Source organism: Gordionus sp. m RMFG-2023, chromosome 2, assembly GCF_954871325.1.
Source record: "Gordionus sp. m RMFG-2023 chromosome 2, tfGorSpeb1-WG-v2, whole genome shotgun sequence".
NCBI lineage: Eukaryota > Metazoa > Nematomorpha > Gordioida > Chordodea > Parachordodidae > Gordionus > Gordionus sp. m RMFG-2023.
In genome coordinates, this window is record NC_088776.1 from 56,854,814 (window position 1) to 56,926,902 (window position 72,089).

A 72,089-nucleotide genomic window follows, 5' to 3' on the forward strand; every position below is an offset into this window, starting at 1 on the left:
ACATGTTTAAATTTAATTTATTACATTCCTGAGTTGAGCAGGTCCTACAGAAATAGAATCTAGAAACAGATTCTTTATAAAAAAATGAATTATTAGATACAGTATAATTAATAAAATATTTGATGAAGAGTTAATCTTGGTTTTGTTATTTATATATAATAATTAGGCATTTATTTTTTAATATTACTATTATATTAGTTTAATTTTCAAAAGAAGAGTATTTATAATAAATAGAAGTGTAATAACTAATAATTAAGCCTTTATAATGTATTTTGACGACTTTCTTTAATATAATTAAAACATCCAGTTCAATGTTATTTGAATTGAACCTAGCAATGTTTCACCAAAAGAAAAATAAATAATATTTTCTATTATTTTTTTATTATAATATGTTAAATCTAATCAATTAGTATTATAGTTTCAGTTTGAGCTTGATTATATAATCCTCTTGACAACATTTTTAGGGCTTTTTTAATGATATATTTTGAATTGAAAGTATTTTTTGTATTATTTGACTCAAACCATAAGTTCTTAAATGCCAAAAAGCCTCATTATATTCATAATAGGTAAATACTTTATCAAAATCTTTGGCCCATATCATCTTTGGCAACTTTTAATAATGATAGACAATATTGTAAACTTAAATTTTTAAGATAACCTACCCCCTTTTAACCACTAATAAAACATACTTTAATATGTTTAACAAAATTTACCCTTAATCCATAGTTCTTAAATGCCAAAAAGGTTAATTATATTCAAATATAGGAAATTTTATCAAAATATATCTTTAGCCCATATCATCTTGGGCAACTTTTAATAATGATAGACAAAGACAATATTGTAAACTTAAAATTTAAAATAACCTATATGAACCTTTTTTAATCATATATAAATTAAATAATATACTTTAATATGTTTAACAAAATTTGTGTTGAACCCTTTATCATTTTTTTGTTTATATAGGTTTTACATTCAGCCTGTACATTGTTTTTTTTAACTTTAAATTTCCATATAAAATTTTAAAAATGAAATTTGATTCAGGAGAAGTTATTTTCATCCAACTTTGATACATACTCTTTTTTTCTTTTATAAAGAAAAAGAAAGCACAGTGAATTTAAAAATGAGATTACCAAACACCTCAACGAATTCTCTACACAAAAAAATATATCACTGCAAAACCAAAGTGGTTCTGGTTGCAAATCCAGACAATCTAAATTAAATTTTAACAATCTAAACATTCCAGCTGTATCGCAAAAAACAGCAGACAAGGTTATCATGGATTTTAATATTGATTGACACCTTCCAACCACTGTCTCTGGTTTATGATCCTTCATTTGAAAAAATGATTAAAACTTTTTCTCCTGCGACAAAAATTATTTGTTGCCAAGCACTGGGTAACAGGATATCTACTTCCTTCTCTTATATGACGACAAATCTTATAAGATATTTGTCTGAAGTTTCTTATGTATGCACCACTGCTGATTGTTGGAGTGGTCATCGAAGGTATATTATATTTATATAATTTTTTTAATGTTTATTTTATTAGGGCTTTTATTGGAATTACTGCACATTGGCTGGATCCGTTAACCCTCAAGAGAAGGTCAGCCGCTTTGGCACTGAGGAGAATAATTGGGAGGCAAACATATGATGTTTTGGCCAACGAAATCATGAAGATGGTGACTGACAATGGAACCAACTTTGTCAAGGCATTTAAGTAATATTTATATTTAGCAAAAAATAATTAAATAAATTTATTTTTTCTAGAGTTTTTGGAGAAAATGAAGAAGATAGTAGTGTGAGGATAGATAAATTTGGATGACATATTATCCGTTGATGACCCAATTATTCCTACTATCAGCCTACCAAAACATCAACGTTGTTATTGCCATAATCTTAACCTATTTGCAACAACAGATGCGGAGATGGCAAATAGTGATCTCAATTATAAACGAATATCTAGATCCTCTTTTGCAAAATGTTTTGCTTTAGTTATTAAACAAAATATGTCGTCAAAAATGGCGGATATTTTATTGGAGAAATTGGGAAGATATTTAATAGCTCCCAACAAGACAAGATGGAATTCTTATTACCAATCCATGAAATTAATAGATAAGATGCTTTCTGAAAAGTTTTCAGAAGTAGAACAAGTATGTGATCAAATTGGATTTGCAATGTTTAGGCAAAAGAATGTTTTTTTGTTAATGAGTATGCAACAGTAATACAATGGTATTCTCTAAATATATTTAAATTTTATAGGTTATGGAACCTTTGGCGATCTCGTTAAAAATATTGGAACCAGCAGTGGATAATATGTGGCAGGGATATCTAACTCCCGTTCTATCGATATTGATAGATAATTTAACGAAATTTAACTGTCTGCGGTATTGTCAGCCCCTTGTAGATAGTGTTCTTAGAGGTATTGATAATAGGTAATATTTTTTTATGCAATTATTTTATTTTATCAGATATCTGCAAAATATATTAAAAAATTGCAAAGATTTGGCAAATTTAGAATATTTTTAACAGGCCAGTTCTACTAAACCTCTGATATCTAGTAAAATATTAATGGGCCTTTGAAGACATTAAAAAATTATTTGATTATTTGAATTTTAAGCTAATATTTTGATTAATATTCTTTGTAAATAAATTATAATATTAATTTCTTTGTATATTAAGTATTAAGTTTACATTTAATCAATATTTATGATATTACCCAAATATAAATAAATACCATACAGATGATGTGCCAGACTTGACTGAAAAATTTAAAAGGGTTAAGTTTTGCAGATACTTGATTTGATTTTTTATATTAATAAAATGAACACTTATTTAATAATAAATTAATTATCATTTCATAATATAGATTTCCTTCACTGTATGAAGACAGTAACATTTTGGCAGCCATGATTCACCCTAAATTTAAACTTAATTGACCTTATATTAATCTGCCACAAAATATGATGGTAAAAGAAAGATTAGTTGCCCATTTGGAAAATATGCAGGAACAAGAACAACCATATGCGGATACCTCAAATGAATGTATGGATGACATTGATGCTTTTTTTGGGAAAAATACTGTACAAAATGCTTGTTCCGTTAAAAAATTTTTTTATTCAAATGATGATTCCATGAATATTTTTAATACTTATATTAATTAAAAAAAAATATTTATTGAATATAATACACCTTTGCCATCAAGCTCTCCTGTGGAGCCCTTGTTTAGTAAAGCTAAACATGTTCTAAATGAAAGACGCGGATGTTTAAATGATGATAATTTAGAAAATATTTTAATATTAAAAGCTAATTTTAAAATTATAAATAAATATATTATAATTGTTATATTTATTATTCAATTACAATAAATTTCTACCATATTTAATTTATTTTTATATTAGTTAATTTTGCATCGGTTATATTATTATTCAATTACAATAAATTTATTTGCATCGGTATTTAATTACAATAAATTTATAACATATATTTGTTAATTTTGCATCGGAAATTTCCTTCAGAAATTTAAATAGAAAAAAAGATCGTGATCGTGATCGCGATCGCTATCTTTTTTTTTAAAAAAGGTCGATCCTGGATTTCGATCCTCTTTTTTTTGAAAAGATCGTGATCGGGATTCGATCGTTTTAAAAAGATCGGTTAACAAGCCTGTAAATAGGTTAACCATAACACTATGATATCAAGGTACAAATAGGTTAAATAGGTATATTTAACTAAATAATTATAAAAACCAAAATATAATTTTTATATCTTCTAACTAATTAATTGGAAACAAATCATAAATTAACTAAATGAAATAAAATAAATCCTACTAAATAAGATTCTTGCTCAAGGATCAACAATAAAAAATAATTTTTATAATAATAAAAAAAACTAATAATTTGTATTGGATGCATTGATTGAATGATACAGTACCTCTTTTTTTCAGTTCTCGCTTTCTCAAAAATACTCATAACTATTCCTTATGCTAATATTATTATTGGATTGGGTGAGTTCCACACCTTTAATAATTATATCTGGGTTACAAGGATTGTTGGTATCCTTGAGGAAAATAATCAGCATAATTATTATGTAGGATAGGAATAGGGCCTCTATAGTAATTCACGTTCATTTTAGGCAGGTCCATGACCAACGTGCTAGATAAGATAAGATAAGATAAGTAAAAAAAGTAAAGTAAAATGCTGATTATATTTGTAACAATTCTTTTTGGATTTATAATAATTTTATATGTTTTATCACCTTTAATTTCTCCAAGAACATTAAAACTAAATGGATTACATGTTTTGGTAAATAAAATATTATTTAAATAAGTACACAATGTCCTGCAATAGATTACAGGAGGATCTAGTGGTATCGGTAAATATATGGCTATTGAAGCTATCAAACAAGGAGCAAATGTAACAATTTTATCTAGAAACCAAGTATAATTAATTCTATAATAAAAGCTCTCAGCTAAAAATGTATAATATCATTAATTTTATTGCTTTATTAATTAGATTAATCCAATAAAAAATTACGTAAATTCTTTACCTTTCTTACTAATGGCGAAAATAAAAAAATCAATAAATACTCAATATTAAATAAATTTTTTTCAACCCATAGTCATCTCAACTAATGGTAATTTCTCCCAATCAACATATTCATTTTTAAAAATTTTAGCACGTAAAATTTTTAACATAACAAACGAAAAACGCAAGTCAATCTTCCTAAAACAAAAATACAATTAGAAATTTTTAAACATAATTATACATGTTTTTTAGGTACATTTTTACTATAAGCTCTTTTTATAGCCATCAATATTTTTAAAATTTACACTCTTTTTTATATTTTATATGGAAATTTTATATTTTTATTATATTATGAAATGAAATAATCATATTAAAATTATTGAATTTTTTTTTATTTTTCTATTTTATTATATATATGACTTATTTCACAGAATAAGCTTTATCAAGCCAAGACTGATGTTGAAAGATATATTTTGGACCCAAATAAACAAGTATACATTTTATTAGAAATAATATTATTTAAAAAGTTTATAATAGTGGATTTATCTTTTAAGATAAATTTAAAAAATAACATAATTATATTAATGATTAATGCAAAAAAAAATGATATTACCCTTTAGAAAATTTTAGATCAACCATTTTTCCAAATATTTTATTATAATAATGCTATGGTCCATTTAAATTTGATTATATATAATAAAAATGGTTTAAATTAAATAGTTATTACTAAAAATGGTCAGGGTGTTAATTTAGGCTTATACAGATTCACCAGCTGCCCATAATAGCTTTCTTCCATAGTTATAGAGTCTGGGAATAAAGTTTATTCTTATGGTCATCTGCTAACATTACCAGCAATACCCATATTTTGAATGGATTTTAGGTTAAGCTTTCTACCATATTTATCTATCAAATAATAAAAATCATTTCAATCAACTAATCACAACTATCATCTTTATCAATTACTTAACTTTACCTTGTTTATGACTTATTTCTCTTTTTTATATAGAGATATAATAGGAAACTTTAATTGTATAAAACAATTTACAAAATATTGATCACCTCTATTACTGTGCTAATTTTAAATATCTGATCAGATCATGGCCAATTTTTACGTTTAAAAAAAAAGACAGATTTAGTCGATTTTTTTTTGATTATTTTATGATTGTCTTGTCTGAGAATTAGAATATTATATCTCCTCTCCTCTATTAAATTTCTACTGATTTCAATGGGATGGTTAACCTAGTATCGGATTTAATTTGAGATATTTTATAAATATTTTGGGATGGATTTATAAAAAAATTTGATTTATGTAAAAAAAATTGTTTTGACAAAAAGTGGATATATAGAATAACCTAAATTCTCATGCGACTATATATATATATATTTTAAGTAATTTTCTAATAATATATGAATGGAAGAAACCCAAATTTTAATTTATTTGTATGGTAGCTAAAAATGTGAAATTTATCTATATTTTTGTTACATTATTAGTAACAAGAATATGATTTTAAAAAATTTGATGAGCCACAGAATCAGTCATTACCCTTATTTTAAATGATATGGATGACCTTTGGGGAATAATAAAAACTAAATACACACCTATTCATGGTAATGCACCAAATATCATCATTATTTAAAAGAAACGTTTTTTTAATACAATAATTCAAAGATAGGTGGTATAAAAAATCAATGCAATAATCAAATGAATCGATCAGTATTGCCATCGATTTTCTGATCTGTTTTATCTGAATATTATAAAATATCGATGATATCAGATCGGTGAAAAATTTATGGATCGATGGTGCCCTAATTGTCACTTATAGTGGCAATCTCTATTTATTTACAAACGTAATATTCTTTATCCTATTCAAATACTGCATATATATTTTGGGAGTGATTATCAAAATGATTTATAGGTCTTTGGACAAGTTATAAATGAAACCATTTATAATTTCAAAGAAAATAGCTTGCGTTGCCATAGACGTTTCGAAGGATTACAATAGTCTCAAAAACGCTATTTCACGGGCAGAAATTTTGATGCAGCGCTACGTTGACGTTTTAGTTAATTGTGCCGGATACGCCTCCCTCGACCTGTTTGACCACCAATCTATCACCGAATTCAAAGTTATTTCTCTTTTCTTTTTTTTTTGTAAATTAGAAATATATTTTCATAATATGATGAATTGTTGTTAAAGAAATGTAAAATTAAATGATTATAAGCTGTTAAGAGCCGAGTTTTGAACCATTTCTCAGGGCTGTGCCGATGTTTTTATCGATATTTTAATGACCCATTTATAAATATATATCTCGGATTTGGCACGAGATATGTAAATTTTTAAGTGTATAACCATCTTTAAATGTTAATACAACTTTTTAAAATAGTTGCCAAGCAAAAAAAAATTTTCGAAGGAGGTATGTATATGTATAACGGAAAATAAAATGAGCCTGTGTTTTGAACAAATTTTTACTAGACAGTTTCTAACGCTTCCTTTTTAAAATGTTATAATATTCCAAGATATGATTACGCATAAAACGAATAGCCGCCAATTCTGAGGAATGCACATTTTACATTTATAACCAGGTTCTTTTTCATATCGGCTTCGGCATCGCCCTTTTACTCCCCCTTCCCTCCCTCCCAAAATAAATATTATAAATTTTTTGATTTGCCGGCATCGAATTTGTATCCACCAAGATGCGGTAAGATGCAGGATTCGTCAGTAAAATCTCAAAGGGGGGGGGGGTAAAACGTACCCCATTCGTCCTAAGAGAGGTTCGGTTGAAAGGAGGAGGTAAATTTTGCACCCTTCAATGAGTGGAGAGAAGGGTTGTAGAAGCTGCTATGATTGAGCAGTCGGCTTAATCTACAAGCGCGTGCTATAAAAAGATTAGCCTTGCATTGAGACCCGAGTGTCTACCAGGTTGAGCTATCTTTTAAAACACTAAGCTGAAGTGTTAGTTTTTGACCTAAAACTCGAGTTCGCCCTATTTAGAACCAACTATTGATAAGCTTATGTGTGTAAATATATCAAATATTTTCTATTGTGCTTCATTATTTAAAAAAAAATTCAATATGTTCATTTACCGGAAATGGATTTGTTTTAAATTCAAAATAATTTAAAAAGGTTTATGATCAAATCTGAAATATATTTTTATCTATTTTCCTCATGATTAGGACACATTTTCTTTTCTAATTTAAAAACGCCGCTCTACAAAAGATTAAGTGCTATTTCTCAACGTTAAATAATTTATTTAACCTGTTTTATTTTAAAATTTGAAAAAATAAATCTCTATCTGAAATATATTCAACGGTAAAGTAAAATACCAACCCTATATATTTCGTACAATGATGTTGGCCTTAGCAAATACACGCATTGCCTTATTATATTACCCTTCATTCACAGTTATCGCAATTCATGTGAACTCTGAATGTTGGGTTGCACACATTTTCTGCTACTAACTCCACCTCATTATTTGACCACCCTTGATTTTTATCCTATATTACTTTTAAAATTCATAATTAAATAGAAACTTGTAGAAGCACCATTTGTACTGCCCTGCCCTGGTTTATTTTCTGGCATGGCCCTGGTTTTATATTTTTAGGTCTGGCCTGGGTATATTTAAAAAATTAAAATATGGCTTGACCCGTGTACCCGGGAGGGGCTTAGGACCGGGACTACAGGTCTCTAGTTAATAATTAATCTCTTACTTATTTATTTGTATAAATTATATGCAAAATACAAGTGTTTTCAAAATTTTTATCATTATCATAGATATCCACACTGCGCTAAGATTACCAAATGTTAATTTAATCTACCCTATATTTAAAAATTAATTATCGTCTGCTTAATTTTTTAAAAAAATAATAATTATTGTCTGCTTATTTTTTTTAGAAAAAATTATATCATAATTTAATCAATTTATGGCTTTTTAACCCTTCACTACAAAGGTGGGATAAATAATACCCCACGGCTTTTATAATCATGGTAATAAAAATCCTGAAGATAATTTGACCTAGTTTTTATAGTAGTTTAATATTTTGTATAAGGATTTGATATTTTTTAAAATATTTGCTATTTGTTGAGCTTGGGGTAGTATAGGTCCCACCTTTGTACTTACAAAATTTTTTTTCCCAAATTTTTTTTTATTAATTAATATTATTGTATATTACAAACTAATATATAAAATTGAAAAAAAAATTTTATTTTTAAATTTTTCATTGTTATATTGTGACCCAAAATTTTAAAATTTTATACTATTCTTTTTTCTTGTGGAGCTAAATACGATAAAATGAGCATATGGATAATTTAATATCATCAAGTTCTGGAAGTATTTTCTATTTAATATTTGATATTTATAACACTTTATATAGGTGAAGTAGATTATGAGTCAAGTGATGATTATTTATATGACAGCAATCACAACTCAGAAATAGAGGAAGATGATATAGATAGTGATGTGTGTGAAGATAATTATAAATATTGTTACAGTAAAATATGCTATCTTTTAATAAGTTATATAAAAAAATTGAAGGTAAAGATGGCAAAATCAAGTGGAATAAAGAATGCCTGCCTCAAATTCCATAATATAATTACTTGTTTGCCAGGGGTTAAATCACATGCAAAATCCCCTTCTTTCCCCCTAGAAAGCTTTAAACTTTTCATCTCAGCAATTATTACAGATTTAATGTTAAAATACACAAATCAAAAGATTGAGGCTCTTCAAAAAGATGACTCTATTTATCAAACTAAAATGGATGAAAATGAATTTAATACTCTGGTTGACTAATGAGAGTTGTTAAAGAATCTATACAAGTATCTAGATATAAAAATGTGGTATCTGTATTTAGATATTATTTTAGAGGTATCTGTATCTGTTTTTAGATACTTTATAAGATACATTTTTTCTATTTAACGCTTTTTTATATTATAAATAAAAATACTTGAATGTAAAATTTATTTTATTTCATATGAGCATATAACTTAATATTAATATATATATATTAAAAAATTATATATATATATATAAAATATTAAAACTTATATATAAAAAAGAATATATAAATATTAATTAAATATTATGTCCGAGTTATCAATAACAAGCAAATAATGATATTACAATCCATCTCAAGGAATTTGCCATTTTTAATTGCAATGGAATTGGTATTTTATTTTATTCTATTATATTAATTTTTAAAATTAATATTGATGAAGAAAATGACGACATTCTTCCATGGCCAATTTATAGACCATATTTTAAAATAATATCTAAAAATAAAGAAAACAAATCTCTGTTAGTACCAAAAAATATGCAAATTTTAGTTAGCATTACCTCAACTTGCAACATTCTAAAACATTTAAGGGTATAGATACTAAATAAATGTTTACAATTTTAATTTTAAATTTTAGAGAAAACATCAAACACTCTTAATCCAAATAAAAAATGGGAAGGAGAAAAAATCTATTAAAAAAAATATTGGACTAGGCTCATCGCCCATTGATTTTTTTTCCAAGAGACCTCAGTCTTTAACCCAAACCACTTTAGATGATTTAATAACTGATTTTATTATAGATAGCATTCAGCCATTTTCAATTGTTGAAAATCCTTCATTTATAAAAATGATCAAAACATTAGCTCCACAAAAAAAATAATTTGTCGACAGACAGTGGTTGTTACTGAAATCTAATAATTATTTATACTCATTTAATCATATATTATATTATTTTATTAATGATATATAATAATTATTATATTAATCATATTATATTAATATCTAAAAATCATTATTTTAGTTATTTTTTGATAAATGTGATATCGAGTCAATAATCTTTTAGATCATTTCATGAATTTTCACAATAGAATCCTAATTTAGGTTTACTCAAATTTAATCTAAGAGTATAATAAAAAATGTATCTGTACATAGATACATTTTAAATTGTATCTGTATCAAGATAACCTTTTAGAAGCTGTAATAGATAAATTTTTAGACGATGTATCTGTATCTAGTCCATTTAAAAGGTATCTTTTAACAACTCTGCTAATGATAGCTGGTGTTTATAAATCAAACCATCAAAATATAAGAGATTTATGGAATAAGGATGAATTTGGTGTAAATATATTTAGATATACCATGAATATAAATAGATTCCAATTTCTATTGAAAGTTCTAAGATCTGATGATATGAATACAAGGGATACGAGGAAAGCAAATGGTAAAGCAACACATATTAGAGAAATTTTTGATATTTTTAATGATAATTGCAATAATTCTTATTCTGTTGGATAATATGTTACTATTGATGAAATGCTTCCTGCATTTAAAGGCAAGTGTCCATTCAGGCAATATATGCTAAATAAACCATCAAAATATGGTCATAAAATCTATGCTCTAGTGGATTCTAGGACTTTTTTACATTAAAAACAGTATTATATGCTGATAATCAGCCAGAAGGACCTCACAAATTGTCAAATAAACCATTTGAAGTAGTTGAAAGATTAATTCAGCCAATTTCAAAAAGTAATAGAAATATTACAATGGACAATTGGTTTATTAGCTATGAATTAGCTAATTATTTATTATCTTCACATTCCCTAACAATAGTAGGGACTATAAAAAAAAATAAAAAACAGATACCTGCTGTATTTTTTGATAAAAAAAGTTATATACTCAAATTTATTTGTATTTAGAGAAAATACAACTCTAGTTTCATATATACCTAAAAGATTTAAAAATGTAGTGCTGCTCTCTACACTTCATTATGATAAAAAATCGAAGAAGATACATATGTCGATTATTTAAAAACAATTTATTAACCCTTCACTACAAAGGTGGAAAAAACTCCCTTAACTACCAAGGTGGGGTCTATTTTACCTCAAATTTTGATTAGCTATATCTCAGAACATATTAAAGTTTGAGATCTAAAATTTTGAATATATATTAAGAAATTATTGGAGATATTAAATAAAAAATCTTATTAATATGAAAGTTAATTAATATAAAATTAAATGATAGTTAATTAATATGAAAATTAAAATTAAATTGAAAATAAATTAATTAATAAGAAAGTTATTTAATATGAAAATTAAAATTAAATTGAAAATAAATTAAATTGCAAATCTCCTTACCTTTATTAATTAAATGTTTTCTTGGTATATTCTTTGTTAATTAAATATTTTCTTGATCTATTCTATAATTTAAGAATCTCCATTAATTCTATAATTTCTTGGTCTCTTTATTAATTAAATGTTTTTCTCGTATCTTCAATAATTTTTCAAATCGTAAAATTTTCTTCTTACAAAAAACCAATTAATGAATAAAATCCTTTTCCTTTGTTGCCACTGTATTTCTTTTTACAAAAATCAACAAAATACATGGCTAACAACAGGTTCATAATATATATATATATACTATAATAATTAATTTTATCATTTTAATACAATTATAAATAATCATTTAAAATATTACAACACGTTCACCCTATTGAGGCTTAGTGTATATAATCTTCAATCTTCTTCTTCCAATGTCATTTCTTCTAAATGACTCATGATATACTCCATCTCCTATTCACCTCTCATTTCACCCAATAATTCCTCTTCTTCCTTCTGTATCCGTATATCTTTATCTTTAGTCATACTCGCTAATGTTCCTTTCTTAGATCTTATATTCACTTTATTGACAATTTCTGTACATCTATCCTTGACACCTAAAGGATACTTTTCAAATTGAAACTTTCTAGAATCTATTTTACATCCTTGTATTCTTTTCTTTCTATTCCTGAAACTCTTTCCTTGACACTGAATCTTTACATGTCCCAACGAAAACATTGACGCGTCCGTCTTATATCACATCTGTTCGACAACATAAGATCAGAGAAAGGAACATTAGCCAGTATGACTAAAGATAAAGATATACGGATACAGAAGGAAGAAGAGGAATTATTGGGTGAAATGATAGGTGAATGGGAGATGGGGTATATCATGAGTCATTTAGAAGAAATGACATTGTTGGAAGAAGAAGATTGAAGATTTTATACACTAAGCCTCAATAGGGTGAACGTGTTGTAATATTTGAAATGATTATTTATAATTGTATTAAAATGATAAAATTAATTATTATAGTATATAGATATATTATGAACCTGTTGTTAGCCATGTATTTTGTTGATTTTTGTGAAAAGAAATACAGTGGCAACAAAGGAAAAGGATTTTATTCATTAATTGGTTTTTTGTAAGAAGAAAATTTTACGATTTGAAAAATTATTGAAGATACGAGAAAAACACTTAATTAATAAAGAGACCAAGAAATTATATAATTAATGGAGATTCTTAAATTATAGAATAGATCAAGAAAATATTTAATTAACAAAGAATATACCAAGAAAACATTTAATTAATAAAGGTAAGGAGATTTGCAATTTAATTTATTTTCAATTTAATTTTAATTTTCATATTAATTCTATCATTTAATATTAATTAACTTTCATATTAGATTAATTACTTCTAAAAAATGTTTTGCAAATTTTCCTAAAGTTGCTTAACCCTTCACTTCAAAGGTGGAAAAAACTCCCTTAACTACAAAGGTGGGGTCTATTTTACCCCAAATTTTGATTAGCTATATCTCAGAACATATTAAAAATTGAGATCTAAAATTTTGAGTATATATTTAAAAAATATTGGAGATAATAAATACAAAATCTTAGATTAATATTTACTTCCAAAAAAAAGTTAGACAAATTTTCCTAAAGTTACTGAAATAAAATTTTCTTTTTGAGTACTTCCTTTAATTATGCTATTATCACTAGATAAAATTCAAAAAATGCAAATTTTATTAAATCAATGTTGAATAAAGATAATTACATAAATTTTATAAAAAAATATATATCAAAAAAAATATTAATCATCAAATATCATGTAAAATTTTGAGATAACATTCGCGGCAAATTGTATGCATATGATCTTTACAAATAAATTTTGAACAATTTAAGCAAATTAATGATGTTTTTTTATCTTTCACCCTTGAACACTCATAACATCTTCCCTTTTTATTTATTGGAATATGTTTTTCATCAATTATGTTGAGAACGTCCCCTATGTTGTTACATAATAGTCTACATATATGAGGGTGATTATTGGAATATGTTTTTCATCAATTATGTTGAGAACGTCCCCTATGTTGTTACGTAATAGTCTACATATACGAGATTTCTCGTATTTACTGGTCATAAATGGAGTTATCAGTTCCATAGCTAATAATTTTATAAATTTAGACCTTTTTATAGTCAACAAATTATTGGCTTTATAAACTATTAGGGCATTTATTATTGAAATATTTATCATAGTATAAAAAATGGTAAGTGGCCATCTATTTGATCTCCTAGATATGGAATATATTGAGCAATGTTGATCCACTACATCAACTCCAGCTTTGGTTAAATTATAAAAAGTTATAATTTCTGGTTTTAACAATTCTATCATAATGTAGTGTTGAAAGCAACACTACATTCTTATACCTTTTTGGTATATATGAAACAATAGTAGTATTTTCTTTGAATTCAAATAAACTTGAATATATTTCTCTTTTTTTATTAAAAAATAATGCAGGTAACTGCTTTTTATTTATTTTAATAGTCCCTACTATTGTTAGGGAATGTGAAGATAATAAATAATTAGCTAATTCATAGCTAGTAAACCAATTGTCCATTGTAATATTTCTATTACATTTTGAAATTGGCTGAATTAATCTTTCAACTACATCAAATGGCTTGTATGACAATTATGGACCTTCTGGCTGATTGCCAGTATATAATTCTGTTTTTAATGTATAAAAAGTTCTAGAATCAACTAGAGCATATATTTTCAGACCATATTTTGATGGTTTATTTGGCATATATTGCCTAATTGGACAATTTCCTTTGAATGCAGGAAGCATTTCATCAATAGTAACATATTGTCCAACAGAATAAGAATTATTGCAATTATCATTAAAAATATCAAAAATTTCTATAATATGTGTGGCTTTAGCAAGTGCTGTCCTTGTATTTCTTGTATTCATATCATCAAATCTAAGCACTTTCAATAGAAATTGGAATCTATTTATATTTATAGTATATCTAAATATATCAGCACCAAATCCATCCTTATTCCATAAATCTCTTATATTTTGATGACTGGATTTATAAACTCCGGCTATCATTAGCAAACCAACTAAGGCATTCAATTCATTTTCATCCATTTTGGCATGATAAACAGAGTCATCCTTTTCAATGAACTCAATCTTTTGATTTGTATATTTTAAAACTAAATCTGTAATATTAGGTTAAATGAATAATTTGAAGCTTTCTAATGGTGATTTTGCATTTTTTGCATGAGATTTAACCCCTGGCAAACATGATATTATATTATGGGATCTTGTCCTTTTTTGTGTAGGGCATTCCATATTCCATTTAGTTTTTCCATCTTTACCTTCATATTTTTATATAATTTATTTAAGACTAGCATATTTTACTGTAACAATATTTATCTTCACACACATCACTATCTATATTGTCCTCCTCTGTCTCCAAGTTGTGATTACTGTTATACAAATAATCATCATCTGACTCAAAATTTACTTCACCTATACAAATTTTATAAATATCAAATATTAAATAGAAAATACTTCCAGAAGTTGATGATATTAAATTTTCCTTATGCTAATTTTATAGTATTTTGCTCCACAAGAAAAAAAATAGTATAAAATTTTAAAATTTTGAGTAACAATATAACAATGATTACAAATAAAATTTTTTTTTTCAATTTTATATATTAGTTTGTAATATACAATAATATTAATTAATAAAAAAAAATTTCGTAAGTACAAAGGTGGGACCTATACTACCCTAAGCTCAACAAATAGCAAATATTTTAAAAAATATCAAATCAATTATCTTGAAATTTGGTAGATATATTCTTTATAAGAAAATATTAAACTACTATAAAAACTAGGTCAAAATATCTTCAGGTTTTTTTATATTTACCCCACCTTTGTAGTAAAGGGTTAAATAAAAAAAATTTTTGAGTTCCTTTAATCATAGAGTTATCATCAAAAAAAAATTAAAAAATGCAAATTTTATTATATATTTTATTAATTCAATGTTGAATAATGATAATTACATAAATTTTATAAAATAAAATATTAATCAACAATTATCATGTAAATTTTTATAATTCACAACAAAAAGTATTCATATGATCTTTACAAATAAATTTAGAACAATTTAAACAAATAAAGGTTGTTTTTTGTCCTTTACTTTTGGGCAATAATAGCATCTTCCTTTATATTTGATGAAGTAGGTTTTCATCAGTAATATTGAAAACATCCCCAATGTTGTTATGTAATAACCTACATACACGAGGGTTCTCATATCTTTTGATCATATATGGAGTAATGAGTTCCATTGCTAATATCTTTATAAATTTAGAACTTTTTATGTTCAATTTATTATTAGCTTTATAAACGATGAGTGCATTTATTATGGATATATTTTACAATTGTATAAAAAATGCTCAAGGGTGATTTTCTTGATATAGAATCAATATATGGAGCATAGTTGATCAACTACATCAACTCCAGTTTTTGTTAAATTATAAAATATTATAATTTCTGGTTTTTTCAAATCACCAGTTGATGCATCAAATTTTTTATCATAATGTAGTGTAGAAAGCAGCACTACATTTTTATACCTTTTAGGTATATATAAAACTAGAGTTGTATTTTCTCTTAATACAAATAAACTTGAGTTTATAACTCTTTTTTATAAAAAAATAAAGCAGGTATTTTTTTTTATAGTTCCAACTAAGGTTAAGGAATGAGAATTTAACAAATGATTGGCTAATTCATAGCTTGTAAACCAATTGTCAGTTGAAATATTTCTATTAGTCCTTGAAATTGGTTGAATAAGTCTTTCAACTACATCATTATTTGACAATATGTAAGATCCTTCTGGCTGATTACCAGTATATAATTCTGATTTTAATATATAAAAAGTCCTAGAATCCACTAGAGCATAGATTTTAAGACCATATTTTGATGGTTTATTTGGCATATATTGCCTGAATGGACACTTGTCTTTAAAAGCAGAAAACATTTCATTAATAGTAACATATTGTCCAACAGAATAAGAATTATTGCAATTATCATTAAAAATTTCTTTAATATATATTGCTTTATCATTTGCTTTCCTTGGTATCCATTGTATTCATATCATCAAATCTTGGAACTTTCAATAGAAATTGGAATCTATTTATATTCATGGTATATCTAAATATATTTACACCAAATCCATCCTTATTCCATAAATCTCTTATATTTTGATGGTTTGATTTATAAACACCAGCTATCATTAGTAAACCAACCAGAGCATTAAATTCATTTTCATCCATTTTAGTATGATAAATAAAGTCATCTTTTTGAAGGATCTCAATCTTTTGATTTGTGTATTTTAATATTAAATCTATAATAATTGCTGAAATAAAAAGTTTAAAGCTTTCTAGGGGGGAGATTTTGCATGTGATTTAACCCCTGGCAAACAAGAAATTATATTATGGGATCTAGTTCTTTTTTGAGGCAGGCATTCTTTATTCCACTTGATTTTGCCATCTTTACCTTAATTTTTTTATATAATTTATTAAAAGATAGCATATTTTACTGTAACAATATCTATAATTATCTTCACACTCATCACTATCTATATCATCTTCCTCTGTTTCTGAGTTGTGATTGCTGTCATATAAATAATCATCACTTGACTCAGAATCTACTTCACCTATATAAAGTGTTATTATCAAATATTAAATAGAAAATACTTCCAGAACTTGATATTAAATTATCCATATGCTCGTTTTATCTTATTTAGCTCCACAATAAAAAAGAATTGTATAAAATTTTAAAATTTTGGGTCACAATATAACAATGAAAAATTTAAAAATAAATTTTTTTTTTCAATTTTATATATTAGTTTGTAATATACAATAATATTAATTAATAAAAAAAACTTTTTTTGTAAGTACAAAGGTGGGACCTATACTACCCCAAGCTCAACAAATTGCAAATATTTTAAATAATATCAAATCAATTATCTTGAAATTTGGTAGATATGTTTCAAATATTAAACTACTATAAAAACCAGGTCAAATTATCTCCAGCATTGTTAATTACCATAATTATAAAAGCAGTGGGGTATTATTTACCCCACCTTTGTAGTGAAGAGTTAAAATTTGTTTACATAATACTATTTTATATAGTCGAAGGTCTCATTTATATTAAACGCTATTTGTTCAAGCGATGCAGGATTTAACGCTTAGTTATCTGCAAAATCAAGCCAATCAATATCTTTAATTTATAAATATGAAGCGAAGCTATGATCGTAACGATAAAATTTGAAAAATATATGTAGCGATGTAGATTTAAAAAATTCAATAGCTTTAATACACATCGTTTCAACAAATCACGTTTACTATAAATGAGGCATAAGACTAAACCATTTTTAACAATTATTAACAAAGAAAAAAAAATTAAATTTAGCTGTAAAATATTTAAATTAGACTTTGGAGCAATAAGAAAACACAATATTCATCAATAAATCGAAATTTAATATAGTTTTGAATCTGCTCAAGCAGAAATCGTCCATCCTGAAAGGCCTAAAATGTATTATATGAAGATATTCTAAATGAAGTACTACACCATCTTTAGGACATGAATTAATATACATTCCAATAAGATGGAACACCTTGTCATACCACTTAATCCTTAAAAACCTTGCAATGATCATAGTATCATTCTGTTATTATTCTCCAGATTTTAATCTTATTGAAAACATATGAGAGCTTAGAAACAGCTATGTAAAATAATTCTTTGAAGATTATATAAACTCCAGCACAGAATATGTGTCAGGAACATATTAATTCGATGCCACTAAAATAGCCGCAGGTATAAAGGCATAGGTGGCTTTAATTTCGAATATAGTTGTATATTTTAAATTAGTATATTTTCAAAATATATAATCGAAATGTAATAATTTATAGTAATTTTTGTTCATTTTATTATTTTATTTTAATGAAGGTTATATTTGAAAAAAATTGTGTGTCCATGATTATTATTTTTTAAATTGAACATATAAATAAACGAAAATATAAGAGTGGTCACATATCAATGAAGCGGTGTACTATATGTAAGCGTGATTTTTTTTGTTGTTGAAATGAGGTCGCAATTAGGATCTTTACTATTTAGGAACTTGAAACTATTTGATTATATATACTGCACTACTGAAGTATAGTATAGATAACAAATATGGCGTATTTTCAATATTTACTAGAACCAGGAATTATCCTTAAAATGTTAGGAACCGGATATTCAGAAGGGGCTAGGCTCCAAGCTATAGTTCTTTTTTTTTCGTTTATATCTTGACAAAAAAAATAATAGATTTATCGTTTTTTATACCTCATTATGCATAATAAGAATTTGATGGACGTCAACTACCTTGGCTCAGTTTACGCCACGAGATGCGTCATCGATAACATGAAAAAGGGCTATACTACTTGTCATAACAAAAGTTTATCCCCGTCGACCATTATGACTATGAAAAATGACGAAGCAGAGAATGGAAACACAATAAGTGATGATACACCAGGCGATAGAAATCTAAGAAATAATTCTGAAAAAGCGCGGCAAACGGGAGCAAACGAAGACTATACTCTGAATGAACATCCCGATGACGCGTCAGCTTTTATCGTATTAAAAACACCGCCGACTTCCATAGATAATGACTCGTTGTCTAGTCACCATCGAAATGGAATTACTATGGAGAAACCAATTGCTAATCAACATTTGGGAACCCCCACAAAGCAAATTTTCCCCAATTTGTCAACCAACTTAACTAACAAGGATATAACTTCGCATAATTATTCCACGAACCAAATTATTTCAAACGGGACGCACTTTAACGATGGTCGTGGTGCTGGTTACAGGATAATGTTTGTTTCCAGTCAAGCCGGCCAGACTGGAATATACGGTTGTTCAGCGTATTGCGCATCCAAGTTTGCCCTAAGGGGTTTGGCGGAATCCCTACAAATGGAGGTAATAATATAGAGGGCGAAGAAAAAGATCGAATAAGAGGGCGGGTGAAAGAAAGTTAGATTATGACTGCCTAGAGACCTGCAAAAAAAACCTAGTCTTTAGATTTTATAACATTTTTTATTTGAAAAGGTTTAATTAATATTAAAACATAACGAAATGAGAATTTTTTAGGCTATGTTCAAAGTTGATTTACCTTTCTTAAGGAATAATATACTACGTTATCAATATCCAAAAAAAAAAGAATATCTAGCGTATATCATTTTGCCCCAAGAATAATATCAATTTTTTTAAAAACAAAAACGAGGATTTCGCTTAACTATAATTTTTATTTCACTTAATAGTAGTTATATTTTATCCGATATTTTTTTAAAAATATTATACGGGGAATAAGGCATTTAACCATGAGATTTAAATTTACAACTTGACTATAATTTAATTTAATAAATTATAAATTAAGTCGATTTGTAACCATCATGACCCCCATATCTTATTGGTAGATTTGATTCATGCTTACTAAGAAGCGGTTATATAATGATTATATTATTATTGTCATAAGGTAAAACCTTACAATATAAGGGTAACACTGGCCTTTCCGCCCGACACAGACACGCCTGGTTATGCTCAAGAAAATTTGACAAAGGTATATTTTTTTAAAACTATGTAAAAAGTGAATTTGTAACTTTAAAAAAAAAAAATTTGAAACTAAAGAATGGATAAGCTAAAAATGAAACAAAGCAATGAATTACGAAAACAATAATAATAATTTGAAATATAAAAATAAAATAAAGAAAAGAAAAGTTATTAGATAGTAAAATTAGTTTAAAATTAGAAACGAGACTTGGATAGGAATTCGAAAATAAATAATAATGAAATATAAATTTTATTCAGAATATATTTATATGACAATAATTTATTCTTCCAAAAGCCCACAGTAACCAAAGACATATGCCAAACTTCCGGTCTATTTAGCCCTCAGGTTGTTGCTAAACAATTGATCGAGGATCTTAAGGTATATAATAAAAAGTATTTAAAAACTTAGATGAATCGTGGGATTATTTTTTTCCTCTCATCTATTCCTATCTCTTATATAAAGATACTTTTTGTTTAAAGTCGGTGGTTAGGGTTAGATTTGAAATCCTCTCTCACCCCCGCCTTTGGTATATCTTTACCTATACTAAAATTACATTTTCTTTAGTAGGATTGTGTATATAATATCTTAAAGGAAACTTAAATGTCTTAGGATAAATTACCCCCTGGGAAATCTCAATATACTCGCAAAATTATATTTATTCATAGAAGGGAAAGTTTAACAGTTATATCGGCATCGATGGATTTTTGCTCAATTCGTTAACCTGTGGTATGTCACCAATCACCACCATCACGGAGGCTATAGAACAAGTTATTTTGTTAATCATTAATATAAAAGATTCATTGAATTTATCTGGTTTGGAAAAAAAAAATTTCCTGATCAAATAAATTATTATGTAGGATTGGCATCCCCTTAAGAAACGAATCGAATTGAATAATACGATATAATTTAATATTTTTAACAAATTATTTTTTTATAGTTGATTATTTTCATTTATTTTTTTTCGAGTCGAAATTTAAAAAACCGAATAATTTTTGCTATTGATATATTCGTAAATTTTGAATCGAATATCAAAATTAGAGAAATTTAAAAAAAGGTGAAAGTAAGGGGTAAATAAAAGGCAAAATGAATTTAATAAACGGCGATATTTTATGTGAGGCATATAAAAATGTTAAATCCCAAATGAAAACTAAGGAACGATTAAAAATCTAATGCACCAATAGGGTAGCGGCCTCATTAATAATTATTTCATATATTTTTTTTATAAGTATGAGCTGATAATATTTATATCCAGTGAACCTATATTCGGCTGCAGAATTTATACCCTATTAATTACTGAGTTTTTTTTAATTATAATGGCCTTAAGCTCCTAATGGCATTATATGATTGGCACTATTTAATATCAACATTTATAGAAATTAATAGAATTATCATATACAATATATTAATCAGGAAATTGTTATAAAGAATAGCTGTTTGCCTTCTAGTCATTTTCAAATGTACATATTTTACAAATGATATTAATTTTAAAGGATATATTGCAATAGTTGTATAATAGGTAGCCTTTTATTTTACAATATTAATATTATTTTCTAATTTTTTAATAATGTTGAACACATAAAAAAATAATATGATGAATAGAAAAATAAAATTGAATTGTTGCAAAAAATGTAATTGATAGCCCCCTAATAAATTTGCCCTTCCCCCCCCCCCCTTGGAAAAATTTTGTAAATAAATTGCTTTTACCCAATACTCATGTAGATCCCGGTTTTATCTCTATTGAAAACATCTAATTTTATAAACTAAAACATGTTTTTTTCTAAAGGTATGTACCATGTCATTATTCCGTATAGTCGGTCTTTTCTACATAGATTCGTTCGATAGGATGGTACGAAAACATGTATTATCCGGCAAATCAAATGTGAATAATTAAAAAAAAAATTAATATTTTAGAAAATTATTGTTATTTTTTTTTATATACATATTTAATATGAATTCCATTTTATTTTGAGATACACATTTTATATACCTAGTTTATTTATAATTATTTATTTATTTTTGATAGACCTTATATATTTTTTTTAAAAAAACGCATACATACTTGGACGTTTCGAAACGATCAATAAACGAATATATGGCATTCAGAATTTGAGTAAGATTTTAAATCGGATTTAGAAATAAACAAATTTAAATATTTAATAATTATTTTTAATTTCACGTATATTTAAAATAAAAATATGCATAAATATAAAATAGATATTAGATGCTTTTTTTAAAAAAAAAATCTTATTTGACCAGCTCTTGAGTTCATTTCTATCCTAAGATTCACGCGTCGTTCATCATAACTATCGCATTGTGTGATAAACGCTTATGTTTCTTATCACTTTCTTTTGAAAATAACAATTTTTTTTATTTTAATCGAAAAATATTTTTCATATCAGAAAATAAAATTTTCTAGAAATAAGAGTATATTCATGTATATAGATAATATTGATATTTTGGAAATATATGTATGATATTATATTATTTATAATAGTATATTCGTTAAACGTTTATATAAGCATGTATAATATCGGGTGGATATGCTTTAACAGCCTAACATTATTGCAATATAGAAACTTCTATTATATATCCTACCTTATAAATGAACATATAAATAAATGAATGAGTTAATTATTCTATTGATATGTGAAATTATCCCATTTATTATATTGGCGACGACGAGACAAAGAACCTGTAATATGAATTTATTGGATGTTTTATGAAATAAATTATGTGGAATGATTAGGAAATGCCATGATAAGTATGAACTATTTTGTAAATGTGATATTTGTTTGAGCAATATTAATGTATTGGATATTTCATTAAATTGAATTATGGATAAAGATAAAAGTATGGTTGATAGAACTTAATTTGAAAAATACATTAATAGTACATGACTGAATTATGATCATGAAATCTGATTTTGAAATATTGAGATAATTATGAAACGGAACAATTATATATGATTTAACATGAACAAAATAAGGAATTATTATAATTGCTAACAACGAAAAATTGATTGATGAAAATACGGTATAATCTATTATGGAAATATGGTGATTTTTGTAAATTGGTTAACAATATGACCCTGAAACAAATTGAGATTATCAAAATTTTACTGAATATGGGATAATTAATGATAAAGTGACAATTACTTGGAGATTGATTTTATGGATTATAATTATTGAACTATGATAATATAGATATTTGCAAAATGGATAATGATAGAGAAACTTGGCTAATTTAGACATAAAAATATAAGAACGGTGGGCTCTCAAATCACGTGACCTGTGCAAAAACTATAGGGGCTTATGTGAGCCAGATGTAAACGTATTTGGGTTAAAGACTAATAATGTATTGTGCTATATATAGGATGATCTCGATCATGGGCCAACTTAAGATGATAAAGATCTCTTTGCCAGCTAGGATAAAATTGACTTCGTGAACCATTCAAGGATGATAGAGATCTCTTGGTCAACTCTAGGATAACGGTGTGTGACATCATGGGCAAGCACAATGTTGACCAACAATGGACTCGATAACGATACTACTTCGTTGGGAGATCAAGAATACAATAACCTCGATAACGATACTCCAGGGGGAGTTCCATTCAGGTTGATACTCTAATGGGAGATCAAGCATACAAAGGAATTGATATGGATACTCTGGGGGAAGATCTGTCGATATTAATGCTCCGGTGGGAGATCAATCAACAAAGAAAGCGAAATTGATTCTCTAGGTGAGATCAATCGTACCAAGGCAACTAATATTATGCTCTCTTGAGAGATCAAAATTTCGATTATGGGGGTCAATTTAATTACAAGAATTTACTTCCTTAGCATCTATTAGTATTAATTTCATATTTAATTTAAAAATTAAGTTTCTAATTTTTTCTTAGTTTATATTATTCTCTCCTTTTTTTCCTTGCCCTTTCTCTTTCCCTTCTCCATTCCTCTTTTCTTTCTATCTCCTATTTTCTTTCACCTTTCCTTTAATCCTTTTCTTTTTTCCCACTTTCCTTACATTTTCCCTTCTCTTTTCCCTTTCATTCCCTTTCTCTTTTCCCTTACCTCTACTTTTTCTTTCACATTTCCCCCTTTTCCTTTCCCTTCTTTCCAGTTTCTTTCCCTTTTCTTCTACCTTTTTCTTTTCCCCTTTTCTTACTCATTTTCTTCTCCTTTATTTTTCGTTCACATTTACCTTTCCTATCACTTTTCTACTACCGTTGTTTTTTTCATTATCACCTTTTCTTTCCACTTTTCTTTCCCATTTTTATTTTTCTTTGTGCTTTTCTTTTGCCATTCCCTTCTTTTTCTCTTTTCATTTCCCTGTTTTATTTCCATTTTCGTCTTCATTTTCTCTTTTATTTCCCTTGCCTCCTTTTTCCTTCCCCTTTCTTTACTCTTTTCCTTTCAGTTTTTTTTTTACCTTTGTCTTCTTTTCCTTTCTTTTATTTTTCTATTCCCTTGCCTTTTCGCACCCTTTCCCTTTTTCTTCCCCCTTTCATTCCCTTCTTTTCTAATCCTTTCACTTCTCATTTTTTCTATATTTCTTTTCTCTTCTTCCTTCCTAACTCTGCATTAGAGTTTTCATTCTTAGAAAAAGTTTAATTCCAACTCATTCTGGCTTGTTATTTTCTTTCAAGCACCGGTCATTTCCCATTAAAAGTTTGATCAAAAAAGGAATAAATTCTTTTAAAAAAGGTAAAAATCCAATAAAAAGGGAATATTCCAATTCAACAATGGAAAATCATTATTTTTTTTAAATATTTTTAAAAAAAAATTATATTCTTAAGGATTCAACATTATAGAAAGCTTGCCAATGTTCTACAAAGAATATTCGCATATATACCAATTATTTTGCATATACTAAATATTTGTATAATTTTTACTTCTCATTGTTCCTGCTCAATAAAATTAAGTATTGAAAATATACTCATTTTATTTTGGCAATACAATTAATATTTATTTAATATCCCTCTTCAACCCCATACCTATATTATATTTTTATTTAAACATCTCATGATTTGTGATCCATCGCTATTTGTTATTCTGCACTATTTGTGATTCATGGAATATCTGATTCTGTGCCATTTGTTATTCCCAGGTACACTCCCTCCCTTTGAAAGGAGCTAGGGCTTAGTCCTAGTATTTTTAAATTGTTTAAACCGTGTCCTGGTTTGTTTTAATTTTGCTTATTTCTATTTAGCCAATGCTATACAAATTTAAGACACCTACGCCCCTCTTCATGACAGAATATTCACTGGAAGCAAACCCGTCTTAAAAACATTATCCACCTCCTAAAAATTTGCCACCTATGGCGCCGATATTCCCAAGTTAATAATTACAAGTTTTTAATTGTATTGGTAATCTCTTCATATATTTTAAAAAGAAGATTTAAAACTACAACCCTTTAAGTCCCCTCGTTTATGATTTTAGTAAGCATGATTTTGGTAACAATGACAATAGATTGAAATAGAAATAACTGAAAAATAATAATCAAAATATATAAAAACATATAAATAAAATATTTTTGCTATCACTTTATTACATAATTATAAAATAATAAAACATAAAAATTAAAAGGCATAGGATTAAAATGCAATAGAAATTAAGAAAGAATACTTTCCCAAAAATTGTAAAGTGGTATAATATTCTCAAAATCTCAATTGTACATCTTTTCTTTATTAATCATTTACATTGTCTGATCTTAAATAATATCGTAATAATTCTTCTTTGAATAATATATTTTTTGTTTTCATCTAAATATTACAACTATAATGAATGTATTATTAGAGTGTCTTGTTTGGCATGAATATGATTTTTATTATAGAAAATCTAATCATTTTAATTTACACTAGAAATTATCCAGATATAATTTTTATTTGAAAAATATTGACTATGATTGTATGCAATATATAAATATGATCGAACTTTTTTACAGTATTATATTTTGCCCTTCATTTAAAATTTAATTAATAATCTCCCCTTCTCCGAATAAGTTTACCCTACACTCTAGATGTCTACCCCCTAAAAAATGGAAGCAAACTTCACCCCCCCCCCTATTTTACCCCCTCTTATGAAACGTTGCAATTGAGCGTTGCAACGCTCCGTTTTAAAATCTAATAATGCATTTTAAATGGTATTGTGCAAATTGGATATTTTTACGGCAAGCGCAATGATATCATTGGGCAAGCGTTAAAAAAAAGCAAACTGGTTTAAATTTTTTAATGCTTTTTTAATTTTGCGCTAAAATTTGAAAATGGATACAAAATTGTAAGTATAATTTATCTCATAGATTAATTGATATTATATCATTTAGAATATATTAATTGATATTTATATAATTTTAGAATATATTTATTTATATTTTAGATAATTTTTGAATATAAATTGATATTATTATCATTTTAGAATAAGTTTTAGATGGTTTATCAACTATTAGTTTAAGGAAAATATATATGAACAGTGATAAATTATATTTTTATTAGCATGGAGATGAAGTTTCAACAGCATGATACAACTGTATCATCCTTAAAGAATAATCTGAATATGAATATATCGTATTCATGAAGCCAATGATAAAAGACAAAAACTACTGACATTAGTCCCAAAGAAACTACACCAAAGGCTAGTGGCTCAAGAATAAATGCACTTATAGGTGAAAGACTTTTGGCTCTTTTGGAAAGGGTGCCATCTGAAAGCCAGTAAAATATATGTTTTTATCTTTAAATTTAATATTATTTTAGATTGTATCTACAATCAATGGCAGAAGGCTTAGAAAGTATGAGCCATTCAAATGAGTACTTTTTTAAATATGAGTATCAAAATTGTAACATACTTTGATGGAGCAATCAAAGGACCATACTGTTGAATTATCACCAGCAAATCCAACACAAACAACTTTTAAATCAAACATCAAATTTTATCTTAGTGTGTTTATTTTTGTAAATATATTTATTTATATATATAATAAAGTAATATTCCATATTATTGTGTCCATTTTTGAAAAATAAGCAAACTAATCAAAATTTACTTTGCATTTTTATTAAAATAAATAGATTATTATAAATATATTTTAGGATAAACAAATAAATATTATAATAATCATATTATGAAAGAATGAGATTGAGTAAACAGTTATGAAAATCCAATAAGTAAAAATATCAGGTGTAACATGATTGAGATAAGTGTACAATAGATTTAATAGTGTATATAATAAAATTTGACACAATAATTAATTATTGAGATCAAAATTTGAAGCCTTTTTAGGATTTTAATTCATTGACATATAATTTAGCCAAAATTATCTTTAGAAATTAAATATTATGTATGAAACGAATAATAGTGCTTGATTTTTTAAGATATTGACTATTTATATAGAAAACTTCCTGTTTATTTTATTTTGACAACACATTATGTGATTATAATAAAAAAATTCAAAAACCAATTAAATAAAATTGGGCAAAGCTTCTGGCTTCAAACTCTCATACAGATGGTATGATTAAATTATTTTAATAATATATTTAATACTCTTACATGTTCTAGTGTATACATTTTTATTATTAAAGAATTGAAAATAATATTAAATTATATTATATGTAAATTATAAATATATGTTCTCCTCATCCTTGTATAATTACAGTGGAGTAGGCACCCAAACCCCCCCCCCCCTCCCCCCCATACATAAAAAATGAAAAATAAATTATTTTTTTTTAAAATTATATTTATAATAATTTTATTTTTAAATTTTTTTTTTGAATATTTTTTTTAAATTTTAATTTAATAAATTCTTAATTAACGCTTGATTTTTATGTAATTAAATATTAATGAGCAGCGTTTTTGTAAGTAGAGAAGATAGGAGTGCGGGAATAGGAATCGCTTTCCTCTATATATTTATATTACCCCCGTCTAAAATTTAAATATAAAAGGTTAGTAAAAATGTAAAAATTATAATTTGGACAAGCATCCAAGAGTATATTATATAAAATTTATTCAAAATACAGCAACTTCTCCTAAAAAAATTAAAGTAAACGCCCTCCCCTTCAAGTTGAATAAGGATTCTTGTGTTATAATTCTCTGGTAGAAGTCATTGTCTCTCAGAGGATTGAGGAAAGATAGAAAAATTATTCAGAAATAAAGAGAGAAAGGAAGCCTAGATTTTGTTCCTTTATTTTCTCATCTAGGCGCTTGATGAGTCATGTTGACGATAATTAAAGGTAACTGTTAGAGATTCAGGATTATATTATTTTTTCATTCATTATTTATTTCAAATTTTTTTTTCTTAAAGATTATTTTTAAGGTGTAACTTTTATTTTTATTTTTAATTTTAATTTTTCCCTCATTATTTATGTCTCATCTTAACAATTTTATACTTTTCTTATGATATATTAAAAAGCATATAAAGTGTCCTGGTTATAAGAATATAAAACCTAAAATTTTTAGTAATCTTGACTTAATATATCTTTAACGAATAAAATGTATATTCGCTTATTGTACTCGGCACAAACAACATTCCAAATAGCATTGTCATATCAAGTGATACCTCCCCCCCCCCCCCCCACAAATTTACTTCATAAATTTTATTTTATTCCCTCTTCTTCGCAAGAATGATTAAAAAATGTCTTTAAAATTTGTAAAAAATGACTACTATATATATTTTATTACATGTAATCCTGCCAAAGATCATTCAAGAAAAAGCTTAATATTATTAAATTAAATATATGACAAGAGAGTCACCCAAGCACTCCCTTATGAGTATCCTTCCTGCAGTACTCTGACTTAGAAAAAGAAAATATAAATATAAAATGGAAAAATTAGGAATTTTATTTTATTTATCTTCATAAAAAATGCGTTTAATTTAAATAAATTTTTAGATAGGGCTTGAACACTATTACAAGTTTAAATTCGACCTCATATTTCCCCAAATTTATTTTAGAATGCATCGATGACTTTAAACAATAATTTGAAAGAAAAATAAGTAAAAATTAAAAATAATCACATATATACAGATTTTCATATAAGAAAGCATTTTTATAAAGTAAAAGTATCAAAAAAAAATTAGATTCATTGAAATATTTTCTAAATACGCGTAAAGGTAATCGGTTAAATTTTCCTAATGGATTAAAACTATATCCATTTAAAGAACCCTATTAGTACTGCGCTTGCGCCAATATATAAATCTGAGATTTTAAAGGTAGATTTTATTTGTTGATTGTTCTATTAATGTGTTGTTTCTTTTTATTGTAAATTATTTACATATAAAGTAATAAACATTTAATTTTATTTATTTTCTTTATCATTCTTAGAATTTTTCTTATACTAATTGATCTATAACATCCTTTATTAGAATTATGTCAGCAGCTCAACAGTATTTAGGTAGCAAGCTCAGCTTAATATCGAAAGCATGTATTAGATATGAAGGAGTGTTACATTCTATAGACCCTGTTAAAGCTACGTTAACACTTTCTAATGGTAATATTTGATTCATATAAATTATTGATTATTATTGACACCATTTAGAATAGGATATTAAAGTTATTTTACAAATATTTTAGTGCGTATGTTTGGAACTGAAAATAGAAATCTAGAATCTCCTGTTGATCCATCTGATAAACTTTATCGATATATCTCATTCAAAGGAAGTGACCTTAAAGACATCTATATGTGTGAAGATAAAAAGACACCATCCAATGATATACCAGATCCTGCCATTATTGAGGTTACTTATAAATGTTTTTATTAGTATATTCCTCAAGCTATTTTAGCAAAATCATATTTAATAAGGCAGTTCCATTATTAAATATTTGATCAGGATGATATTTACTGTTTTTTAAAAAAAAACCATTAGTTGAGATTTATCATTTTTTGTTATTGATATAATATCTTATATTTTGCACATAATTTTCTAATAACAATGAATAATAGGAGCCAAAATCCGATTTATCTTTCTAAGTATAATAGTCAAAAATATGATATTTTTTTTGTTATATTTGCAACAAGAATAAAATTTAAAAATATTTAACAATTCATATTTATCCATAAACATTTCCCATAATTTATTTTTATAAACAAATAGCAAAACAAGTCATTTATTAAAAATGAGTGTAAATTTTAAAAATATCGATGGCTCTAAAAAGAGCTTATAGTAAAAATGTACCTAAAAAACATGTATAATTATGTTTAAAAATTTCTAATTGTATTTTTTGTTTTAGGAAGATTGACTCGCGTTTTTCGTTTGTTATGTTAAAAATTTTACGTGCTAAAATTTTAAAGTTGATTGGGAGAAATTACTATTAGTTGAGATGACTATGGGTTGAAAAATAAAATTATTTAATATTGAGTATTTATTGATTTTTTTATTTTCGCCATTAAGAGGATTTGAATTAATTGATGAGGGAAAGGAAGAGACACAGGTAGTGTCCCAAATTGTGGATTTTCCATTGGACCATGGGATGCAGGTTAGACCGTCAGGTCTGAGACCACCTTGTAGAGAGAGGTTTGTTGGTTCTATAATGTTAGGAATTTTAGCTTTACTGAGAGCGTTATGGATGATTTTATTTATTGCTTTATGCCAGAGGTGGCGACCTTGGCTATGGGAGCAGTTTAGGCCGTGTCTTGCATTTGGTTGTACAGGTAGTAGGGCTGGGAACCAATAGTAAAAACCCAATATGAACAATATTGTATTGGTATTGGGTCTAAAATATTGGTATTGGTTTAAACAATATTTTCTATTTCTTGTATTGGTATTGCTATTGGTATTGGTTTATATTGGTAACTATTGGTTTATATTGGTAACTATTGGTTTATATTGGTATTGGTTTAAATTCAAATTACTAATTTAAAGAATAGAAATAGTGATTATAAAACCCTTAATTTCTAATTTTAAATAAACATGGGAAAAAAAATCATGATACCATAAAATCGGGGCTAAGAACCAACTCTCAAAATTTTACTGAATTCAAATTCTTTTTTTAAACTAGGAATTTATTAGGTGATGTGAATATAAAAATTTTTGATTTGATCATGTATTTTTTGTATCAACAATAATAAACGTATTGATTTTGAACCATTTTATTTATCACAAAGAACATAGCAAAATAAGTAAACTAAAAATGTTACATAACTGTCTATTTATACAAAATATAATGCAAAAGAATGATATAATTTTAATATAAGAAGAGGAAATAATTTTATGTATTTAAGAAGAATCTTGCATGCGCATCCAACTTTTTATGCACAGGCAAGCTTGTATAGTATGCTCATCTAGTGAACAACGTTGGTCTGTTATAACATACCGTCCTTCTGAAAAAGCCCTTTCAGAGCTAGATGAGGTGGCCGGAATTGCTAGATAATCTCTGGCAATTTTTGATAATACTGGATATCTATTTTTATTTAATTTCCACCAATCTAATGGATTTGTATCATTGGAAATTGGGCTTCATCTACGTATTTACTTATTTCTAAGTATTATTATGAGGTTTCACCTGATAAATTTTGTCATAAAAGGACAATTTTTTGTTATTTTGTGCTTCATTTGTAAGTTCCGCTGAATTGTTATTATTTATTTTATAAATATTGTATTCATTAGTAAGATATCCAATAAGAGTTTCCATATTATTAGGCTTTAAAAATGACTTGATAGTTTAAATCTTGGGTCAATCATTGTTGAAATAATATATAGGTGTTTTTAAAATTATAGTATTTATTAAGTTTTGTCAAGGCAGCTAATGAAGCTGTCTTTAAAATAGCATTAGGATTATTATTATAACTCAACGTGCTCAAAAATACTGGAATATAAAGGAATGATTGTTGAAACTGATGGAGTATTAGCACATGAGGCCATCTCTGTAGCAAAATTAAATGGTTCTAAAAATTCTTGGTATATTTCAATATTATTCCAAGCTAAGGCACTAATATAATATTCTTCATTAGTATTTTGTTGATGATTGGTATATATTGTGAGATAAGGTTTGAGCAATATAGCCCTTTCGAGCATTTGGTACGTTGAATTCCAACGTGTTGGTATATCCAAAATAGGGTTAGGAAATTTTAAATTTGGATTTTTTTCAAGATATATTTTTTCAAGTTTATTAAATTTAGATATAGAAAGTTTAAAAATTTTTTAAAAATTTCTTATTTTTTTTAAAATTAGATTTAGAGGTTCCAATGCAGCCATAACAGACAAATGGATAATATGGCAAAAACATTTGCACACATTATCAAAATTGTCTTTTAGTTTTAAAATTTTTAAAAATGCTAAATTATTACTAGCATTATCTAATGTAATACAAAAAAAATCAATTTCAAATTTTGCTTTTAATACAGAATTAAAAATATTATAAATATTAATATCATTATGTGCTGATTTAAAAGGAATAAAATCTAATAAATGATTAATTAATTTAAAATCATTATCAATATAATGAATGGTTATGCCCATAAAGGGTATTTTATTTGGAGAGGACCAAATGTCCATTGTTAAAGAAAATTTAAAAGTAATTTTAGAAAGTACAGATTTTAAATTGATAAAAGAACTATGATAATGTTTCATAATTTCTTTTTTAAGTGTTTTTCTAGAAATTAATGTTAATGAGGGGTTGCAAAAGCTTATTAAATTTTTAAATGACTCATTTTCAACCATTGAAAAGGCTAAATTATTTTGAATAAAAAAGTCCATAATTAAATTATTTAAATTAGCTTTATTATTTACATTATTAATTAAAAATGATTTTATGGTGTTAATTTTTTTACTGCCATTATTTATTTGTTCACATTTCTTATATAAAGTTGGGTGGATGGATTTAAGATGTGTCCATAATCCTGAGGTTCCAAAATTGGGAATAGATAATTTTTTTTACATTTATTACAAATAGCCTTTTTTTTGTTATCACAACTAGTATAAAATTCCCAGATTTTTGCTGTATTTCGTCTTTTATTAGATATCGTTGATTCTTCTTGTTCATTATCGCTATTATTATTAGTATCAACATCATTATCTATATTTATTAACTCAATTTGGTTTTCATTCATTATAATATCCTAAATGAATAAATAGATAAAATTGATAGATATCATATAAAAAACTTACTTCCATAATAATAAACTATAATTATAAATAACACCAATATTGATATCACAGGAATATTTGGAAGAAATAACAGATGTAATATGTTTATGAATGAAAGTAAAAAAATATACCACGATATAATTATCCACGATAAAACCAAATAATTTTATGTATTTATCTATTTTTAATATTGGTATTGGTATTGGTTGTAAAAACAATACCAATATTTAATTATATATTGGTTTATATTGGTATTGGTATTGTAAACCAATATTATATTGGTATTGGTCCCACCCCTAACGGGTAGGTTGCAAAGGTGGCAAGTGTGTGAATGTGTTAGCGATCATCCTAGTCTAAATCCTATGGTAACTCTCAGTTGGTCATTCGTTAAGAGATTATCAAGGGTTAGGCTTGGAAGTGCCTCGAGCCATTCATATCCGCCATATTTATCGTTTAATTGAAAAAGTTGAATATCGCTGATATCGGAGGGCTAAGACTATTTTGAAGTTTCTTTATAAGGGGTTCCAAGATTGATTTATTAGAAATTTCGGTTGGGAATGTTTGACCGTCTGGGGTTAGTAGATTCCATTTTTCGATTGCTACTGTTAAGAGATCGTCATTGGGGGTTATAAAAGATGAGATCACGGAATTGAGCGAAAGGCGATTAGAGATAAAAAGAGATAGGGAGAGTAATTCTAAGGGGATCAGGTCGATACCGCCTAGTTTAGCGGGTAATTGAGCAAGGTGCCAATTAAAGTCTGATAATGGAAGATTAAGGTGGGGAAAACAAATTGCACTTAATCATTGATTTTGAATCAAATATCATATTAGTTATGAGATATTGAAATTTTTTTATATTTTCTTGATAATTTACAGTGGTGTTAAACCAATCAATTTTACCAATTTTAAATTAAGATTTTTGTCAAAATAATATACTCAAGCCTCTATTGTTGATAGATGGCCTGTCCAAACATTTTTGCCCATCTATAGGGAAATTCTTCAGGGTTGTGTAATTTTTTTTGGCCAAAATATTGGGTGTCATTTTTAAAATTGAGTCATTTAGCAATACTAGTTTACAGTAAATTTTTTTTACCATAAAATATTTATTTTTTATATGAAATTGTTTCAAAGATTGATACTAAATAAAAATATCAGCAGTTATATCAGTTTTATAAGAATATTACATCAGATTGAGGCAAAATTTTGGATCAGCAGAGCTTTAAGTATTTTTATTTATTTTATGCTATATTAAAATTACAATATTTTTTTTTTTAAATATATCAAAAATAATAATTTTTATTATTTAGCATTCTGAAGCAATCAGCAACTCATCCAGCATACCTACACCTATAGGTGTAATACCAGAGAATCATCCAACTCAACTTAAAAACCAAATACCAACAAATTTTTATGGTATGGAACAGTATTCTGAAAGCTTAACAAGTAAAATTTATTAATGATCAAATATTTGCTTTCTTTTTTTTATAACTAGTACTTTATAGTTTTGTTTATGTTAAAAATAAGTGATAAGGCTGTGTCCTACTTCTACTTATTTCTGTTTATCCTAAACTAAACATCATTGAACTTGGACACCCTATTTTAGTTTATTTTAAGTGTTTGGTGGCATTGTTATTTTTTCTATTTTTTTCTTGTTATTGCTTTTTTCCTTCCCTTACTTTATAGGCTGTTGTCGAAGTTATATAACTGGCTAAGGAGCTATGCAACTAATTTTAATTTATAAATATTGTATTTATCAATATAGTAGATGAAGCACGTAATATTAGGGATAGACAAAAAACATGTTTTTTCCAAACAAAGAAAAAAAAGCCAAAAACACTTAAAAAATTGTTATAGGGTGTCCTAGTTCAAAGGCTATTTAGCCTAGGCCTAACCTAAATAGTATCAAAAATAAGTTGATCTTAGGACACATCCTAATAATTATAATTTAAAGTTTATATGAATAGTTTTTATTTTATAAGAATTATATTTTAATAAAATATTTATATTTGAAATTTAGATAGCAGGAAATCATCACCACAAATTGATCAAGCTACCCAAGTCACTCCTGTCAACAAAAGTTTTAATTGGCATTTTATAAATATTTTTGTCTTATTTTTCATTGCTTTTTAATGCATTGATTAATTAACAATCATTTATTTTTCCTATATTTAGATAATGCTAAACACCAATCTTCCCACTACAATCAAGCTAATATAAATACCACAAAAATCAGTCAACAACATCCAGCTTCTAATTTAAATTCAAATTTACAAAATTTACATTCTTCCAATAGCTATAACTATTACAATGGGTTCAACAATAAAATCGGCAATAATCAACATAAGATGGCGGCGAATTTCAATTCTAATCAGCACATGTCTTACAATAGGAATAACATGGGAATTGGGAAAAATTATACAAATAATTTTTCTCACAATCAATTCCATAGTAATGCGAATTCTTCAAACCAGAATTATGCCGCTAATGCTAATAGGAGATTTGGAGGGAGCTTTGGAAACAATTTTGGAACAAACAATAGTAAAATTAGTTTTTTTTTATTAAGTTAAGGATTATTTTAATAAAATGAGATCCATTTCATATTCTTCATGCCTTTGTAGTTCATAATTAATAAGATGCTAAACTACAGTAATTAAACTAGTGAATAATGTAATCTCATATAAACAACCTACAGAGGAATAGGCTAGAATTGAAATAAAGAAGGTAAAAGGGATTTTGCATTATAATATTTTTTTTTTAATAAATCTAGGATACAATTCAAATTCCATGCAGCAACAACAGCAGCACCATTACAACCAAAATCACTATCACCAAAATCTCAATAGATATGGCAATAATCGTCCCCCAACTGTCAATCACGCCATCAATCAAACCTCCCTCCCTAAAGAGGATTTTGACTTTGAGGGCTCTAATGCTCAGTTTGACAAGGAAAGCTTAAGCCGGGATTTTGCTAATAAACTCAAATTAATAGTCAATGGTTTGTTACACCTTATAAAAATTTATTTCACTCCAAATTTTCAATAGAGTTAATTAAATTATGATATTTTTTTAATTAATTTTTTGTTTTAATTTTTATTCTATATTCACTTTCTTTTCACACTTATTTATTTAATACCTTTGAATTTTTTATCCCATATCTACTTAAAAATTACTACTGTAAATCATTTGTATGTTTAAAAATTATTAATACTGGCTGATATTGCAAAATTATGCCTATAAGGAATATAATATACCAAGTGAACAATATCTCATACATAAATAATTTTTTATCCACCATTTTTTTAAATTAGATTAGCAATTTAACGATATTTTTTAAAAATTGAATGATTGAAAAATTCGGTATATTCCTAGTTTATTCTATTCCTCATATATGTTTTTCCATATTACATTTAAAAATCGGACCAACCACTGATATCTATGAATCCGCCTATTGATTTTTAAAAACCTTGCATATCCTAATTGGTTTTCACGATCATTCTTATTTATGCTTAGATAAAATAAACTTAAAAATCTGCCAAAAACAATCCTTTTTTAAAAATAATAAAAAATTATTTGTTTTCCGCCATTTTGATGATCAGGCAAATATGGCCAGGTATTCGATTCCCATCCAATATATTCTAAAGAACAGTTATACCATGTCATTTAAAATGCCGAATATTTTCAATCACCTAAATATGTATATCAAATACAAACTCTTTTTTTTATCGATGTGGAAGATACCACTTCGTCCTCGATATCAAGTGCCGCTGGCGAGAAGATTCAATCAGAAGATGCTGATCACCAGGAGGAAAATGACTTGTTAGATATTGACCACGACCTGTCAAAAGTTTGAAAATGTTTTTTTGGTCAAAAAAATTAATTTTTGTAAGGGGTAAAAGGGAAGATAAGTAAAATTTTTATTAAATATTAATATTTTTAATATTCTTTCTTACCTTTGCTAAATTTTTTATACAAATTATATTTTTAGAGATGTATTTAAACGTTTTTTTTGAAGTATTTTTATGTAATTCTTTCAATTTTCTTATTTATATCAGCAAAATGACGCAAATGAAGACGAAAACGCGCGTTTTTACGAGCCCGCCAAATCATTTTTTGATGATATAAGCTGTCAGACAAACATGGAAGCTAGGCGTAAGCTCATGCGAAAATTGGCTGTTTCGGGACAGGACACCGGGTTTCAAAGTCGCCCTGATACCGGATACAGAACCGGCGGTTTTGGGAGGCGGGGCATGGACGTGGAGACGTTTGGCAGAACAAATGTAGGAGGGAATTATAGGAATACCAATTATGGATATAGAGGTTGGATTTAATTCATAAGATTAATTGTTAAAATAAGCTTTATTCTTAGTATGCATGACCCTTATTCATTGTAACCTGTGAAGTTGATATATCTTTTTAAAATTCCATTTTAAGGTGGTCACAATAAATCAGACAGAAACGTTCATCCTAATCAATCTTCCAATAATTCGAATTCCACTGTGAATGCTAACGCTATCAAAGTGGTAAATTAAAGATATCAATGTTTATTTAAAGTTTGTGATCCAAGAGTTTTATTTATTGGTGTCTCTTATTAATCAGGATCCAAACCATATCGGTTTGGTCCGAATCTTTAATCCCCTATTTTTAACTCTTAATATTTTTTTTTCCTAACTATAAAGGTCGAACAGTTAAAATATTTTCAAGATTCTCTTAAGGCAAATTATATCTAGAATATAAAAAATAATAGATTATATAGTCAACTTGTGTTAAATAAAAATAGCAATATACAGAACTATCTAAAAATGACCCATTACTTAATCAACTCGATTCAATTTAAAAAGTCTATACAAAGGTTAAGATAATTTTTTAGGTGAGAATTTAACGGTTAAGTAACAACGATATGGTTAGGTTTGGATCCATGTGTTTAATTTATTAACCAAGGGCGACTTTAAATTATATATTTTTTGAAATATATGTTAGAATAAATGTATTTTACTTTAACAATGTTACATTTATTTTACGAGTGAAAAATCAGAATCTGCCTGAAATTTATTCCAGCATTCATATAATACCTACTAACTGAATTTCAGATAACTTTGCCACTAAATTTTGTATCACTTTTGATTTGTTATATAAACACGACTCAAAAGGATTCAAGGTAAAATTATCCAAAATTTTTAGCATACTTATTTTACACGTGCTTGGCGTATTTTTTTCAACAAAATTAAAATTTTAAAATAACGCATTGCTGGAGAAACACATTTACACGAACATATGTATATAATATATCCTTGAAAATAATTTTATAACCTGATTGTTTATTTTAAAGGGTGGATCTTATTGAAAATTGGTGCACTCTAGCTTGTATCGGATTTATCTTTAATTACCAAATAGATACTGATATATAATATGGTTTGATGGAGATTAACTAATATTTAGTTGAAATTTATACACATTTTATTCGTTCAATGATAATTAAATTTATATTCTAATATATTGCTAATATTCTCTTTTTATATTTCATCTATTTGGATTTAAATATTATTAAAAAATAAATATACTAATAAATAGTTTAAATAATAAAAAAATATAATATTATTTTTATATATATATAATTTATATTAGAATAAAATTTGTATTTATAAAAATATTAACTTATTTTCGCATATTGAAAAATTTACAAATATATATTTATAAAATCTTTGTGTTATATAATTTTAAATATGTTTATTTTTTTTCCACTTATTATAGACATCTTAGTTTTTGTAATGTGTTTTTTTTCTCTTATTTTTCTAGAAATATATTATATAACTATTTTTTTTTGAAATTTATATTATATTCGTAATTTAAGTAATTTACTAGTTATGAGTCTAAAACACATATTTTCCTGATAACATACAATATTAATTTAATATTTGTTATATTAACTAAACGCGAGTTTTTGCTTTTAGCTGACAGCCTTATAAAATAGTACTCCTTATGTTACAATAAAAAAAATATTCACAGACATGTAACATACTTTTATACTTTTATTTTATTATTTATAGGTTTTGTTATATCACCTAAGCTCCAACTCTAATAACCTTTTATTAAAGCTTTTAGCTCAAAAAATGAAACTAAAAATTAGATTTAAAACTTGGTTAACATTAATTAGAAGTTGGTTAAAGTTAGGTGAATTAACAACTTATTATTAATTAGTAAATGGCCATTTTTATTTTACTGAAATTGATTAAAGTATTGTAAAATTATATCTAACCTGTGTAATACCATTTTTGACTAAAGATTTATTTGCCACTTTTTTTATCAATGACTAATACAATATTCACAGAGACCATGATGTAGTTTAAAATCATAATCAAACTTTCCAACATATTTATATTACTCTATATTTATCCATAGTTTATTTTAAAAAGTTTAAATTTAAGAACCTGTCAATTTTAACTTTTACTCAAATGCAGGTGTATCACTTCACAAAATCCAAATTTTTGATAAATTACGAAACTATCTCTAATGATTAAAAAATATGTAGAAGCTAGATCTTTTAAAAATAAGGTATTTAAATGATTAAATACGCCATTTTGCTAACTACCATGAAATATGTTGAAGCTCTTATATAAAAAATGATAAAATATTAAATGGCATTGTTGTGTTTGAGTTTTATTTGAGAAGTATGATTTTAGATTTTATAAACATAACTGAATCAAATGGGCATTTAAAGCTTTTATCACCCCCCCCCCTTTTGGAGTCGCGATTTATCAATCATTTGTTATATATTCTTGTTTCATGTTAAACGAATTTTTTGTTTATTTTTATTACTTTACCGACTTATTCCTTCTTTTTAATACCTAGACGAAGTTTGATATACTTCTCGTCATCAATTCAGGAAAATTTTTTAATCTTTTTATTAGAAACGAGGTGTATTCTTTCTTAATTTCCTCGTGGTAACCTTCCACAATCTAATTGCTATTTTGAGGGAAAGGGATTCCTCATAGTTAAAGATACTTGATGATTAATTACGGTCTGGTCCAACGTTCACTTAATATTTAACGTGCATTTACAGATAATATAATGTAACTCGACATCATTCATCGCTTATTAAAATATATCGATGTCGCGCTACATTTTGGTAAGCAGAATATCCCCAAATGGAGGGTAATTAATCTAATTTTTGTCATTCGTTATTGTTTTTTTATCAGTTTTCGAAGTTGTTATGTGGGTTGTTTTTGTGTTAAATTGTAAATTCATTTATTTTTGGTGATAAATATTTTTTTTGATTGTCTTGTGTAATCATTTCTTTTAATATATTATTTGTAAAGGAAATAAAAAAGGATAAATTATAAAAACATTGTTTATGTCATATGTTTTTAAATGTATTATATTATTAATCAATTTATAATTATATTTAATAATAGATATAATATAAAAAGAGGAAAAAACGAAATAAATCATCAATATTTTTCTTCCAAATTTATTTTATTTTTTACTCTTGAAATATTAAATATTTTTTTTTGTCTTCCAAAAATAAAATTATTCTCCTTTTATACTTTTGCTAATTAGTAAAATAAAGGAATCATGAGTAAAAAAATTAAAAATACAAAATAAGGAAAAGAAACATTGAGAAAAAATGAAATGAAAAAACCCCAAAAAGAACCTTTGTTTAAAATAGTTGTTAAAACCATGAATCATTACGATTAATCACGCTGTTTTTTTAACCCTTTAGGTTCCCTCATAAAATTAATATGTTGTAACACGATATTTAGTAATTTTTTTATTGATTCTAGTATAATATAATATAAAACACACAAAAAAAGTTTTTTAAATTCAAAATGGCGGCTCTCCCTGGTGGTTTCAAATTCATATCATTGACACCTTATGGAAACTTTCGAAACAGTTTCTATTTTTATTTAGACATAGTGGTACGTTGCATGATTTGCACGACCACCTTGTTCTTCTGGGATTTAACTTTGTACTACAGAAGGTACACCTTCGTGAGGTTCCTGCCTGAGGTTGATGAGCTGAGTTTTTTAGTCTAATTTCTGGAAGGATATAAGCTTTATTATTTTTTCTTTGCATTGATATATAATTATTATCATTATGAATATTATCATCCCTATTAACATTTTTACAGTATGCCAATTCGCTAGCAATTATTTGTCTTCGGAATTCTTTCGATGAGAGTTTATTATCTGTAAGAATATTGTATATTATGAATGAATTGATAATCGCCGCATCTATCAGCCAAAAAAATATTGGTAGTCACCATTTTCGCCACTTTCGCGAAATTTCATATAAAGACTTGAAATGGTCAACAGACCCCATATATTTATTATACATCTTTATCATTATTGGACATTTTACGTCAAATACTTCCCCTTTTTTATTTTTTCTCTTCACAGTATCCACTGATCTCGGATCAATATAATTGGGCATTATAAATACGTCACGATTATCTCGCCATTTAATTATACTTATATTATTTTTGTCACTTCTCCAGTCAAACTCACCTCTTTTTAATTTTGTTTCCATATTCTTTATGGGCAAGTATCTCCTATTTTTGTTTAGTGTTCCGGTAGCATATATACCTTTCTTTTTTAAATCGATCAATTTCAATTTGATAAGGTGTATCCGATTCATAATCATCACTATCAATTTGGTAACGTGTATCCGATTCATAATCATCTTCGGAATCAGTGGATGAGTTGTCTAACGAAGAACCTTCAGATGGAATGTCCAGATAATCATCCATATATATAACAAGCTAAAATTATTGCGAAATGAGTTGGCAAAATTTATCAATTATTTAAAAAAATAAATATTAAAAATATTGTTGTTAAGTGGCAGTGGTTAGTTCAATATACCACATTAAAGAGATCAAAATAATATATAAATATTATTTATTTGAGCAAAAATAAATATTAGAAAGATAGATAAAATAGTGAGGAATATATACATTTAAAAATATTTGATAAATATACTTACTTATAATTAAAATTGGAATTTTAAGAAAAATCATCGTAAAAAACGTATTTTGAAATAAAGGCGCGAAAAAAAAAATTAAAAAATAACTCCTCCACAAACATATGAAAAAGAATATCTTTTAATATATATTCGTGGTGGTTTCATTTTATATGATTAACTCCTTTAGAAGATATAAAGGTTAAAAGGTGGTTTTATATTTGCACTACCGCGACCGAAAGGGTTAAAGGATCAGATGATATATGTAATATTCATTGGGATGAATCAGAGATTTCCCGTTAGTTTAGTGGTAAAGCTCTAAGGGTATAAATATTCATTTAACTTCAACGAGAGAAACAAAAATTATTTTTTAATTAAAAGATATTTATTTTTTAATTAAAAGATATTTATTTTAAAATGCAAATATATATTTTTTTTATCATTTCAGTTTCAAATAATAAGCGATAGATAAAGAAACTTTAAAAATGAAAAAAAAGACAAAAATTTTTGGAAATTCGATATTTTTATATTTTAAATAAAGTTTGTATGGGTTTTTTTTTTGTTAGAGACATATGTAAGCCATTCACAAATAAAATAAATGATCTTGTTACTAGATAGTTAGCAGTGATCAAGAAACACTCAAAACTTTTTTAAATGTTTTTAAAAAATTCTAGCGCTGCTCCTTAACAACTCTGTTGGATTTAAGATTTTTTGAATGACTTCTTAACAATAGTGATGAAGTTTGATAGGAAAGATTCAAAGTTTCTCAAACCATATTCATTGTAGGCAACCCAATGGTGATAGATAAATGTCTAGTAATAAGAAATTTTTTCATGAATCAAACCCCTGGTTATAAGTCCTAAAATGATGACCAATATCATCCAGAGTAGAGTCTAAGTTTACCGGAAATATATTCCAGCATTTATAGAGGCATCTACCTTATAAGTTTTAACAATCACTTCTTAACTTATATTTTCTTGCAGGAAAAGGTTCAATGAAAATCTTCACTGGGGGATTCCATTGTAATATTATTACAGAACGTTGAACATTAAAAAACCTTATAAAATTTATAATTTGTTATAAAATATACTTATCATGTTTAAAACATAAAAACTGACCCCCCTCCAACCGGAAGTAACAAGTCATATTATATGGTTGAGCCATTTTTATTGATGAATTAACAAATTTTTTAATTAATTTTACTTATTCAAGAAATTATGCAAATACAAGAATAAAGTAACACAGATAGATAAAATAAGTTTATAAATAAACCTCGAAAAAAGAGCCGGTTGATCTAGCTAAGAGCCCTGCAAAAGAGGGCCGGAGGCCCAGTTAGGGCTTAACAGCCTCGCCCAAAAGTTTTAAAATTTTTGCCTGGCACCTAATCATAAATTATAAAATAAGTACTAATCGGGAACTCTAACAGATTAAAACCTCAAGGGCAATTTTTTTTTAAATTTTAATCGCAGTAAATATATTCCAGCATGGTGCAAAGCATTTTACCTCATAAATTTCAGTCATTTTTTTTTTAAAATTATGTGAAAAAATCTATTAAATAAAAAAATCAAATTAATATAAATTGAAATTTCAATAAATTCACGGCAAAACCATAGGCGTATTCAGGATTTTGCTAAGAGAGGAGGGGGTAGCACTATTAGATAAAAATTTTTCCCCTATTTTGGTCATAAAAACAATATAATTTTGGGTTTTTACTTTTAAAAATTAAAATTATTTTTTTCCTATTTGAGAATTATAGTCGTTAAAAAATTAGTAACTTTTACTTATTTTTCTTTCAAATTCTTCCTTATGGGGGAGGGTGTTTAGGATAAAATATTTTACAGACCAAATTGCTATGGGGGGTGAAATCCCCCTCCCCCATTGGTTGCTGCCTGGGCAAAACTATTCTAAATATCATATAATATATATGTTACTGTAAAGTCCATTTTTGTTATCAAATTGATGGGCTCAGAATCTTCAGTACTGTAAGTTCTGTATTAATCGTTATTACAGGAGACTCACTAATAAATTATTCAAAATTCATTTATATAATTATAATATTTTTCCCTACTCTCTAACCTCTCTCTCCCGCTTCTCACAGTAAACGATATATATGTCAGATTAATCAAAAGAAACGAGGAAGATATATTATACATTAAAATAATGGGGTATTTTTTTCGATAACGAGAACTATTATGATTAAGGGTCTAAAATAATTAAAAAAATGTCACAAGAATAAAAATAATAATTGAAATGTTTATGGAGACAGTGGTTTTAAAGCTTTATATAAATTAATTGGGGAGAGTAATTAAAAAATAAATGAATGCATAGAAATTATTTCTTTTTAAAAATGAATATTTTTATTTTATGAATTGTGTATGGTTTACTATAGTAGTGTTAAATTTTAATTTTATTAAAAATTTTGACTATATAATATATGTTCAGTATTTTTGTGAAAAAGTTAACTTTTAACAATAATGGTTTTAATATAATGTAATATCTATATTCTATAAAACTAATAATTTTTAATAAGACTTTAAATGACGAACAATATGTCTACTTAATAAAACAATTGTATTTAAATATCTATCAAATATTATTTTCTATAATACATAATCTCTTTTTAAAATTTTTTTAATAAAATGTGTGGGAAATAATAAAGTGATTTAGGTTTTAATTTACAAAAAAAAAGAATTGAAAATGAATTACCTGATAATCGAGTATAGATATTGGTTAAAAATTTTTTATATCAAACTATTTTTTATTTAAATCTCTAAAAATTTAATTTTTTTTTGAGTTGGGTCCTAAATTTTTAGACCCGATTCATGTCCGAGATGTAATTTTTTTATGTATAATACAAAAAAGATAAATTAAAATTATAGTTTTATTAAAGTTTTAAAAAAAAGGGATTTTTTTTGCCTTGTTACTAATCTCATTTTTAAGCCCCATCCCTGCCCGGATTTTTAAGTCCGAGACTCATTAAGGGTGGTTCTATTACTGATGTTCTGGGGTAGAAGGTCGCCAGAAAGGGTTAAAATTTTTCTTTCAGAGGAGCCTGTGAGATTGCCTAGCACGAATGCTACCGATAATACAACGATGTTGTCAGTGTTAATCTGAAATATATATTTTTTTTAAATATCGGTTTCCGTTGTGGAAAGCGAAATTTTATTAAATTTTTAATTCTTATAGAAACATTCAAATTGAACGATTTTACACCACCAAAGAAAAGGAAGGAAGAATTTTTTTAGAAGATTTTCAAATGTTTACCCAAACCTTCTCCGCTTAATTGTGCCTACTGTATAATATAGGCATATTAAAAACCTTGTGCATTTAAAGTTGCTGGTTAATGTATTGATTATAAAAGCTTATAATTTGCTGAAACATAGGTATTATTAATAAAAAAATATCTACAATTATTTTATCAATTTTACGCAATTTGACATTTATTTTAATTTTTTTTTCTTCATCCCACCCCTCTCAACAGTGGCGCCAAATGTACAATAATAAGCGTATTTTAAAAAACATAATATATAAAAATTTAATATTTAATTTATTTGTGCATTTAAAAATTATTATAATTTCAAGTTTAATATTGGTATTCGAGTTTTTTCTTTTTTAATATAAAATAAAATATGAAATTCTCCATAATATTCTTATTTGTGGTGCTAGTTAATGTATTGATTGCAAAAGCTTATAAACTGAAAATAGGTAAGCGATTATTTTTTTAAAAAAAAAGAAAAATTATTTACAACTATATTTAAATCAATTATTTTTCATTTTTAATAGATTTATATAATATATATTTTTTATTGCGTAATTGACAAAATATGGCATGGGAGCTTATGAACCGGAAAAAAAATACTGCTGAAAAATAAGAGACCCTATAAAAATAACTGTAATTTTGATAGCCTTGGAATTATTAACTTAGAATAATAAAATTTAATTTTAAAATAAAGTCTAGATAAATCTTAATTAGCCTTAGTTATAGATGGTTAGGGCAAGTAAATATAGTGGGTTTTACATTATATTGTTGATCTAGGTATGTATATATATAAATACATAATAAATGATGTGGTTAAAAGGGGCATTGAAATTGAAGAAGATTGAAAGTCTGCAATGGGCGAGCTAGTTAACAAATTTTAAACACCGAGCGGGTTGACGAGTTAAAAAAATACTTTTAAAACAACGGGCTTGAAGATGGACGGGTAAATTTGAAATATTTTTTAGACCAAATGAGCAATATATAGACTTTTATTTATTAAAAATAATTTTTTTTTAAAATTATATAATTTCGCATTATTATTATAAGACCAACCAATAAAATACTCTTCCTGGTTTGAGCTAAATATAAATATATTTTAAATGGAGCGTGAATTTTTAAATTAACAAACATTGGCCATCCAAAAATGTTCCTTTATTTTTTAAAATTCAAGAGAGTTATCAAGTATAGAAAACTGAGGCTATATGGTGTGTTTTTACTCTTTTGCTAAATTTTAAAAAATTAAACTATTACAAAATAAATAAACCAACGTTTTCTAACCTTCTATAATGTGGGCGCCATTTAAGATCAAGTAAGACGCACTTTTTCCTTTATACCGTAGCCACTCAATGGGAAATCCTTGGGGCAAAGTGGCAATCCCCTCGGATTAATATGAAGAATATCAAATTTAACCCACAAATCATAAATATATTCATTAAATTAAAATAAGCACAAAAAAATGGCACAATTAGGATATGTCCATTCTAGATTAGCTCATTTTATCAAAGGGAAAATTTCAATATCATTGATATGTATAATATAGAAACTTCATCATTAAATCCTATTTATTTCAAAGTTTTATAATTTCATCTGTTCGATTTAAAAAATTATTTATATTAAAACTTATTCATATTATATTTCATTTTCAAATCAAATTCCATTGTTAATATCAATTTTAACGTAATCTACAACTTTAATTAAATCAATACCATTAAATCAATTTTCTTAACAAATTAATGGAATTTAAGGGAGAACTCTAATTAACTTAATGCCTTTTTTTGAAACTTCATTTTTTCAGAAAATTATATTTTTCCAATTTTGATGTGACTAGCCCAATCAATTTAGATTAGGCCCACCGGAGTCTGGATCTGGTTGAAAAACTTATTTTATTAAATTCATTTTCGATCATCTGCAAACTCCTTTCTCGCACAATATAGAGGCTCTTAGCTTAGGCTACAGGCCACTTAAACATATTTAGTAAAATAATCAATTTTATGTATTAATTTTTTTTTTGGTAACATTGTCATTGTAGGTCTATAAATATATATATATATTTGATGCTTTAGAACTTTTTGGAATAATATAAACATGTAAATTTTTAAAATACTAAATTATGATTAATAATAAATTTAAATCCTGCATCAAAAGCATTGAACTTAATATAATTTTGACACATTCTATGAGGGGGGGGGGGTTAAAAATATTGAAATATATTTTTTTAGAAAGTATTAATTTATCATGACTAATCATTGTTTAAAATATATAAGAATCAATCATATTATAAGAAATGACAATTTTTCTAACACAAATTGGTAAAAATATTGGAAATATTACTAAATAGAGCGAATATAATATTGTTAAAAAATATTATAGTTATATAAATCCATATGTAAATCACAATAAAATATAGAAATATTATTATAATGATTTAAAGTTGATCAAAATATCGTTCTTAAATTGAAAATTTATTCTTCTTTGCGATTGCTATATCGATAAGTTGTGTGGTATTAAGGGATAAAATATCTATGGATATTGAGTAGAGCTAATTCATTTAATTGAATTCCTGATGTCGTACTTCCGAGGTAGGTTATTATTCTCGGTAATGAAAAAAAAAGTTCTCTCATCTCATTTATGCTTATACTTAATCGGTATGGTTTCTTAACAATTTTAATATAATATGGAAAAATCTCCAATAATGTTTTTAAAAGTCGAACCGATTTTAAAACGGCTTACTCAATATTTTATTTAGAAAAATATTAAACAAGCCTGTTGGTAGAGTTGTTAATCGTTACCTTTAAAAGTAGCGCGCTACCGATTCGCTATTTGTCAAAAAAATTAACGCGCTACCGCTATTAGTTTTCAAAAGTAGCTTTAGCTACTTTTTAAGCTACTTTTTATAAAAAAAAATTAGAAACAAATTTGTATATTTTTTTGCTTATAATGTTATTGTATAGTAAATATATAAAAATCAAACATTTATAAATATTAAAATATAGTTAATTTTAATTATAAAAAAATTTATGTAATTAAAGATATTTATGATAATTTATTGCCTTTTATAAGCTTTTACCTAGTGTTATGTGTCCAACAATCTTCCGTGGTACATATATATGATATCTCCTATAACTCTACTATTAGAGCATCTTTCATCACTTTAAAGTTATCAGCCATTTTATTCATTAGTATCTGAAAATTGTTGTACTAGAGGATAGAGTTTAAATCATCATGGTATGATGAATTATCAACCAAGGATATTGGCTGAACTGTAACAATTATAAAATTAACAATAACTTTATCAGCCAATTTTTAAGAAATATTGGCATTTGGAATTAATTAATTTGATTTGAATTAGTCTTTTTAAATGTAGAGTCGCCTATACCAAAATTATTTAAATGTTTCTCCATTTCCTTAAAGCTCTTGTTATGAACCGTCTTATAAAATAAATACTATTAGAATGTAAAATTGACAATTTACCTTTTGGTGTTTCTTGAGTTTATAATTGGATTGATTTGAGGAAATATTTTTTTTACATTTTAAACAAATAAATTTAAAGCCAGTTTTGGTTTTTATAATTATTTAAATAAAAATTTCAAATCTAGGGAATGGGAAATTAGTATTATAGCTATTAAGATCGGATTCTTCATCGGTACACTTCTAATAAATAAAAACCTTTTCATATTTTTAGATTGCGAAGAGATTTGTAAAGCAATACCAAGGGTGAATTCGGAATGTACATGTCGACCAACTACATTAATCCCTTTAGTAATTAATGGCACAAAACCTTTAATCGTTACCCCGGTAGCAACCGTCACGCCTATAAAACCTAAAGAGACAGAAAAACCTATAACCATTAACCCGGCTGCAACCGTCACGCCTATAAAACCTAAAGACACAGAAAAACCTATAACCATTAACTCAGCTGCAACCGTCACGCCTATAAAACCTAAAGACACAGAAAAACCTGTAACTATTAACCCGGCTGCAACCGTCACGCCTATAAAACCTAAAGACACAGAAAAACCTATAACCATTAACTCAGCTGCAACCGTCACGCCTATAAAACCTAAAGACACAGAAAAACCTATAACCATTAACTCAGCTGCAACCGTCACGCCTATAAAACCTAAAGACACAGAAAAACCTGTAACTATTAACCCGGCTGCAACCGTTACGCCTATAAAACCTAAAGACACAGAAAAACCTGTAACCGGAAACCCAGTAGCAACCGTTACACCTATGAAAACTAAAGAAACAGACAAACCTAGAATCGTCGAACCGGAAATAATGACCATACCTTTAAAAATAACAGACCTAGACAAACCTTTAAATATCAAGTTGGATATTATTATTCAACCATCAATATCTTTAATTGTCAGCATGAAAATAATGATCAAAGACACTAGCAAACCTGAGATTACCCACCCGCCATCCATATCTACACTGGGACCTGTCACCATTCCTTCCAGGGGGCCTATCACCATTCCTACAATGGGACCTATCACCATTCCTACACAGGGACCTATCACCCTCCCTACACTGGGACCTACCATTCCTACACTACGACCTACCATTCCTACTCCTACATTGGGATCTATCACCTTTCCTACACTGGGACCTATCACCTTTCCTGCACTGCCTCCACTCATCATGCCTATGAAAACCAATGATGCAGTCTAAATTTTTGTTATCAAACTGTAGAAGAAACAACTTCCGAGAAAACTATTTAAATATTAGATGTTATATTTTAGTTTTAGATGTTACTATGCAAAGTAGTTTCTTTAATTCAAAAAATATTGTAAAAAAATTTTTTTAAAACATTTTATATTTAGTTTTAATATACAAATAAAGATTAACATCAAATTAGTGTCCACTATATTTTCAATTACATTTGTATTTCTCTCAAAAAGTACTATTTCCTTTGAAAAGCGACCTTTATCTATTTATTTTAAGACAGTGAATTTAATTCCACTTCCTCTTTTTCTCCGATGATAACTTCTCTTAAAAAAATTTTAATCCATTGTAACACCTATACCACGCCGTTGTTATAAATAAAAATCATCAAATAAATGGAAGCCATCGTAAATCTTATTAGATTATATAAAACCTCTTCAAAAAAGATGAATTAAGAAAAATTTGATCTATACGGTGAATAAAGGGACAATTAAAAATAAATAAATGAATTCTTTTTTAAAAAAAAATCATTTTAACTAGGATAGAATAATTTAATAAAATGAAAAGTAAATTAAAAATACTTTTACCCTAATTTTATGAATAACTTGATCTGTAAATTATATTATTTCTATTTTTGGTAGAAAGTGGCAATCAATAGAGTCATTAGGCGAGGGCGCACATGGGGCAAGCCCCCTTAAAAAATTTAAGAACCTCCCAAAAAATTTGAGAAATTTAGAGAAAATGACCTCATTAATGGCATATAAAAAACAAGAGAATCTGTTAATTACAAATAAAAAATTGATAAATTAACCCTATATTGCATGCATAAATAATGAAAAAATTAAATTTCAACTCATTAATTGTTACAATTCCTAGAAGCTGTTTAGAATTGATTGTGTGCACTAATAACACATCGCGTATAATCATACCGTTATTAGCTTTTGAGAAATTAACATTTTAATAATAAAAAAATATGATACATTGAACCTTTTATTTTAAAACATATATTATTTGTAATGAAGGTAAGTAGTTCCGTTTTATCGGTCCCAGACCGGAACGGGCAAGTCTTTTTTGGAGGACCGCAGTCTAGGTGAGTTTTTCTTAAATTACTTTTCAGTCACCGGTTATTTATTGATATTTAAATTTGTCTTACTATTCAATTTAGATAATTTTTTAGCAAAATTTATGTGTATTTTTATAGAGGTGTTTTCTTAGGTTTGCACTTATTTTTTTTTTAGGTCAAGTCTTCGCTAACACTTAAATGTGCCCATATTCCCGTATTTTATTAAGCGCATCAATAAAAAAAGGCATTATTTTCCAAAATGCATTTTTTTAAAAAATTTTACGCTAAGAAATAGCCTTACTTTATTAAATCTTTTTCAAAAAAAAGCATTAAATTTTTAAATTAAATATTTGTAATTATTTATATTATTCATATTTGATTCAGTGAAATGATTAAAACAATAATTTAATTTAAATAAATGCGAAAATATTTTTAAACAAAAATATTCAAGATTACCAGCTGGGCAGTATTTCGTTTAAGAACCGTTGTCCGGCTCATATGTGCCCGTCCGATCAAGACCTAAGAACGGACCATAAGGTTCAGTAATTAATAGAAATAATTACTATTAAGTAAACGCTATAAATATTTGAATTTTTGTAATCTGTCTCCACATATTATATTAAAATTTTGTTGAAAATCTATAAAACAATTATTTTTTCGTGTTAAACATCATAAGTAAAAGGCACATTTATAAAAAAATCTAAAAAAGATGAATTTAGCTATTTTATTTTATTTTTATGAATATCATAGACCTCGATGGTACCACATCCCTATCAAACCCGGATTAGAAAACAGCTTCAGCGCGACCCGGTTATTTTTTTAAAAATTGGGGTCCGGTACTGGTATATGTAGAAAAATAAAAATACGGGCCTGGCACCAGGGCTTGTGTTCAGCCTGCATGTCTCTAATATATATATATATATTACATATATAGAAAAAAAAAATATTTTATAATAAAATGGGAAACAAAATTAATATTCGAATTGAAAAAAAAATGTATATCGTTGCTTTCAATTACATAAAATGCAAATTAGCCATTTATATATAATTTCTAAAATATGGAATGAAATTTAATTATATGATTTTACCACAGGTTCGAATTTCTGATTTAAAGGATGAAAAAACCCAATGACATTTGAAAAAATTGATAAGGATATAACTGTTTTCGAACAATTAGAAAAACTATCCTTCCAATTAACTTTAAGAGGATTAGCTTAATCATATTTTGGGGAAGAGGAAGAAATAGTTTATATTTTAGCATATCGAATTATTTTTGTCTTGATTGTATTGTTATCATGCATTGTCTACTTTAAGGATTTTATCAAGACAGATTATACCAAATGCAATGAACTCAAAATGCCATTGTTTAGAATTTTATCAAGACAATAAGTATCTTTGGAATCAATGATACATGTAAGTGGAATCTCCTTATTCTTTGATTAAAAGTCAGTCTATATGGTAATTCCCCTAAATAGATATAAGGAGTACAACTATTAGTATCTATGTTCTTGCGCTCACTGAATCTCTCATGAATACTAAATAAAATCTTCTTTCTTTTCAAAAAAAAATAGGGAAAAGGATCTGCTATCTTTTTACTTATGACAAAGGCTTGATGCCGCTATAGTTTTTTTTATAATACTTTTAATATTTCCATTTTTAATCATCAATAAAAAACAATTCTCTTCTCAATATATTCTTCTTGTACCACCATCCTTTAAAATTTTTTCTTCTCAAGTTTTCTTTTTTTAAAAAATATTTTATAATTTTTATTACATTATGAAAATTTTAAAAACTAAGATATTTAAAAAAATCATTCTATAAAAAAGGGAATTAGGACTAAAAGTTTTTTAAAAAAAACATGTAAAATTTAATTTGAATTTATATTTTTTGTTTTAAAAAAATTTCCTTAGGTCCTGATGTATAAATTAAAAGATTTTTTCCAGAAGCATTAAATACTTTGCTCATACATGTCACAAAGGGACATCGATTGAAATCTCGAGGCTTAGATAATATTTTTCTAAAGGTTGAATTAGCCTTTTTGACTCAAATCCAACTTTTAAACATTAGTCTATCTTGATTTTTTTCGGATCAACCAGATTCGGATTAACATTTTTTGGATAGGAAGTGGACCCTGCAAAGGCGCAATTATGTATTTAGCATCGAATGATAAATTAGCAGGTCCCATGATGTTCGATATTCGCGCCCTTATAATACTGGGTACTAATTTTTAAATTAATCACCGAATGCCTTTCATATCTGCCTTGATTATATTCACAATCAAGACAAGATCATGTTTCCCTTTGGAATCAGTGATAATGTATAGCTTTAAAAGTTGCCCATCTTTTATTATTTTTTATTAAAATAACATCTGTAAATTGTCCGTATGTATCAAATATATCGCCAATTATAAGTAGCCTCTGTGGCCTATTAGGTAATTGCTGATATCATCTACTCCATAGACCTTGGCTCGAATCCAAGAAGGTGGTAATTTTTAGAAGCCACCTATGTCGTTGTGTAATACGGAGTATGATAGAGGGACCGCATGATTCGCTTAATTATATACATTAAAATAATAATGTTTAATAATATTTTAATAAAATTCAGTAGTTGTTTAGAAAAGTGATATATGATAGACCAATATCATTATCATTTTTTTTATCTTATACATGTATGAAATTGAACGATGTTCCTATTAGGTGGCCCATGACAACTACTGACTGTGAATAATAAATATAGGGAAAAATGAATAATTTAAAAAGGAATAAAAAAATAATATCGATAGTTCAGAGGAATTCTAAATTCAAAAATTGAGACATATTTGAAATTCTTACTTTTTCTTGTAACCTATCGTTTTCTTTAAAGCATAAATTTTTTTGTAAAGAGCATCCATTCAAAAGGTTTGAATATTATATAACCAAAATTATTCTGGGAACTAAATTCAATAAATATTTGTTTTAAGAAAATCTTACTTATTATATAGCATTCAGAATTTTACCAATTTCATAAATATTATTCAAAGGTATAATTTATTACCCTTGTCGTAATTATTTATAAAATTACCATAAAACGAACATAAAAAGCTTAGTAACCAAATTTATCACATATTTTTTTAAAAATTTGATATCTATATATTTTTTCTCATTTCGTTAAATTGTTAATCCCGTAGGTGTAAAATGTCTTGACTAAAAACTATTTATAAGGTTATATAAATATCGAATAGGTAATTTATTTTTGTATTTTATCTTTCTCCATCTAACATTATTCTAAGTTTTAATATTAAAAGTTAAAAAAAAATGAAATATTTTATAGTAGTTTTATTCTTAAATGTGGTGATTAATTTATTTATTTTAAGAACTTATAATCAGAGCATACGTAAGTTATTATAAGAATATTATCTGTAATTATTTAACCAATTTTACGCATTCTAGATATTTTTTTTAAAATATTTAATTTTCTTATTGACTGACTTTAAATTATTTACAAAATTGTAAAATTAACTTATTTCATCGCCAGAATGCAAGGAGATTTGCAAAATAGTCTCTAAAGTCTCCGCATTACAGGAAATGACAGTTTTCGCGGAATGTAATTGCACTCATCTCAACTCTACCCCCATTGTTAAACACGCCGTTACCATTTCTACCACCAGTGTAATAGGAACAACAAAACATTCATCACCTAAACCTATAATAACTATTAAAACTTCAATCAAGCATTCGACGACTAGTGCAACAGCCAAACATTCAGCTATTAAAATTAATACAGCAGTCAAATCTCCAATAACCAAACATTCAACAACTAATCCAGCAACCAAAGCGTCATCTATCAAAATCAAGACATTAGCCAAATCTTCAGAAATAAAACGTTCAACACTCCACAATATATCTACTACCTTGGCGGTCAATTCCAAGACTAATCCAATAATTACTACCATTAATTTTACCTATGTTAGCAATTTTACGACAACTACTTCTCAGAGCAAATAATTTTAAGCATTAGATGTTGATTAATAAATATTGTATTAGAGTAATTTTTTTATATTCAAAGGGTTGTTAATAATAATATTATTAAAAAATAATAAACATTTTTTTGAAAAATTTATTCGATATATAATATTAGTTTGGAAAGATTTTATTCAATTTCTAAGAGCTTACTATTAGGCTACTAAAACTAATCAGCGTGATATTAAGCGAAAAAAAATTAAAGAAATTTGCTATAAAACAATAAATTTTTAAAATGCGATTAAAGCCATTTTCAATATATATTAACAGATGAAAACATATAGTCTCTTCCGATTGACTATATATTGACTATATATCATACCGCGTAACACAGATTTACCTGGTTAGCTTCAGAAAAAAACTCAATCCTTGCTGGATGACCTATATGGCAAGTGATAAATAATGTTATACCTCAAGGTTACATTATTAATTATAGGCTATCGAATAATATCCGCTCCTTCTCTTTCATCCTGTGAACTAAATAAGTTAAACCTTCAGGGTTTATCTTTATAAGGACTTGATTTTAGTGTTGTTAAAGTTACTTCTGAAATTAAAAACATAGTTACCCAAATATAATTAATTTACTAAAATCTAACAGTCATACATTTCCGCTAAAATTAAAATAAAAATGTTATAAAAATCGCTATCATTAAAATGATTTAAAATCTAAAGATGTCGTAACACATATATTCTGTATCCCAATAAAAATATATTATAATAAATTATATATTTTATTATGAAAAATTTTTAAATGGAAATTTTATTTACAATAATTATATAATTTTTTTAGATTACCTAAATTTAAATGCGAAATCTGCTTATAAAAAAAATGGTTGTTGCTTAAGTATACCTTTAAAAAATTGGTCGTTGTTCAGCAAATGGCCTGATGCAATTCTAATATTAATACTTTTCCAAAAATAAAAATTTATATATTACCTTAAAAAATGATTTCTTTCAAATAAAAAAATCCAATTTTTTTTTTATTCGAATATCAATAATTAAAATTTTTTCCATTAAAAAAAAGTTTTGAACTATTATCTGCAACTTCATCTTCATCAAAATTATTAACTTAGGGTTCAGATTGCAACATTAAAAAAAACAGTAAGAAGCTAATAAATAAATTGATTAAGGAATGAGAAAATAATTAAATTTATACTTAATTTTTAAAATTCGATTTATATTATTTACAAATTGTAATTAATCTCCAAAATAATCAATTACGCTTTTTCTTGGTATAATCGATTTTAATTACCGATTACAGTAATTTTCATCTGTATTTAATTTACATTAGTAATCAATTACTACTCAAACATATCTTTTATATTAAACCCCTAAGTTTTTTTTTACTAATTCAGTTTAAATGTAAATATAAATATATAGTTATAATTACTCTATAATACTAGGATATTAATTTAATTAGCAGTAATTATTGCTTTTAGATAAGAAGTAATTATAATTATAAAATTTTGCAATTAATTGTAGAAATAGAGAAGAGAAGAGAAGAGAAGAGAAGAGAAGAGAAGTAAATTTTTAAGCTATTATACCAATGACTGTCACCACATCTTTTAGAAAAAGAGAGAATAGGGTATGATAGCAAGAAGCAAATTTGTAAATTTTTTTGAAAAGTAATATAGGTCTATGGGTGAGAATAAAAAAACAATTCCCTTGATGATATATATATTTTTTTAGGTTTTCCACAAGATATCTGTTTATTTTGAGCGAAGTTTTTAATAATAATTAAGGATACAACTAGAATACTGTATTCCTTACATAACATTTAAATGATCTTCATCTGTTGTGTTCAGAGACCTAGAATGAATAGAAATAAACCTCCATGAATCTGTTATGCATTCAATCAACTGTAAGGTTTGTTATTTTTGTTATTTGATTATACACTTAAAATTGGATAATTTTTTGTTATATATAGTGAAATTTGAAATCAAAACAGTTTTTATTTGCTTTTTAAATACGAATTCAATATACGAATTATTATTATTCAAGATACCATAAAACCTTACAAATATTTAAACAGTAACAACTGACCCGATATAATAATTATTTGAAAGAGTAACGGGCCTTTATAAATGAGGAACTGGTTTGGAACTAAAATTAAATAAATAATTTTACCTTTTCTTCCGTTTATATTATCTTTATTGCGGTATTACATACGTAAAAAATTGTTTCAAGGTATCAATCACCTATTCTCTTTTAGAAAGATTGGTGAATTAAAAGGATATTGGAATGGAAGGATGAAGCACTGATCTATGCGAAGAAAAATATTTAAAAGTAATAAAACTCTCTTTATATACAAAGATTCTGGAAACTGAACAAACATTGTGGGATTTTTTTAGCAGCGGGCTAACTTGTCTATTAGACACAGTTGATACAAACACGCTTTTCTCACCATCTTTTAACTTGTTTTAAAGCAAGAGATGCTAACATCATAAATAGTGCATTTTGTGCAGCATTATATATGGATACACAACAGATATTTCTCACAAAGGAAAAGAAATCTACAGCTAAAGAACATTTAAATAAATTATGAAAGCAATCCAAGTTTACATCTATAAATTATGTACCTTTATTATTATCATCGCCCAGATTTATTTTAATAGATTTTTTAATTTAAAATATATGGGCCCTGAAAAAGAATAACTTAAAGATGGAATTGGTTCAATCAACCCCTAGCTTCTCCTAAAAATAAATATAATTCAGATAATGAATTAGGAAAACTTCTCATGAGTCAAAATTTTTAAACTTTCTTTAAATATACGAATGAAACTAACATTCATAAACATAGTGATTCATTTGAAGATGTTAAAAGGATCGATAAAAAATTATCGGTTTTGAATACCCAAAATTATACAAACTTGCTATACGATAGTGTTGCTTAATAAAAAGAATTTTAACTTTTTAGAACCCATAAATTAGTCTAAAATCGTTATTTTTTCTTAAGAATCGTTATAACTATTATGGATTTTTATATATACTGTACTTTGACTGAGACGAATCATTATAAATGAATGGGTCCCTGGCTGTGTTATATTTGAAATCTAATCTAGATATCGGAAGTGATTTTTTTAGCATTATATTATAAACTAAGCTTAAAATAACTAATTCAATGACATTTGCCTTACAATTTTAAATGTTCACATGTTTTTTTAGTAGGGATTGATCTATGCTGGATTATTAGTTTTCATTTCGATTTGTGCAATTACCTTTTTTTGAGTTATTTCATTTCAAAAATTAAGCGGGAATAAATTGGAAATGGAAGAAATTCATTTGCTCTTCCTAACGATGTTTTAGTTTGCCAGAAAGTTGGCCTTTCATATTTTTTTTTTGATATTTGGAAATAAATAATAATGTTATTTTTTAATATACTGTATCATAATTGATATCTACGAAAGATCGTACAAAATAGGCAATTTTCAAACAAGTTAAAAAACTATTTGCTAGTCTCATTTGAAAGAAAATTTTTCCTTTCAAAGAGAAACAACACCCTAAAATAATTGGCTATATAATTTTTTTTGAATAACCTTTTCACTACTAATTAAATTGAATGAGAATATTATGTGCACACTATAAATCAGCACAATTTCCTATAATATATTTTTATTTAAGCAAAAATTATAGCTGCAAAAAATGATTAGTGCATTTTGTTTAAAAAAATTTATCACATATTTTATTTTAAAATATATTATTCAATAATATCAAATTTGTGTTGTTATCTTTAAATAATAGCTAAAACATCTATTCATATAAATGTTTCCTACCTCCTGTCTCAATGCGGAGAGAAAGTGGCAATATCTTAAGATGGGTAATGGGAAATTCTCTGCGATTTGGGATAAAAAGTTATAGTCTCTTCTCGGCCGATTGGAAAAATTAACAAAATAGGTTAATGTCAGGTAGTGTACGATGGGAAAAATTTACTTTACTATTTTCTATAAAAGCTCAACAAAATATGGGCTAACAGCCCAGAATATTCCGTGAGCCCACTCATCTGTAATGATGGGAAACTCAGCCGGATTCAAGAAAGCGAGAAATATTAAGGCTATAAACGTCCTTAGACATGCGGTAACTGGTTTGATAGTGACAATGTAAGGGTTGCTATTTAGAATGCTGTAAGCATGACAGGAAGAGGGTCTAAAAGTAGATTATTCAGAAAGGGTGGACGTATGCACAAGAAACGAGACGGAAAGGAAAAAGTGTAAGAATGAATGATATGACGAATGAATATAAGTTTCTTTGACCAGGAAACAATGATGGTAGTGCTGGGGTTTAAGTAGAGAAAGTCGTAGATGAAGTGTGAGAATAATAGAATTGGATGACGCAACGGAAATGAAGGTATATGACATTTTCTTTAAGGGTGACTTATATATCTAGGTGTGTAAAAGGTGCGGTTGATTATTTATAAGAAAAGGGGATCAAGGTGTAGTAAAAAGAAAAATAAGGTTATACCGGGAGAACAGCATCTACATGACAGGATATTGACTGAATGCAAACCCCTTTAAATACCTAACCCTATAAAATATTTTTGCCTCCTTAGGCAGATCACTTATTAATTACACGTTTTTAATTATAATTGTACTCCATTTATATATTTTTTAAAAAATTAACTTAAATTATCAATACATCAAAAAATTCTGAATGTAAAAGAGTTTAGAACATTGGGTTCTACGTCAATTCGGAACGGAAAATTCGGCGCAGAAAACTCGGCGCGGCGTCATTTTGGTGCATCGTCAATTCAGCGCAACGACAACTCGGCGCAACGTCAATTCGGCGCGTCAAATACACTTGCAATTTATTATAAATTTATTAGTATAAAAAAAAGGATGATTAAATAGAAATGATTTTGAATGTTGATCATACTAATTATTTCTTCATATTTTTTTTACAAAATCTCAATTTTATACTAAATGTGTAATAGCAATAAAAAAAAAATTAACAACCAATATTTATATCGATTTCCTTGCTGGACCAATTTACCACATTATAAGGTAGGATAGACTGGGGTTAGTCGGACCGATTTTTACAAAATTTAGCTCCTGATTTTTTTAGATAATATAAAAAATAATATATGATTAGATACCTCCTAAAACTATACTCTATAAAGGTACCTTATAAAAATTTTAAGAATATAATCATTTTTTTTGAATTTTACTTTTTGTAAAAGAACAATTTTGTCCAACAAGCCCCAATAGCGGGTAAATTAAGGCAAGTTATATATAAAAATTGTACCTTAATTTTGGTTAATTTAATAAAAATTTTGTATTTTTTTCATTATTAACTGCCATAGACGTGTATGGTTTAGCAAGCCCTGCTAACTCTAAATTTCTGAATATAATAAATACTCATATCCCAAATTATAAAAACTTCATCAATATTTTATTTCTTAAATAAAATTTTTAATAATTATTTAAAAATATTTTTTGTCTATAGACGTAGACGTAAACTAATAAAAACTATATTATGATAAAATTTTAACCTTTGTGTATTTAATTTTAAGATGAGATTAAGTGGTTTGCCAAGCCTCGGTACCTAACCCCAGTCTCCCCTATTTTGATTAGTAGCCAATATTATGTAAGCGAGATTTTGCGCTAAATGTAAGAAAAGTTTGGACTTCTATCTCTAATCTTACATGTTATTATGGCTAAAATCTTAATCGACCCAAATCGGACGTTTAACAACACTAATGTTGATCCAATAAAATTCAAATTAAGACTGATTCATTTTTTAGATTTAAAAATCCTTAAAATAATTATATTAATCATTTTAAATATATATTATGTTTAACTAATTTTTTCTATTATAAAATAATCAAAAACGAATTAACGTACAATTTTTTTATTATATATAAAATGACTATAGAAAATACAAATATACTATATAAAACATGCCAAAAATATGTTTAAAAGAACATTTAAAAAAAATAGATAACATTAATTTATTTGTAAATTAAAATTATATGCGATCCCCCTTAAATAATCATTAATCGGGCGATTTACATAGTCAGATACAATTAATATAATATTTTCAGTGTATCCCGATACACCTTTCTTGATCTCGGGGGTTGCGTACCAGAAATATATTGTTCAATTTTTGCTTCGGTTAACGATTGTTCTAAACGTAGAGCATCTAAAAATTTCCAAATAGAGGGATGGTGCGATGATAGCAGAGATGAGAATGCTCTGTGCCAACCTTTAGAAAATAATTGCAAAGTAAATTATAAAAAATATTGTGTAATAATGATTAAAAAGATAGCAAATTTTAAAAAAAAATTACCTTCAACTGCATTATATGTCTTTGGGATTCCCTCCAATGGAGCAGCGTATTGATTCCAAAAGGGAATTGGAAACCTTGGTTCTTGTCTATCTCCATTACATCTTGGGGATCCAGGTGGCTTCGTAATATGTTATTAGTTTGAAGACACTTTCATTGTCTTGATAGAATTGTATGTGTAATAGCCAAGGCATCAAACACGTCCTCCACGGGAACAAATGCAAGTGACACCATTTGTCTAATTTTTATAGACCAATCATTCCCGCATCTCTATCTAAATAATGAGATAATAATTCGCTATCACTTTGGATGTGCCTCAAAATTGCTTGAGTCATATGAAAAAAACAGCCTCTTACTGTTATCGATGGAAATGAATGTGTAAAGGCATTTATTTCAGCCTGCTCAAAATCGATCATACCGATATAGGATTTACATTGTTTTGTAACCTTTTTATCTCATCCAAGACCCTTATGTATGTAATCTGGGTTTTATTCGGTAATAGCGCAAAAATTGTGGGTAAAACTGTTTTATTATATAGGACATGGAGGGTCCAAAGTTGGTAAAAATTAAGGGTGTTGTCTTAAACGTGTCATCTGCATACCAGTGACTGCTTTCCGCCATCAATCTAAGGTTTTGGGCAGTGGCGAATATCAAAATTCTTGGTAGTTCCGGTAGCAAATGCTTGCTATCATATTGAAGGAATGGCAACCCCGAACATGTTTTTCTATAGATATCAGGTAAATCTAGATCATAACTGTTTGTCGGGGTAGGTAATGGAGAACCCATGAGCGATCTAGCTCGCTGGATGGTTCGTTTTATTGACGTGATGGGTGGAAGGGCAGCATGAAGGGATGGGGAACCCTCTGCTATTGGAATGCTTATAATTTTTTGAGGTGTATCAGTCACCTCAATAGCCCGTTTTTTAATGTTATTTAGGCATTCGGTTTTTAAGACCTCTATACCATCTATCACATGATTATGATTATCAATATGAAGAATTACCTCTTCATTTAATGTGTGGCATCGTCCTTTGCAACGGGTAGGTCTACCTTCCAACAATTTATAAGCCTCTACACATTTCCATATTGTTTTTATTGAACAAAAGGAATAAATCCGAAAATAAAATATATATTAATTTATTTTTGTTTCTAAAAATAGGCGGGAACAAGGGGAATTAAGATTTAACATAATTTTGAATCCGAAAATAAAATATATATTTATATATTTTTGTTGTCTAAAAATAGGAGGGAAAAAGGGGAATTAAGATTTAACATAATTTTGAATCTAGGAAATTTATTCCCCGGAAAAAAAATCCCCGGAAGATTAATCCCCGTAAAAAAAATCCCATGGAAAAAAATTCCCAATCCCCTAATTTTTGATCCATATAAAATATTAAATTATTTTTAGAAAATTAACAAAATAGGAAAAAAAATCGCCCAAAAAAAATCTTCGGAAAGAAATAATTATTAAAAATTTTATTTAAGAAATAAAATATTGATGAAGTTTTTATAATTTGGGAAAGTTTTATGAGTATTTATTATATCCAGAAATTTAGAGTTAGCAGGGCTTGCTAAACCATACACGTCAATTATGGCAGTTAATAAAAAAAATTACAAAATCTTGAAAAGGCAATTTCCTGGCTGTTTATGATTGGTATTTAGGATTTATGCTAAGAAATCATAATATCTCCTTTATGTCCAAAAGGTTTATTAAATTAACCTAAATTAAGTTTCAATTTTTATATATAATTTGCTTCAATTTATAAGTATTATGATATTTTTAACAATAAAACAATAAAATTATTCTATACGTATCATTATTAATAAATAAAAATTCATTTCAATTTATTATGGCTAAAAAAACCAATGATTTAGGAAGCCCCTTGAATTTGCCTCACCCGGCTATTGGGGCTTTTTGGATATTATTTTTACTTTTTCAAAAAGTAAAATAAAAAAAAAATGATTATATTCTTAAAATTTTTATAAGGTACCTTTATAGAGTATAGTTTTAGGAGGTATCTAATCATATATTATTTTTTATAAAAAAAATCAGGAGCTAAATTTTGTAAAAATCGGTCCGACTAACCTCAATCTCCCCTACCTTATAATGTGGTAAATTGGTCCAGCAAGGAAATCGGTATAAATATTGGTTGTTAATTTTTTTTATTGATATTACACATTTAGTAAATAAAATTGAGATTTTTGTAAAAAAAAATACGAAGAAATAATTAATATGACCAACATTCAAAATCATTTCTATATCCTTTTTTTATACTAATAAATTTATAATAAATTGCAACTGTATTAGATACGCGCCGAATTAACGCCGCGCCGAGTTTCCTGCGCCGTGTCGTGCGCAATTGTCGTGGGCCGAATTTTCCGCCCCGAATTGACGTGATACCAGAACATTGATTAAATTTAACCCGCTTCATTTACAATTAATCCATTATTATAGCATATTATTTGGGTATGAATATAAGTTAACTAATAGAATGTCTAACCCTTTTAAATTATATTAAAAAAATAGCAGGAAATTATTAAGTTTTATTTGAAAAATAATGACTGTATATAATATTGGTTGATATTTAGTAATTTGTTTATATTATATTAGGTCTATAATGAAATTATAAATTTGTTAATCGAGATTGACTTTTTAAATTTGTTTAACTTAAATTGCTTTTATTTTAAACATGTTAGCCTTTAACCATGTATTTCGTTTAAATTTTTTTTTTATAATATATATACCTTATTTTATATTTATTTTTAGTGTTTGATAAATTTATAATAAATAAAACATTTTTTCTTGTCCATACAACACCACCGTTATATATATAACATGGTGCCCCGCGCTCTGTATGGTTACTTACGCACAATGATATATAAAAAAAATCTCATATATATTGTGCATTTGCCGATAAATATATAAAAAAAATTTTTTTGGAATTATGTAAATTATAAAAATTATTCGATATAAAGGACACACACAAAGTAAAAAAAAATTTTTTTTATATGACTTTACAACGACAATATATATCTCTATGCTAATTTAAATAAAGTTTTAAAATAAAAATTTGCAATTTGGATAAAAAATTAAAAAAGTTACATAATTATATGACTTTATAGTGACAATATATATATCTCTATTCTAATTTAAATAAAGTTTTTAAAATAAAAATCTGCATTATGGATGATAAAATTAGCATATCGTCCAACAGGGAAGTTAAGTTCCCAAAATTGTAGGGGTGCTTGACGGACACTTATTTGGAGAGACTTGACATTTATTTCTCTCATACAATTTTATCCAACTTAGTAAAAATTGTAATATTGATGAGCAATTATCAGATGACCTATACGATAAAATTAAGTCATTATGTACTAAGGAAGATATCAAAGATTATAAAATTGTTATAAAAAAATTAAAATTTTTATTACCCAGTCAAGATGTTTGGATATTGACTGGGAAGTTTAACCTTGCTTCACAAGGTGTTTAATATCAGTTGTTAAACTGATAATTTTTTCCTTTAAATTATATTCAATAATTAAATCTGAAAGACATCTATACATATTTTCAGCTTTGTGCGGATAAGGCACATAATTAATATCTAATATGATTTCTTTCATTTTCCATGATTTATCTATATAGTGCCCACTTACAGATATATATGGAAGTTTTTGAACAGATGTTCATAAATCTGTAGTGATAGCCAGTTTTCCTGGCAATTTTAGATATAACATGAATTTTTTTATTTAGATAATTGTTTAGAATATTCTTTTTAAAAGTATTATATGTGTGCACTTTAATATTAGGATTTATATATCCAATCATTTCCAAAAATTAATATTATTTATAAGGGCATGTAGGGAGATATTAGATGTTATAATAATTTCCGCAATGTATTTATTAATTTTTTTGTTTTGAGCAGTTGTAATTCTGCTATTATATATATGATCTGTAGAAAAATTTATTTCTTTCTGAACTAATAATTTTTCTTCTCCCTGTGATACATTTCTATGTTTAAGAAACATATGTCGTCTCAAAGTAGCTAAAATAAGATAAAATTATTCATAACATATGTGAATCATAGTATATAGGGGTAGGATTAATACCAATATAATATTGGTTTACAATACCAATACCAATATAAACAAATATATAATTAAATATTGGTATTGTTTTTACAACCAATACCAATACCAATTACATAAATATATTGGTTTTGATATATTGTTTAAATACAATTTTAACCAATACCAATATTAAAAATAGATGAATACATATAATTATTTGGTTTTATCGTGGTATATTTTTTTAATTTCATTACATAAACTTATTAATCCATTCCATTTAGGATATTATAATGAATGAAGGTCAAGTAGAGTTAATAAATATAGATAATGCTGTTGATTAATAATAATAGCCTCACTAAAATTACTTTCTATAAAAAGATTAAAAATAGAAATTATGAAACATTAACATAGTTCTTTTATCAATTTAAAATCTGTACGTTCTAAGATTACATCTAAATATTCCTTAACAATAGACATTTGGTCCTCTCCAAATAAAATATCCTTTATGGACATAATAACAATTCGTTATATTGATAATGAATTTAAATTAAATAATCATTTATTAGATTTTATTCCTTTTAAATCAGCACATAATTCTATTAATATTTATAATTCTGTATTAAAAATAAAATTTGAAATTGATTTTTTTTGAATTACTATAGACAATGCAAGTAATAATTTAGAATTTCTAAAAATCCTGTTTTTATGGTAATGCTTCATGATTTTTTTTTCCATGTTTATTTAAAACTAGAAATTAAGGGTTTTATAATCACTATTTATTTCTATTCTTTTAATTAGTTATTTGAATTTAAACCAATACAATATAAACCAATAGCAATACAAGTAGAAAATATTGTTTAAACCATAGTATATTTTAGACCCAATACCAATACAATATTTTGTTTATATTGGGTTTTTAATATTGGTTCCCAGCTAATAGTATATGTGCTTAATTTACTTGGATGGTTTTTTAGACTGTCTAAGTTAAGTAGACAATGTAATTTTATTAATGATGATCGCATAGAAAAATTGAGAACATCTAGTTTAAATGACAATATAAAAAATAAATTAAATAAAAATATTAACTACACATTAGACGAAATGATTGAAATAAGAAGAAAATTTGATAGTATTTACATTAAATCAGAAAGTGACAATGTTAATTATGTTTTAAGTAGGGATAAAAAATTTAATAAAAATAATGACAATAATAGAAATAACGATAAGAATTTAGATATCCAAAGTACTTGTAATAGAAATAAGATTAATAGTTATTATAATAGACCTAATTATAAATCGAGGCAAAATTTTGACAGTAGGACTAGAAATTATGGTGATAGCAATTTTAGTAATGCTAACGACAACAGGAACAGGAATTTTGGTAACGTTAGTTTCAATAACAATTATAATAATAATAACTATAAGTATAAGTATCATGATGATAACTATCAAAATTACAATTATCGGTATAACAATAGCAACAGAAACTTTCATAATAATAATTATCAATCTTATAACAACAACTATGGTAGGAACTTATAATCAGAGGAGACAGATTCAATGTGCTTGATGTATTTGAAAATGATTGTAAACCCATTTTACAAATCTTATGACCAGTCTCTTTTTAAAAATAATTGTACAATTCTTTAACATCTTTTAAAAATTTGATGGATTTTTTTGATTTTCATCAATAGTCATTCTTTCACCCCTTGAAGAGTGTGGCATTTCAATATTACTAGTGGTATCAACTTCTATGATTTCAATATCCATTTCTAAAAATAAAATATAATACTACCTACCCTACTAAATTAAAATACTTGAAGGCGATTGAATTTAATTGAATGAAACGGAAGAATATAAAAAGTAAACTATGAATATTTAATTTAATGAAACGGAAGAATATAAAAAGTAAACGATGAATTAGATATTATAAAGTGTTAGGCATTAAATAATCATGTTTTATATGTTCTTCATGTACATACACATTAACTATAAAGCAATTTATAGTAAACTTTTATATTCTTTAATCGGTCTTCGGTCGGACCGGACCGTGGGACTGTGTTGTTGGACGGGACCGTCCCATAGGCCGAAAAGTCTGATAAGACCGGACCGGACCGTCGGTCCTACCGGTCGGACCGGACCGTTGCAAACACTAATTGCTGGTGATAAGCAGATGTGACCATATGTTTGATACCATAGTCATTGCAAAATTTTTCAAAATCATTACTTGTGAAGTTAGTGCTGTTATCAGTAACTATAGTTTCGGGTATTTGGTTTGGTTGCCGAAACCCATGGTTTTTGTATCTTTTTAGGATTGTCATGATATATGTTAAAACCCAACTTTTCACTTCCATATCTATGTTATTATTTATACCAGACCACCACATGTAATCTTTGGCTAAGGATTTGATTTTTCCTGCTCCCAAGTGACCTTTATGTAATGATTGTAGTACATTTTTATAGAAGACGGAATTATGATTTTGTTTCTTTTGTAAAGACAATCCTTATTTATACTTAATTCCAATTCAATGTTTTTATAGATATCATTCTTTATAGGCCTGTTGTTCTTAATATCATTTATGACTTTTTTTAATTCAATATCTTTCAAAGTTTCATCACGAATTTGATTGAAATTGATAGATAAATCCCCATAGTCATTCATTATAGTGATATTTTCAACAACTTCATCATGACATTCTTAGTGATATTTTCAACAACTTCATCATGACATTCTTGTGGCAATCTCAAGAGGCAGTCAGGAACAACATTGTATTTACCTGCTTTATACTTTATGTTGAAGTCGTAACCCCCCAAAGTGATATTCCAATTTTAAAACCTTAAGGACATAGTACTATTGTCTTTGAGCCCGGTAAAAATGAAGACTAGTGGTTTATGGTCCGTGATGATAATAAATTTAGTCTCAACCAAGTATTCTTGAAATCTTTTAATTACGAACATTATGGCAAGAGCCTCACGCTCAATATTGGGGCAATTTATTTCGGATTTTACTAAGGTTCTAGATGCAAAAGCAATGGGTTTTTCTTTGTCATCTTTCTCTGTGTGAAATAGTACAGCCCCTAATCCAGATTTGGATGCATCATCGCAATCCCAAGAGGTTCCGGATTAAAATACGTTAGTGTTGGCGGGAGACTAATCAACTTCTTTAAATCATTAAAACTTCTGGAATGTTCTAAGTTCCATTCCCATCTTTTTTTGTTGACCATTTTGTACAACAGATCAGCAATATTAGCGAAGTTATTCAAAAAATTTCTATAATAACCAGCCATTCCCAGAAATGTTGACAATTCAGCAGCTGATTTTGGTTCTGGCATATTAATTATTGCTTCAATTTTATCATGGTTAGCATGAATCCCCTTGTCATCTATATCGTGACCCAGGAACCTAACTTTGTTTTTAAACTTTTGGCGAAGTTATGTACTAACCCGTACGATAATATTCTCTCAAACACCTTTTTGATGTTGTTTAAATGTGCTTCATCGTTATTTCTAATTATTAATAAATCATCAATATAAAATAAAACATCTTTCATATCACCGAAAATCTGATCCATAATTTGTTGGAATATAGCAGATAAAATTTTTAACCCAAAAGAAAGTCTGGTAAATTGGTAGTATCCCTTATGTGTGGATATAGTTAAAATTCTGCTATTTTTATCTATAGGAACTTGTAGAAAAGCATTTTTAAAATCGATTTTGGTAAATTTTTTTCCTTCTGAAAGTTTAGCTATAATCATTTATTGATAGAAGTGGGTATCTAAAGTCTTCGAGAGCTGGGTTTATAGTGTCTTTAAAATCTGCGCAAAGCCTGATGCTTCCATCATCTTTGTATACGGCGGTTATAGGACCCGCCCAGCACATCTTACAGGTTCAATAATACGTGTATACATGTATTCAGTTCTTCGCCACAAGATCAATCTTTGAATACGGTATACGTCTTGGTGGTATTATTTTAGGTTGGGCGTCACATCTTAAATATAATTTGACATTTACTTGTTAATTGGTTCGCTAGTCAATTTAGATTTACAATCTTTAATAAGTTTATTAATTTCGTCTTCATAATTGTTATCGACATTTCCTATGAATTTATTTAAAATATTTTTAAAGGCATTGATCCAGATTCTTCCTAATAACGCGTTCTTTCCCGACTCTACAACTACTGCTAGTAAATATTTAGTGATTCCTTCATAACTTACTTTAACTTGAGTTTTCCCGATGATTTTAATCAAGTTTCCATCGTAGGCTGTAAGCCGTAAACTGGATTTCTTCATTTCTCTTATGCCAATTTTTCATATCATGAGGTATGATGGTACTTTGATCCAGTGTCAACGTGTATAGTTGTAGTAACATTATTTAATTTCAAAGTAGTCATAAAAGCACTGTCATCACCTTTGTATGTATTTTCATTTTAAAATCATTCTCATTAATGTCTTTGGCAGTGCCAACTTTATTTTCCCCAACTTTTTCAATATTAAATATGGTGAAAACTCAGAGACTCATGAAGACTTACATCAGTCCAAACCCATTTGCAGCATATGGCTGTATGGCATACGTATTAATCATAATTTGCCAAAATATTCTTAAAACATTGATGAAGTTATCATTAAAGTGAGATTGATTACTGCGAATATATCTCAAAGTCCATCATTGCTTCAAAAATATAGGTCATTACTTAGAGGTAATGACATAGGACATAAAATTTCCACTGATGTTGAAACTCCCTGGAATTCAACATATTTGATGTTGGTGAAGGTCCTTACAGTAAATTATCTATCTTTTTCATTTTTTAGTAGGATATATATTTAGAATTTTGAGACAATAAGAACTTTGTGTTATTCAGAGTATGAAACCCTTGGCAGCATTGCCCTCACAAATAATGATAAAAATAAAATAGAGGAAGTAATTCCTTTATTAAAACATTTTATGAAACCACCTTGGATTTATCTGGATCCTCCTATCCTATACCATTGGTTGAATATCTTTTATCTAATATTTTAAATGGTTTTTCTCTTATTTAAGCATATGTCTTATGCTAATGGAAAATATACAAATACATATTGCAAATATTTTTAATTCATATTCCTCGCCCTCATTAATTGATGCAACTTTTGCAACGAAAGTCACTCAGAAAGCTAATCACTACATTCACAAATTTTTAAACATGGAGTCGTATATTGGTAGTCTATTAGACCCTAGAATCAAAAAAGTTTATTCATAATTCTTTATAATATTACAAAATTTTTTTTATTTAGGATCACATGTATAATCTACTAAATACTCCTGAAAATTTTATCCAATTTAAGAAAGTATATGAAAAATATGCGAGCACTTTATCAAGTGGCATAAGGACAAACAAAGTATATAAAAATATTTATTTATTTATTGATAATTATTATTTAAGGAAATATCCCTGAGGGAGAGAATAGCCAAGAGATAGGTTCATGGGAACTGGGTCATCAGAGGAGATAGCTCAGATAGAGGATATAAATGAAATTCAATGTTATTTATCTGATATTTTAAGTCCTGTTAATTCCAATATACTTGATTGGTGAAAAGGGAATCAATATCGATTTCCAGTTCTACCAAAAATAGCAATGGACTATCTCCCCCAAAAGGCTACATCAGTAGCATGTGAAAGGATATTTTCTAAAGCTAATGATAAAATAACTAAAAAACGAAATAGAATGAATCCAAAGATGGTTCAATCTATGATGGCACTTAAATCATGGATAAAAAATGGAATCATTTTTGATTTTTTAGAAGATAATTCAATTATTTATATACAATTTATTTTATAACCAATTATATATCAAAAAAATTAATTAAATATGTAAATCATATTCATAATGATATAATTTATATTAAATAAATTTGTATTTTGATATTCTTTTGATTAGGCATTTGTGTATAATATAATAAAAATGAATTGATGATATAATTGAAATATTAATAGGGTAGTTTAACTATTCATTTTTAATAAATTTAAATGCAGAATAAAACTTTTGTAGCTTTATAAAAAATTTTTTTTAGGTGGGACCGAACCGCCTGGACCGGATCTGGACTGACGGTCCCAAGGTCAGGTCTCATTTGACTTAACGGTCCATCGGTCCGGTCCCATTTTAGAAAAAAAGACCGGACCGGACCCATCCTTGCAAACACTACCAGCAATCCAATGGCCAGGTAGAACACATGGTGAGAACGTTCAAAACACATATGAAAAGGAATATCAAAATTGACTAAGACATCGCACTTGAATTTTTATTTAATTACAGAAATACACTTAATGATACTACGGGAGTCACACCTTCTATGAGAATGTTCAATCGTGATATTAGAGTTAAATGGGACTTATTAAAACTGTTGGAGGAGAAGGAGAAGAAAATAAACGGTATTTTACCACGAAATAGAACTTATAACGCAGGAGATTTTGTTTGGTATAAAGTACAAAGGAATGACACATG

The 72,089-nt window shown here is 26.7% G+C and overlaps 3 protein-coding genes across 5 annotated transcripts; all 3 read left to right on the forward strand.

The window, feature by feature from the left end:
• Positions 1 to 4,165: 4,165 nt before the first annotated feature.
• On the forward strand, positions 4,166 to 22,333 carry LOC135923190 (3-ketodihydrosphingosine reductase-like). The gene is made up of 9 exons (XM_065457805.1): positions 4,166 to 4,295; positions 4,341 to 4,430; positions 4,949 to 5,008; positions 6,477 to 6,641; positions 19,009 to 19,626; positions 20,183 to 20,266; positions 20,552 to 20,635; positions 20,923 to 21,024; positions 22,041 to 22,333. Exons 1-9 carry the CDS (start codon positions 4,188 to 4,190, stop codon positions 22,146 to 22,148), a joined length of 1,419 nt encoding a protein of 472 aa, XP_065313877.1. The 5' UTR covers positions 4,166 to 4,187; the 3' UTR covers positions 22,149 to 22,333.
• Positions 22,334 to 29,360: 7,027 nt separating this feature from the next.
• On the forward strand, positions 29,361 to 38,808 carry LOC135925441 (protein LSM14 homolog A-like). Of its 3 annotated transcripts, none has more exons than XM_065460759.1 (11): positions 29,361 to 29,452; positions 29,606 to 29,730; positions 29,814 to 29,977; positions 34,633 to 34,768; positions 35,343 to 35,402; positions 35,498 to 35,863; positions 36,093 to 36,320; positions 37,060 to 37,169; positions 37,378 to 37,642; positions 37,757 to 37,845; positions 38,652 to 38,808. In XM_065460759.1, the coding sequence occupies exons 2-11, from the start codon at positions 29,610 to 29,612 to the stop codon at positions 38,664 to 38,666; spliced, it is 1,554 nt and encodes a 517-aa protein (XP_065316831.1). In that variant the 5' UTR covers positions 29,361 to 29,452; positions 29,606 to 29,609; the 3' UTR covers positions 38,667 to 38,808. The 3 variants fall into 3 exon arrangements, with proteins under 3 accessions (XP_065316831.1, XP_065316833.1, XP_065316834.1); XM_065460761.1 differs by lacking the exon at positions 29,361 to 29,452 and adding an exon at positions 29,459 to 29,521; XM_065460762.1 differs by lacking the exon at positions 29,361 to 29,452 and having other exon boundaries at positions 29,591 to 29,730.
• Positions 38,809 to 41,148: 2,340 nt separating this feature from the next.
• LOC135924489 (zonadhesin-like) lies at positions 41,149 to 50,210 on the forward strand. Its single transcript, XM_065459546.1, has 2 exons — positions 41,149 to 41,341; positions 49,219 to 50,210. Exons 1-2 carry the CDS (start codon positions 41,149 to 41,151, stop codon positions 50,208 to 50,210), a joined length of 1,185 nt encoding a protein of 394 aa, XP_065315618.1.
• The last annotated feature ends 21,879 nt before the right edge of the window (positions 50,211 to 72,089 follow it).

What these genes read in the sequence shown, in the direction of transcription:
- LOC135923190 (XM_065457805.1), top strand. Translation starts at nt 4,188, where the DNA reads ATGCTGATTATATTTGTAACAATTCTTTTTGGATTTATAATAATTTTA. An exon ending in CGGAATCCCTACAAATGGAG is followed by an intron (nt 19,627 to 20,182) that starts GTAATAATATAG and finishes TATTGTCATAAG; the next exon opens with GTAAAACCTTACAATATAAG. An exon ending in CTCAAGAAAATTTGACAAAG is followed by an intron (nt 20,267 to 20,551) that starts GTATATTTTTTT and finishes TTCTTCCAAAAG; the next exon opens with CCCACAGTAACCAAAGACAT.
- LOC135925441 (XM_065460759.1), top strand. Translation starts at nt 29,610, where the DNA reads ATGTCAGCAGCTCAACAGTATTTAGGTAGCAAGCTCAGCTTAATATCG. An exon ending in GTATTCTGAAAGCTTAACAA is followed by an intron (nt 34,769 to 35,342) that starts GTAAAATTTATT and finishes TTTGAAATTTAG; the next exon opens with ATAGCAGGAAATCATCACCA. An exon ending in TACCAATTATGGATATAGAG is followed by an intron (nt 37,643 to 37,756) that starts GTTGGATTTAAT and finishes TTCCATTTTAAG; the next exon opens with GTGGTCACAATAAATCAGAC.
- LOC135924489 (XM_065459546.1), top strand. Translation starts at nt 41,149, where the DNA reads ATGGCGGCTCTCCCTGGTGGTTTCAAATTCATATCATTGACACCTTAT. An exon ending in GCCTGAGGTTGATGAGCTGA is followed by an intron (nt 41,342 to 49,218) that starts GTTTTTTAGTCT and finishes TCATATTTTTAG; the next exon opens with ATTGCGAAGAGATTTGTAAA.